General features: G+C 25.7%; 7 protein-coding genes across 10 annotated transcripts in view; 3 read left to right on the forward strand and 4 right to left on the reverse strand.

Annotated features, from left to right (window-relative positions):
- LOC113548545 (ER membrane protein complex subunit 3) overlaps nt 1-1,186 on the forward strand; it is a 1,282-nt gene extending 96 nt beyond the window's left edge. Inside the window, exons 1-2 of the mRNA XM_026949486.1 lie at nt 1-592; nt 647-1,186. The exon at nt 1-592 is cut by the window's left edge and continues 96 nt beyond it. Coding sequence (XP_026805287.1) covers nt 136-592; nt 647-939 — 750 coding nt within the window. The 5' untranslated portion in view covers nt 1-135 and the 3' untranslated portion in view covers nt 940-1,186. The remainder of the gene's footprint in view (nt 593-646) is intronic.
- A 2,270-nt stretch (nt 1,187-3,456) lies between these two features.
- On the reverse strand, nt 3,457-6,671 carry LOC113548543 (glycine--tRNA ligase). The gene is made up of 13 exons (XM_026949485.1): nt 6,435-6,671; nt 6,144-6,348; nt 5,935-6,076; nt 5,559-5,870; nt 5,340-5,489; nt 5,103-5,265; nt 4,868-5,032; nt 4,650-4,776; nt 4,464-4,587; nt 4,148-4,364; nt 3,984-4,077; nt 3,728-3,915; nt 3,457-3,651 (listed from the first exon to the last, which is right to left on the reverse strand). Exons 1-13 carry the CDS (start codon nt 6,669-6,671, stop codon nt 3,544-3,546), a joined length of 2,232 nt encoding a protein of 743 aa, XP_026805286.1. The 3' UTR covers nt 3,457-3,543.
- A 2,293-nt stretch (nt 6,672-8,964) lies between these two features.
- LOC113548547 (40S ribosomal protein S17) lies at nt 8,965-10,678 on the reverse strand. Its single transcript, XM_026949488.1, has 4 exons — nt 10,529-10,678; nt 10,166-10,317; nt 9,167-9,338; nt 8,965-9,090 (listed from the first exon to the last, which is right to left on the reverse strand). Exons 1-4 carry the CDS (start codon nt 10,529-10,531, stop codon nt 9,025-9,027), a joined length of 393 nt encoding a protein of 130 aa, XP_026805289.1. The 5' UTR covers nt 10,532-10,678; the 3' UTR covers nt 8,965-9,024.
- A 2,318-nt stretch (nt 10,679-12,996) lies between these two features.
- Nucleotides 12,997-14,196, reverse strand: LOC113548546 (UMP-CMP kinase). The gene is made up of 2 exons (XM_026949487.1): nt 13,636-14,196; nt 12,997-13,553 (listed from the first exon to the last, which is right to left on the reverse strand). The coding sequence occupies exons 1-2, from the start codon at nt 14,035-14,037 to the stop codon at nt 13,338-13,340; spliced, it is 618 nt and encodes a 205-aa protein (XP_026805288.1). The 5' UTR covers nt 14,038-14,196; the 3' UTR covers nt 12,997-13,337.
- Nucleotides 14,197-18,289: 4,093 nt separating this feature from the next.
- Nucleotides 18,290-29,493, forward strand: LOC113556781 (protein FAM135A). The gene is given in 20 exon segments (XM_026961932.1): nt 18,290-18,308; nt 18,402-18,499; nt 19,306-19,448; nt 20,826-20,908; nt 21,927-22,081; nt 22,149-22,372; nt 22,454-22,483; nt 22,552-22,609; nt 22,611-22,649; nt 22,783-23,022; nt 23,755-23,907; nt 25,241-25,493; nt 25,558-25,707; nt 25,876-26,580; nt 26,644-27,034; nt 27,096-27,263; nt 27,345-27,546; nt 27,618-27,873; nt 28,559-28,786; nt 28,869-29,493. Coding segments are annotated over 18 exon segments (3,618 nt in total). The 5' UTR covers nt 18,290-18,308; nt 18,402-18,499; nt 19,306-19,371; the 3' UTR covers nt 29,075-29,493.
- Nucleotides 29,494-32,230: 2,737 nt separating this feature from the next.
- On the forward strand, nt 32,231-51,769 carry LOC113558943 (high affinity copper uptake protein 1). 3 transcript variants are annotated; one of them, XM_026964536.1, is made up of 6 exons: nt 32,231-32,435; nt 47,149-47,298; nt 47,371-47,504; nt 47,580-47,669; nt 49,754-49,786; nt 51,220-51,769. In XM_026964536.1, the coding sequence occupies exons 2-6, from the start codon at nt 47,158-47,160 to the stop codon at nt 51,419-51,421; spliced, it is 600 nt and encodes a 199-aa protein (XP_026820337.1). In that variant the 5' UTR covers nt 32,231-32,435; nt 47,149-47,157; the 3' UTR covers nt 51,422-51,769. The 3 variants fall into 3 exon arrangements, with proteins under 3 accessions (XP_026820337.1, XP_026820348.1, XP_026820342.1); XM_026964541.1 differs by lacking the exon at nt 32,231-32,435 and adding an exon at nt 46,800-46,843 and having other exon boundaries at nt 51,220-51,421; XM_026964547.1 differs by lacking the exon at nt 49,754-49,786 and having other exon boundaries at nt 51,220-51,421.
- A 197-nt stretch (nt 51,770-51,966) lies between these two features.
- LOC113560434 (glycoprotein 3-alpha-L-fucosyltransferase A-like) lies at nt 51,967-58,096 on the reverse strand. 2 transcript variants are annotated; one of them, XM_026966301.1, is made up of 6 exons: nt 57,852-58,096; nt 57,628-57,669; nt 56,643-56,673; nt 56,249-56,559; nt 55,037-55,461; nt 51,967-53,469 (listed from the first exon to the last, which is right to left on the reverse strand). In XM_026966301.1, exons 1-6 carry the CDS (start codon nt 57,969-57,971, stop codon nt 53,169-53,171), a joined length of 1,230 nt encoding a protein of 409 aa, XP_026822102.1. In that variant the 5' UTR covers nt 57,972-58,096; the 3' UTR covers nt 51,967-53,168. The 2 variants fall into 2 exon arrangements, with proteins under 2 accessions (XP_026822102.1, XP_026822101.1); XM_026966300.1 differs by having other exon boundaries at nt 56,643-56,676.
- Between the last annotated feature and the right edge of the window lie 2,852 nt (nt 58,097-60,948).

The following is a 60,948-nucleotide window of genomic DNA, read 5'->3' on the forward strand; positions in this document are numbered from 1 at the left end:
CAAGTATCAAATTACCTAGGTGTAAAACTTTTTGAGTTCCTAGTCTAATCTCTGTTAGGAGTTTGTTACTATTTTAATCGTATTAATGTCCATATTATTTTAATTTTGTGATATAACTTAATAAGAATTAAGAATATGGCTGAGTTAGTGTTGGACATCAATATTCGAGGTTGGGTGTTTTTACCAATTGTATTGATCACATTCCTTGTCGGTGTCATTCGTCATTATGTGTCGTTGTTGATCACATCTCAAAAAAAAGTTGAGCTGACACAAGTACAGGATAGTCAAGTATTAATTAGATCACGCATGCTACGTGAAAATGGCAGATACATATCTAAACAAGGGTTTTACATGCGTCGCCATTACTTTAACAATGAAGAGAATGGTTACTTCAAGACCCAAAAACGAGCAGCTCCTGCTCAAACAGCTATGCCTGATCCAAGTATGATGACTGAAATGTTAAAAGGCAACGTAACCAATGTTTTGCCAATGGTGGTTATTGGTGGTTGGATCAATTGGATGTTCTCAGGATTTGTCACTACCAAAGTACCATTTCCCTTAACTTTGCGTTTCAAACCAATGTTGCAAAGAGGTAATTTGTGTAATTTGACCTTTTAACACAAGTTTTAATTTTTTTCTTTTTTAGGTATTGAATTGGTTTCATTAGATGCAGCTTGGGTGTCGTCTGCTTCATGGTATTTTTTGAATGTATTTGGGCTTCGCAGCATTTATGCATTAGTTTTGGGTGAAAATAATGCTGCAGATCAATCACGTTTGATGCAAGATCAAATGTCCGGTGCTGCAATGTCAATGCCTATGGATCCAAAAGTAGCTTTTAAAGCAGAATGGGAAGCATTGGAAATTAGCTCACATAAATGGGCCCTTGCAGATCTCGACAACGAAGTGCTTAATGTATTATTGAATAAAAGTATTAAGTAGCAATTTGAACTTTGAAGTGAACATGGTTTTGATATTCCAACTAAGGTGTATAATGAGTTGAGTAATATAATTGTTTTTTTTAAAAATTATTATCTTACTTATAAATTAAATATTTAATTAATTTTTTGTGTAGCTTGTCATGTATTTAATTTTGGTTTTATGTTGATTAAATGTATAACAATAATTATAATTCATTCATGTAATACTTTATTTTTCTTTTGTGGTAAAGTAATATAGCCCCATACAATTTTGTTTTTTTAATAAATTTGAAGTTAATATGCCTGAATTGGATATTTAATTAATCATTACTTAAATAGTTAATTTTTATTTCAATATTTTTTGTTTTGTTTTGAAAGTGAAGTTATTAAATATTTTTTTAATTAATCAGTAATTCTCAGCAAACTATACACACAATTTACTAAAGAATTCTTACTACAATACATACAAAGTTTATTGTTATAATAATTTTATAAACAATAAACTACATTTATATTTGATCAAAAATATTTGTTAATTATTATGGATTATGACACTGTCACACATGGCAGTATTTAGTTTTAAAATAATAAAAGTAACTAGTCACATAGTAAATAGAGGTTCATATGATAATATGATAATGAACTACACAGGTACCCATGTTTTTACCTTTGACGGGATTAAAGCCCGTGTAATAAAAATACCTGTGAGTTTGAACTTGAATACTTCTCGTATATTTAAAAAATGAAAAGTAAATATAATAAATAATACAGAATATAATAATAATCATAATATTTTATTGTTATTTGATTTCGTATTCGATTATCAAAAAAAAAAAAAAGAGTTGTAAATTTAAATGATGTTTAAATTATTTGAGACAATATTTAAACAAATCGATATGAACATTATATTATAAATATTTTTATTTAAAGTATATCTGAATTCTAAATTACAATATACACGGGTTTACACAGATATTCAATACCTGTTTTACCTTTAACTGAAAAGTGAAAATATAATAATTACATTTTATTAATATTGATAAGTATTAATCAGTAATGTAAAAGTTATTGTTATATTATAGAAATTATATACTTGTAAATAATAGTGATTGTTTAGTTGAATTTATCTATGAAAAGTATTAGCTAATCACTTATTTCTTTTTGCATTTTTGATGTACAAGGTACTAAATTCCAGATTAATACTTTAATGTTTTAAAAATAAAATTTTATTTATTTATAAGTTATATAAAATAATATACATTTAAACAAATAATGGATTTTTTTAAGTAATAAAGAAATAGCTAAACTCCAATTGATAAAAATTAATTAAATCATGCAAGTAGCCAAAATTCTGACTCCTACTTTTTTTAATATTGCCTATTTGCATTTAACAGATTTTGTCCATTTTGTTCACCTTACTGCATAAACTATGATAAATCTGAATCGAGAATGTTTCTCCTTAGTTTCTTATTTCATACATTTAGCACTTCACAACATTCTTTTTAAGAATTTCATTTATAGACTTGCCAGCAATCAGATATAATTGTCTATAAAATTTTTGTATGACTACAAATTCTTAGTAATAACTAATAAGTATACTTTGTTCAAAATGAAATAAGTACGTGGCTCCTGAATTGCGCACATGTGCTTAGCTCACTAAACACAGTAATATTACAATTAGTGAACTCGGTGGGTATGGCAAACAAGGGTTGTTTGGCCCCTGCCTGAAAAAAACTAGTCTCTGTTTGATATTCATTTGATTTTGAACAGAGCATATTAATAACAAATTTCCAATCTATCAGCTAACTCTACATATATAACAAAACACTATCATTTGTGTGCAATACATATGCACAAAATACCCATTGATAAGGAAATAAGTGGTATAGAATACAGTTTGAGCATGTCAGCTAAAAAAATAAATAAATATTTTAAGTAAAGGTTAAGTTTAAATCCATTGATTATTGTATGAAGAGACTGTGACATACAAAATTAGATCTAACATTGAAGCAGAGGAATTACTTGGAAAATCAATTATAATAGCTGAAATATGATACAAGATATTGAGTTGGCTCGGTCATGTATTAAGGGCTAAATCAATAACAATTTATCTACTATAAACTCTAGGTAAGAGGTTGATTGGAAAACCGAAATAGGGATGGATTGTTAAAATCAAGAAGGAACTAAGATAATTAGGGATAGACAGAGAGAGATAGAAAGTTTTTTTTATAGCCATGGGCCTCAATGGCTTCTTAAGCTAATAGAGAGAGAAAGAGAAATTTTATTTAAATAAAAAATTAAAGGTTATAACTGGAATTCAGTTCAGTACACATAAATCTTTTACATATGTTATATGTTTTGATATTATGATGTAATTCAACTGATCAACTCGAGATACACTTTTAAGTTTAAAATTGACACAGATTACAGTGTAATGAATTATATGATAATTGGTAATATAATATTACATGTATAATACATCAATCTTTATATTTAATTTTCAAAGAAAATTCATTGTAAAAATAAAAATATAAGTACATCTATTGCACGTAAAAAGTTATATTTTATTTCTGAAATGTAGTTTTATAACTAATAAGTTTAATGTTTGTTTTAATTTTAAATTACATTATTCATTTGTCTGTTGAGACTCAAATATAGGGTACTTAACTTTAGCTACATTCCAAACAATGTTGCCTTGTGATAAATTTTGTACCAAATCCACAACTTCAGACACCTAAAATAATAAATAATAACAGTAATGTAAATAAATATAAACAATTCACTGTTTATTAAACTATTGTTTTTCTTACAGGTACTCGTATTTGTTCCATAGAATCTCTTTCTCGAATGGTTACCGATTGTGGTTCAACCAGTGAATCAAAATCTACTGTAATGCAATATGGTACTGCTATCTCGTCGGTTCTTGCATAACGACGTCCTACTGATCCACTTGAATCATCAATTTTATTTGATACACCTTTCAGGCATAAGTTTTTAGCTAAAAATAAATTACATTATATAATTTCAAAATCATTAGTTAAATTATTATTATTTTATAATACTTACACAACATTGACACTAATGGTGTAAACTTATCATTGTCAAGTAATGGAAGAACACAACATTTTAAAGGTGCAACTAATGGTGGCAACGACAAGTACTAAAAATAAATAAAATTTATGAATAATTTATTTATTCACTAATTATTTGAACAATTATAATATATTTACTGTTCTTTGCTCATCTTTTTCCCGAACTTTAAATGTATGTTCTAACAAAGTATAAATTATTCGGCCAATACCGAATGATGGTTCAATTACATTAGGAACAATTTCTTCAACATGTATAGTTTTTGAGTACGATTTGAGAGGGATCATTTCTTTATTGATCGAGAATTCTTTATTACCAATTTTACACAATGTTAATCCAGTAGTTGGATCCGGTTTTCTAAAAGTAGAAAATAAAAAAATTGTTTATAAAAACTTTTTTATTATTTATAGATAAAACTACACGTAAAATAGTTTTAAGCTTTTAAAAATAAATTACCCATTATCAATGAATTCATGTAGTTGTTTAACTTCGTTAATGGATAATTTTGATAATTTTTCAACACATTCTTTGGAATCTTTGCGTAGCGTCTTACCAATCAAACCTTTATCCATTTCCAATTCTAAAAAAAGCATAGCCTCAAGGTTTATAATCACAAATTATATTTATAGAAAAAATATTTACCTGTTACTTGAATTGTTTTTGGGGCAGGCAATTTCCTTTCAGCCACTAATCTTTGTTTAGTTTCTTCGCCGTGTTTACTGAGGTCATACGCTGATCGATCAGCACAACCAATACACTCTACCCAACCCTAGTGAAATATGTTTAAAATAATTTATAATTGTTATAGTTAAGTATTATACACATTTGACTTTAAACATAAATTAATGAAAAATGCTCACATAAGAAGTTAAACACTCAGCATCCCAACAGTCAACAGCGTAATGAGCCATTTCATTTGACATGTGTTGTCGAAATCTAAGTTTTTCTTTGGTCACTCCAATTTTCATCATAAACATGTAAATACGAGCCATGAAATATCCCAATGTTTGATTAGCAACCATACCCTGATAATAAACATTGGTATTAATAACTAATTCAGTAGATAATTTGTCTAAAGTAATTTATAATTTTTACTTTGGATACAGCTTCACCAATCGTAATATCAACAGGAGGTTGTCCATCCATTTGATTACAAGCACTGTATAACTTCATTGTAGTATTTTCTACGTCAATAAACTTTGAATGTGATTTGTCGCTTGGATCACAGAAATGTTCTATTTCAGCCATAGTAAATTCCCTAATATGAATATATTTAATTTTATATACTAAAACTTGCTTTTTGTTGTTGTTTAATATAACATTTTTAATTACCGAACTCTCAATAAACCAGATCGAGGAGAAATTTCATTCCGAAAAGCATTACCAATTTGAGCAGCAGCAAATGGCAATCGCCCTTGATTAAACTCGAGTAAACGTTTGAAATTAACAAATATACCTTGTGCAGTTTCTGGTCTTAAAAATCTATCCAACAGTATATATTAAAATCGGTTTCATAACTTAAAATTTATTTTTAAATCCAAAAATACAAACCCTTTTTGGTCTCCAGTAGGTCCGATTTGGGTAGCAAACATAAGATTAAAATCAACGGGTTCAGAAAGATCATTCCCGGTGGTCGGTGATTTCATGTTAAATTTGTTTACAATATCAGACATTTGTTCTGTAGTCATACCATCCAATTTAATTATAATATCCTTGCATTCTTCTTTAACTTCAAGAGTTTGTTTTTTATCCTTGATTAAAGTTTCCAAGCGATTTTTAATTAAATGGTCAAGCCTAAAGCATTCTCCAGTTTTTTTATCTTTCACCATGGTATCAGCAAATTTTTCTACATGTCCTGATGTCCTTAAAAGGATTACAATACAAAATCATTATCATATGTTGGACAGAATCTGAAATAAAATCTTACTCTAAAACTCGTTCCGGTGTCAGCATTGAACAATCAATTTCAAGCATCTGTTCTTCAAGAACAAAAAAACGTTTCCATTGTTCCAAAATATTTGATTTTAACGCACAACCCATTGGTCCAAAATCATATAATCCAGCAACACCTAGATAATATTGTATAACACAAAACGGTTAAAATTATGAATTATTTTTCTATCACTCTTGACATACCTCCATAAATTGAAAAGGATTGGTCATAAAAAAATCTACGTATCATAAGGTCTGCAAATTTAGACCTATTAAATGTTTCTGAGGGTGGTTGCAAAGCTAACTCTTTATCGTCTAATTGTTTCTTCAATGCTTTCAACTCTCCAACTGCCTTTTTCACTTCCATATCTGAGGCGTTTGATTCTTTCATCGATCTTACAATGAGACCCTACCAGAAACAAATAAAATCGCACACAATGCTATATCAATTGGTTGGTATTTTTTTAAAAATCTTTCTATGGGCCGGTTACTCACTTGTTTCCTCACAGCCTCTCTCAGAGGAGCCAAAATTTGTTCGACTTGTGGATCAGCCATAGCCTCTGGATGATAGTTGATGATCTTCACGTGGGTAGCTGACTTTTTCGTGCCCCAGTTACTCAATTTTGAGTAATGTCGTGTGCTGGCAGACGGACGAGTTAGGATACGAATTTCTCCAGCAGTAAGTATTTGTCTGATGACCAATTTCAAATTCAGATACTGCAAACGTGACATACCTGAATCAGGGTAAATAATATGTGAATAGGACTTGATATCATTGGTTAAAATTGTATAACCTTTGTACACTGATAGATGGCGTATATGTCTAGTCTAGTTAGATAAATTGATATTTATTATTTTGTGATAGGTAATCATATAACAGATCAGTGATCTGAGATCACAGCTGAGTGATAACTGACGTATGACCACGATCAAAGTCGATCATAGACCACTGATTAATCCGTGTATAGACCTTACTACAACTATAGAATATAGATAGTACACTATACTAGTATCTATATCCGTGCCTTATACTAAGTATAAGGTCTATGATCACGATTCACGATGTACATTGTAGGTACAGTTGTTAATAGGTCTATGATCGTGACCACGATTATAAAGAACTTTATAATCGTGCACATGACTAAATATTTAGTCATGATCGTGCGTGTGACATATACAGAGAAAGTGCATTGGTGCATCATATTACCGCTCTATGAAATGCATCACTGAAAATATGAGTATGGGCAAGGTGGATAACGGATATATATCCACTTTGAATATGGGTATATTTACTTTAAATTAGCCATGCTGTCTCCCCCCAAATAGGAACAGTAGTTAGTAAGTCAGTATATAGTCATTATAACCTAAGTATAGCCTTGTAACGGATACTTTTAAAAAGTATTTTTAATATATAATACGTAATTCGACTTTTTAAAGAAAAGTATTTTATATTTTATTAGGAAATCGATAGACTGTATAAAATTAAATGGATATAGTTAAGGTTCCTACAAATATTAAAATATACCAATATACAACGATGAACGATCTATAAATAAAAATATAGCACAATTTGTATTTAAAAATATTATTTGATTTTAAATATTGAAATACAGATACTTTCAAAAAAATTTTCAAATACTGTACCCAAGTTCTTTTTTTAAATTCATTTAGAATATGTATTTGAACACTTTTACTCAAGTACTTTACAAGATTGCATTAATAGGTATATTGTAGTAGCATAGTATGCTTGTCTTTGGTAAATAGTAAGTAGTAACTTATCATAAAAGAAACACCTAATTTTGTAATAACTAATAACACAATAACGTTGTGCTATAAAGACTTATATAATTTATTTACCTAATACTTTACTAATATTAGTTTTTATCATCCCCATACAAACATTTGTCATTCTGTACTATAATAATTAATAAGCCATTACTTTAATTTGGATAGAAAAACATATATTATTTAAATTTTTAATACCTATGTATATTGTCTACCGTAAGTTTTAGCTACGCTAACAAAATTAATTAATGAATAATTAACTAAATAGAATCTTTAGGCAGTATTATGAATTAATATATATATATATAGGTATATACTCGTAAAAGATGCATAGGTACCTCAGTACTACCTAATTGTCATTATGTCATTTATATACTATGACAATCATATTTCCTGTTTATTTAAATAAAATGTAATACAATTTTAATAATTCATTGATAAGCTACCAGTTACTAGATCAAAAAGTATCTTATTTACAAAACAGGACAATTATATATATTATAACTTATGCAGCACATCCATTTGCTCATACCAAATACCTATCCACAATTTGTTACAATAAAACGCAAAAATGTTTTTTAAGGAAAACAATTAACACAGCTAAAGAACATTATGGACAAATTTACCTTATTAAAATGTATTGAGATTATACTATAAAGTAAAAAGATTTAAATTAAATAAGCAAACTGATAAATGTATGAAAAATACTACTGAAGAGAAGTAGTGATATTAGAAGCTGGACAAAAGCAACATCCAGTTTAACATCTCTAAAAATGATTAACAAATTTCAAGTATGTTTAAAAACAAAAATATAATTTATGTAAATTTTACTATCCACTAAGATAATGAATAACACACAGAGGCCTAACAAAAACTATTTTTTTGGAGACCTCCTATGGTACTTAGCTTTCCATAACCACTCCATCAGCAGTAACGTAGAAGCGTTAGATAGTTGGCACAGTTAACTTTAGATCTCCTAAGGAATAGTTAGGTTCCTTGAAATAGAACCGCAATGAACATTCTCATCAGATTACATGTATAGAATTGGTATTTTTTGAAAATTATGAAACTAACAAGACACTATCATAAATTTAAAATTCAAACTTAAATAGGTATAACCATAATTATGTGTTGCAAATTAAATTTCACTTAATTGCTTTCATAAATTTAGGTTTTAAATTCTTAAATAATTGCAATGGAAGATATCATAAGGAGTTATAGCTAAAACAAATAAATAATATCATGTTTGGAAAAATTGTGTTTACTGAATCATAAGTTGTTATAACGGTTGTCACATATTTTAATTCCTCTTGGGGTACTGGGTTCCGCTGAGGACCAGTTGTAATCCTGAGATGTTTTGGAAATCCTACATAAAAAATAACATAATATAACTAAGTATATATTATAAATAAGTTAAAAAATAAAAAAAAACAAAAACAAACCAGCATTTTCAACATGTCTTTAGTTTCAGTATCAACTTCAATAACATCTTGTTCAAGAGCAGACACTTCTGGTACATAGTTATCTCTCCTCTCACGTTCTTCTTCTTGCAATTTAATGGAAATACCACGAACTTGACTTGTACGCAATCTTTTCATTAAATGAGTAACAAATCTGCAATTAAATGATTTAAAAAAGATTAACATAACAATAATAAAAATATAATATTGATATTTTTTGGTATTGGAAGAGATTGCTGTTATCTGTATAATAACTATTATAATATCTAATTTTCGCAATGTCAGAGAAAATATTTTAATATTTTTAATAACTTTGCATTATAACAAATACGCCATGATTAGGTAATATAGAATAATTCAACTATATTATATTAAAAAAATTACATTATTTTTGCTTTAAATTATGTAAAATTTACTTTTTTTTAGGTATTTCTGACACAAATATTTGAATGAAACATAACATTATGGAATAAAATCTTTTAAAGTATTTAATCTAATGATCATAATTTAAAAGAAAATTGTTATTTAGAATTAAGTAATTTATATCTGTCAAGGATGGAAACCGATATGTCAGAGTAATATAGCCATAGTTATACATAACTTATGAGCTACAACTATTTAATGAAAGCAGAATTAGATGTGTCAATTACACAGAAATACTGTGTGGTAATCATTTAACTAAAACGATCAGATATGAGAAATAATGAAGGAATTTTATTGAACCTATATAGTAACTGACTCACAAAAAAATATATAAAATAAAACTCAAGAGATTATGTGGTGTAAAAATCTATAGCTGAATTTAAGTTATAAATGACACAAAACATTAATAATTGACTAGGTTATAAAAGAACCAATTAAGGAAGAAACTATTGGTTATTAATGAAAATCTTAGAAGTAATTTAAATTTTATTAATAATTAAATGCTTGAAGTACCGTTTTGATAAACGGTATACTAAAAGTATCATATTTAGTATTTACCCAGCGATTTTGTTACGCAGTGGCTTTGTGGGGATGATTGCGATTTCCTCACATATCCTTTTGTTGGTGTGGAAGTCTAATGTTAATCGAGTATAATACTTCTCGATGATGACTCTGGCAGCCTTCTTGACAGTCTTCGTCCTGACACGACCCTAATTTACAAAACATATTATTCATTATGAAGCGAACAGAACCAATAGTCGGGCAAGATATGGTTAATAAAATATGACACCGCCTTTAAAAAGTGGATACGTTTGAACGATTGTCATTTCTCCATTACGTTAAAAGGTTTAACGTTTAACGTTAAGAATCGACATTTTACTCCAAAACCATAGGATTATTAAGATAAATTTGGATACTCACCATGATTGCAGTTTCTTCAAGTCAAAATCTAAAATACTCGAGAAGTAAACAAAATCAACAAGAACGAAAAGGACTGATCAAAATTATCGTTTGAGGTTACTTAACAGTTAACAGTTTGACCACGAGTTATATGATAACACACACAGTGGAGCCACAACACTTTTTTTTAATATATTCTCGATCAGCACATAGATTATCTTTATCATAGAATAATATGTTCACGCATGAACTATGAGGCTAGCCTTCAATTTATAATTTTCACGCATGGCTATACAGCAGTAAAGAGTATAATGTATAATGCGCACGGTATACCGGTAATCCGTCGGTCTGTGGTTCACGGCAATACCTATCAGAAAAACGGGACACGGGTTTATTACGAATTCACGAATCACGATTAGAAAGGTATATTTTAAATCAAGGGGTACACGAACACGGTCTAAGAAGTTTATAAGTTATCTTTTGTGATTTATTCTATAATCAATGGTCGTTATGTATAATATATACTCATATGTACTAGGCATTAATGCATTAGGCAGTAGGCAACATATTGTTCTGTGGTAAAAGTAACTAAGTAAGTGAAATAGTTGAGAGTGAATCGGTATTTACCCACAGTTGTATATTCATATTTTTTCTACGAATGGAGTATAGAGCATTGTTCCGTGTCTACGTTCCCTAGTGTCATGACTTAAGATGGTAAATTTTCAAAAAAAACAAAACCGTGGTCCCCTTTAGCATTCATCGCTGCATATTTCTAGTATACTAGAGTATGATTGCAGGTGTCTGGTTAGCATTTTATGTTGACTAGAGGGGATCTTCAATTGCATTATAATAAAATTCAAAATTTAATAATACCACAGAATATACACTCTTTTTTTTATCTCTTGTTTTGATTTTTTATTTATATTTGAAATCATTCATATAAATGTTGGGTACCTTAAAATATATAAATTACAATTGGGTGTTCCATAAAAATCTATAAATCAGAAAACCAAACGTGCTGACAAATAAAAATCTTTAAAATTCCTAGTTCAGATTTACACAGTAAAGTTAATCACAATGTATTATGCATGTCACGAAATCCTTTAAATCCTATAAATTCTATTATTTTTTTTTTTATCAAAATTTAAAATTATTTTTTTATGAATTCACAATTATTATTTAAGCCATAAGGTATATTTTAAATTAAGTTCATAATAATGTAGGTAGTTATAAGAAGAAATTAAGATTTAATAATAAAAAATTAATTGTATTCTATACATTTGTAAATTAGAAAGAATTATTATTATCAGAACTCTGACAATAATGTACCTGTTATGATAAAACTGCAATAAAATTATTGATCTTAAAATATCATGTAGTTTTGTAGTTTTGCACTAAAACCCCAACATATTCAAACAAAATACAGTTTAAATAAAAATAATTTGCATTAATAATTACAAAATTGTTGTCTAAAAAATACCTTTATAAAACCAAAAATGGAATATTCTAAATGTAGTCCTAACATACAACAATTTATAATTATTTATATTATTATCAAACTTAATCTCTCTATTAAGGTAGCAGAAAAAACACAAATAAATTGGATTCATAGCCTTGGTCATTAAATATAAAGTTCTTAACTTTATGATTAAAATCATATTTTTTTTTGTAAGTTTTAATACATTTAAATTATTATCAATAAAAAAGCGTGTGCGCAGGATGAAATCCCACCTGGGGCAAGATCAAAATTCTAAACCAAATCAAGTACCATTAAAATTGGGACTCGAGAGATTTTATAATTTTAAGCAACATGTAGTAATCATTATAAACTAATATAAAATTATATTTTAAGTTCTCTCAATTGTTATGTCCCTCAGTGTAGAACTAGATCAATCACTATGTTTTATGTTTTTACATATTAAACAAATTATGCTTCTGCTTCTCCTTTGAATTAGATAATGTTAATAGCAAATGATTTAAAAATTGATTTATTTAACTTAATAATTCCATTAAATCATTTAATATGTAAACAGAATTTTTTGTTTTTAAATATTGTGTATTATGTTATTATTATTGTATGTAACGTTGAACTAAATTATTTTAAATTATTGTAATTGTATCATATGGTCCATTGAAATAAATAAATAAATGAATCTCAATAAAATTATGTTATATCATTTATTATTAATTATGCAATATATGTGGCATTAAATTAACAATGATTATAAAAAATTCCCAGTATGAGCAATGGCCCCTCCCACCCTCTGCGGACGCCCTTACCAAAAAAATCAAACTTCAATACTATGTTAATATTTGAATAGTAAAATATAAATTATAATTTTAATTATATGTTGTATATTTTATAACTTTGTACCACGCAAAAACTAAAATAAAAACTTCTTGTTTTAGTTGCTTTATCTTAAAAAATTATAGTAATATGATAGTTGATATATTTAGAGAATTATAACAAAAAAATTTTCTGAAATTTTTTAAGTAATGTTGTATAGTTATTACATTATGTAAAATTATGCATGATATAAAATTATTATTTATGATTAAAATATTAAATTTGAAGGATAAATAAGTTAATGGAAATTGGAATCAATCAATATAATTCAAATTAATGTTACATGTTAATATATTTTTATTGGATGGTTCAATAGAAAAAAAAAAAACTGATTAAGACACTAATCTAAATATCTTAAATCACTGGTATACATAGTATTATAAAATAATTACTTTTGTTTGGATAGTGCAAGAATAAAATTAATTTAATCTACCATATTTAGGAAATTGTCTAATAAGTTAAATGAATATTTTGTTTCTCTATTCAAATGTTTTTGAATAATTCAATAATATCGGACCATACATCTTCAGCATTTTTTCCAGCTTCAACTCTTTTTACTAAGTTTTTCTCTTTAAAATATTCTATAATTGGCATAGAATCATTAACAAATGTGACAATCCTCTTTTTTAAACTTTCTAAATTATCATCAGCACGACCACTTCCAGCAGCACCTCTTTTCATGCAACGTTCTATGCATATCTATATAAAATAAAAATTAATATTGGTACAATTTTTTCGATATAATTAGTCTTCTATACTAAAATATACTTATTATACTTACATCTTCAGAACATTCTAGAAATAGTACAAATAAAAGATCAACTTGATCTCCAATCGTGGTATCCCAGCCAATCATATTGTCTCTATTTCGTGGAAATCCATCAATTAAAAATCGATTAGCTGCTGATGCTTCCATCGCATTTTGAATAAGTTTACATGTGATTTCTACTGGGACAATTGTACCGTTTTTGATGTGAGTGTCAATCAATTCTCCAAACATACTGTCTGGTTTACTGCGTTCTGCACGCAACAGGTCACCAGCAGATAGGTGAACAAATCCAAATTTGGATACTATGTTGGAACATTGCGTACCCTTACCCGCACCTGGGCCTCCAAGGACAAAAACGACTTGAGGTTTGCTCATTGTGGAGAACAGACGATATACTGAACGAAAAAATGTCATAAAATTAGAGATTATGTCATTCTTTGGATAATATTTGTTACACAAACAACTAACTTATATGCGCACTTGAGACAAAATCGATTAATTAATAGGTAGGTACTTAATATTGCTAAAATAAAAAAATAATTAGTAACAATAATTTTTTTTAAATATTGTGTGTTGTGGATTTGACGTTGATCATTGATAAGTGATAACCCACTAGCTAATATTGATAAAAAAAAAAAAAAAAACATGATAATTTTATTTTGTTATGAATGGAGGTTTGTTTGATTGTGAGTGGTGAATTGGTAACTACGTCGGGCAAATAAGGTTATAAGGTCATAAGGATAATAATATTATGTGATCTATCATCTTTTTATAGAAGAGAATTGATAGATTATCTTAATTTATTATTATTTATCTTTATTTTTCTATGATATGGTAATTAGGTACTGTAAGAATAATTCACTACTTTGCTAGGCATCATCAAAAAATAATACTCATAGGTATTTCAGGTATCTCAAATCTTAATCTCAAGACAACTGATTATTCAAAACTAATTTCAATTGTATATTTGTATTCCACAAAAATTACAGGTACGAACTATTAAGTCTAAGTGCCTATTATGTACTTAACAATTTTCGTTACTAGGTACCTATATACTTAGGTACTTGTTAGAACATGGTAAGTACCTACAACCTACGTATTACGATTCAGTGGCGTCGAACTCGGACTTTTTTGTAAAGTGAAATCTAAAGTTGTTGTCTACTTGTCTATAATCTAAATGTCTTCTAACTTCTAAGTTTTATGCTTTCCGGCATCAAATAATCAAATATAATAGATATAACTCCTTATTTAACTTTATTAACCTATTAACTTCTATACCTCACCTATACAGCTATACCACAAATATAACAATGCCTATACCCATCCACCAACGACTCACCAACCCATTTAAGAAGTGAAGTGATTACTTCACATGAAATATGAGTTCAGCGCCACAGTTACAATTTGTAAATTTGTGACAACTGTTAAATTTAAACTAGTCATCATACAACAATTTGAATATATTATACGTGCCTGTATAGTGAGCACAATTTTATTTATAAACATTTTAAATTTAAATATAAACGGAACAATTGTAGATGTTTACATTAAAACAAAGAATAACAATTTTAGTTACCTACTTAGTTGATATTAAAAAATATTATTCGTTGGTACTTGAAACTTTTATAAATATTATTTATTATATTTTTTACACACAAATAATCAATGATATTTTTAATAACCATGTTTTTGGCTATAACTAAAAACTTAATGTATTACTAATAATAAAAAAGTAATTTTTTTTATAGCGCATAATAAATATTTTATATTCAATTTTATATTTATAACATACATTTCAGTGACTTACTTCTCAATTATGTGGTTCATTCAGTGACGTATTTAGGGCAAAGGGGCTTGAGCCTCGTACATTAAATTTTGGACAGCATTTTGATTTAGTATGACAGGTTTTTTGGCTGATAAAAAGCCATGGTTGTGGAGGGGGGTGATTTTTCTTACCTAGGGCACAAAATATCTAAGTACATTTCTAAAGTACAACACCAACTGTACACCTTGTTACTGTTTTGGTATTTAACAATTTTTCTTTTAGTAATTAGCGCTAGGGCCTAGGATGAATTAATTTTGGTATTCGTTTAATATGTGACCTACCGAGCGAAAATCGAATTTAGTATGTGACAGACTCCAATAATTCTGACAGTGATCACTGATCAAGAAAATCAAATACATCTAGTCAATTATTTACTTACATCTAACGGAAATTATGGTCGCAGACTAGAAGGGCTTTGGGTATTTGAACTATGTAGTAAATGGAGATAATTTGGAATGAAGGTTTTTTGTTGTAAAAAAACGTCATAGAGAAACTTTATTTCCCGTTATCGAAAAAGAAATATTACCAGGTTCTGATATTTTGAATATAATCTGTAATAATAAAATAACTGTCTTATAGACTGATTAATTATCGGTCCGGTAGGTTACACTTAATAAACGATTAAACGAATACCTTAATTTTTACCAAATTCTAATTAATAATTACATATACTAATAATTATTATTAGGTGCTAGGTACCTATAACGTTACCAGCTGAATCTGTTATTAACTTATAAGTTATAAATAATAAGTCAATATCAACGTACCGTATAGTAGGTATACGGTGTAAATAGGGGATAAACGTCATTTCGACATGCATCAAATTGACTGTATGCAACACTGTCGCAGTGTCTCATGTGATATTTTGACTTATGCAATTGAAAACAAATACCTACCTCATAATAAACAATAGATTTTGTTTTTGTATTAACCTAAAGTATCAAAACTATTAATGCTCACATTTTTTAAAAACTTTTCAAGTTTACATTTTGATGAAATTCATTAAGATTTTATTTTTTGTAATTCAAAAAATATTATTCGATTTATTAACTACATATAAAAATAGCCAAAATATTTTAAAAATTATAACACTTCTAGAAAATGCTAATATAAATATTTGGTAAATACATCAAGATTATAGGTATAATATTGCAATTTGATAAAAGTAAAATTACAACACATAATGTTAAACTAGTCAGTCATTCCACGATAAAATTATATTTAACCGCTCAATGTATTTTTGTGTCACAACTCACAATATACAATATAATATAATATATTTTTATGTAATAAAGTAATATTACCTTAGTTGTGTAAAGTTAGTATAGAGGATACTGGTTTTGTTTGTATTATATTTCTATAAAATATACTTTAGTAGTGTTAAATGCGTATCTACATAAATGCAGGGCTATATAAATGCAGGGGCGTTACTGCGTTAGGTATTTAAAGTTTTTTTTCGGGTATGCGAGTAGGCCATTTTGAAATTTCATCAAGCCAAATAAAAATAGATAGAGGGAAATACGTTTGAGCGCATATATTAGTATATTATACTAAATCTGAGCTTATTTGCTTTACCCAGAAAATACTGCGAAAAGTTAGGCAATAGTCTTCCAAAAATATTTAAAGATTTTTTTTTTTAATGTCCTATAATTTAATTTTGTGTATTACTAGTTCATTATTTATTAATATTATTGTATAATATAATTATAATCTTTTCTGATAATTAATTAACTTTTTTTACTGCAAAATTTAATTCTAATTATTTTATGTAGTATAATATATTTTTTACTAGTTACAATATTTAATATTGTTTTCAAAGGTGTTTTCATAAATGCACCCAAATGTGTGAACAATTTACAGGTAAAGTTTTTAAATTGCGCCCAAGCAAGTTATGCCCAAATAGATATATGTACCTATATCATATATGTAAATTATCCTGTTTTCAATTATTTCCATATTCCATGTATCATAGATCGAATCATTCCATCAATATAAATAGTATAAATAGTAAATATTTAAAAACTAAAATATATTAAAAATTGATAGCATGATATTTGTTTAAACTTTAAAATCATTGTAAAGTTGTAATCATGATTGACAATATACCAATATTGATGAATGTCAATATTGAAATACAATTCAATTTTTATCATATTAATAATCGTGAATTATTTCATAAAGGCGCAGGCCAATTAGGACTATTTTAAAATTAAGGGGTGTAACCGTATAGCTTGATCTCCCCAAATAACGACCCTGAATAAATTTAGTGTGCTAATTTAAAAAAAATGGTCATGGGTGTAAAATACGATTTTCTACATTTTCCTCCCCATAATGACACCATTGAAAATAGGCTGTAATTTTACTGGAATATGATATACATATATTGGTATATAAAAATGGATAAGTGATCAATTCAATTTTGTGGTTATAAAACTTAAAATTATAGTTCATAGGGATTTAATTAAACAATTTTTTATGTATATAGTTAAGGTTATTTTTATTTTTATCTATACAGTCTATACTAACTAGCTCGTTATAATATTATTATGAGATGAGATTATGTTATAAGATATTAAATTATATGAAAAATTAAGAATTCTTCACAGTTAAAAAGGTATATGGGGTGTGTACCGAACTGACCTTTTTTTTTATAGGTTTGCTCTTTATAAACCAGCAGTCACTAGGAATCGCCTGTGTGCTTGTTGTCAGGGTAACACCCGTAAAGTCGCTTTTAGTGATCAAAGCGCCGTCTAGCGGCCGTCCCTGAATACCAACAAGCTTTGCATTAGAGTCCAATCGGTGGTCTGGCCGGGATAAATATGGGTCAAACGCACGTTCTACAAAAAGTTCCAGATAAAAAGTGAATGGCTTGTATAATCATTATACATATATTATATACATATATAATAATTTTAAATATACATTAATTTTTCGATTATTATTATTGTTATAGTGCGTTATTTGTGAATTATAAAATTAATCAGTTTTATTTTATTTCCTTTCATTTTTAACTGCAGTGGTTATAAAAACGTGAACAAGACATTATCAAAGGTAGTACTAAAATTCAATGTATCAACGTATTACGCGTAATATCTATCCTGAGGATAATTACAAATCTGCTTATTCGTTTCCTTTGACCTATATATTTAGACCATATTTATAATATGACCGTCTTAAGGGTTGATTTGTTGAATTAAAATAATTTGTTGATTTATAGAATATTACAATTTAAAATTATAAAAATTCTTTAAATTTATAAAAATTTAAATATAATATAATTATTACCCATATTAACTAACGTATAAATTAGTATGTCCTAGTACCTAATACATAATTTAATTAGATTAAAACTGATAACACTGATGGTAATTTTATGCAAATCATATACTTAACTTACATTTTTCTTATTCAGTTTTTTATTTTGAAATTAAGGTTTTATTTTATTAATAAATAAATATAAATATAAATGCGTGAGAATATATTTAAAATTGATACATCGTATGGAAAAGTAAGCATATTTGTGATTTATTTTTAAATTAGTATTCCATAAGAAATACGTATTACATTCAATACGTATATTAACTACAAGTAAAACATAATTATTCTAATATAAATAAAATTCCCAGAAAATAATAACTTAATTAAAAAGTGATAGTTATTATTTATTAATATTTAATTTTTTATTTATTGTATATTTTTATATCATAATTAAAATGAGTTTTGTAAAAAGAGCGTAATTTTTCAATTGAATTATTTTCAAATTATTATTTGAGCTGTAAAAATAATTTTCATTTTAAATATTATAACTAGATTTTATTTAAAAAACACAATATTTAATATATGTTTTTTCTTATTAGAACACAAAAAGTTAATATATTTTATGTCTATGAAATGAGTCCGAAGACAGAACTGATGTTGTTATTATGAGTGAACTTCAAGCAACTGTAGAATTTGCTGTCGAGTACTGCAAATTTTATAACATAGATCTATTTCAAAGAGGGTAAGTTTCACCACATATTTAAGTATGAAATAAAAAATATATGCATTAAGGATATGTAGTTTATATATATTTGTTTATTATTCTAATAATCTTACTATACTTGAAAATTTCTTCATAGTTCATAGTATGAATAGCAATTAATTTTTGTGTAATAATATAGCTGTGTAGCAAAAAATAAGTCGATATGATATTTAAGAGTATAATCTGTAGCGCATATGAAAAAAGTAATATTAAATTCAATACCAAAAGCTTAGGTTGTATATAATAATCTATACACTCTATAGTAATGTACAGGAGTAGGTTATTATGTGGGTATTGAATATTGATGTATTACATTATTATATATACATAAAAGAAATATAATATACACTTATAGCATAACTCAAAACTCAAAAGATACCGTAAACAAACTAAAAAGTTGGCAGATTAAACATTTATTACTCGAGTATATTAGCTAGGTACCTATACCTATACCTTCTACTTAAATATTTATCGTCGTCATGATAAATATATCTTGCTTATTGTAAAATATCAATTTTATCTAAAATTTACCTTTTATATAAGATTTGGAAAATAAACGTATTTATAGAATAGTGTCATTCACTGTGTATGAATAAAAAATATCTTATGTATTAAGCCAAGTTCAAAAGACTTTTATGGCTGCTTTTCTCTAACTATCAATTATCATGCATGTATAGGATAAAACAATAGTCACTCTCGTAATAGTTATATAGTAGTTATCAGTTTTTTCACACGGTGACACTGCGATGATAGTTGCTACACCAAAAAATGCCGTATTCACGGTAGCTGCAATTATAATTGTGTTTTAGTACAACTATGTGGACTTGTTTTAAAGCTTTAAAACATTTTAAAGTATTTTTTTAATATTTTAGGTTGCCATTACAATAAGAAACTAAATAATATTTAAAAACGTTTTCAGATAATAAAGATAAACAAAAAAAACGAAATACTCAATTGTGAATATATAAAATAAAATGATTTTAAAAAATTACCTTAAATAATTACACCAATAACTCAAAATTCTAATCAAAATATATAATTATCTACTTACTTTTACAATTGATTATAACTTAATACATTAGTAATTAATTATAAGTATAACCAATAATATAAGTATGTAAATATGTAACATACAATACATATCGTTAAAGGATTTAATAAAAACTTATCGTACTGTTTTGGTATGCCAGCAACTCTTTTTTTATTTCCCCTTTTCTTTATGTTGTGCCAAGTTTAAAATTAGCGTTGTAAGGTCAATGACAGCTAACAAATATAAACATACAATCATCACACGCGTGTAACAATTAATTTTACAAATTATAAATCTTATGGTTGATATTGTTTTATATTTTATAGATTATATCGTATTCGAACTGAACTTAAAGTTTCTCCTAAACTCTCTGTTCAAGTGGAAGTCAGTTTAAAAAAACATCAACAAAGTAAGTACATAATGGTAGTTAAAAAAACGGATGGGATACAGTACGGTGTATCGTGTATGTATAAGTGACAAGTGTATTAGATGCACGTTTAGCTTCACTTAACCCGCTACCATAATGCAGGATGCTATACATTATTATTATTAACCATTAAGTATAAATTTAAAAGCAATGATAAATTATTGCAATGGAATAGAGACTCTGTGTAAAGCTACTAAGTACTAGAGCTATATATTTGTTATTATCGGACCAAAATTCATATTAATGAATAATGATTACTAATAGATTTAAACAATATTTCTGATAATGATAGTTTTAATTTTTTAATTTTATGTTTAAATAAATCATGTAATTGCAATTTTTAGATATATTGAAAGCATTTGATATTTTTCTAAATTTTAACAAAGGGTTGAGTATAAATAGTATAGTGCCTACTGTCTACAATTATTATAATAATCCATCTTATAATATTATTATTAATACTAGATGTAAAATTAATTTGAAAAAGCTGTAAAATACACATACACAAATACACTGCTGTAAAGTTTACCTCGTCATTGAGTCGTATTATGGATGTATTAAATATTTAAATTTAAATTCAATGTTATGTTATAGATATATGTAAAACAAGCGGTGTCGATCTGTTGACTTATATTTCTGAAAATATTTTTAATTTATTTATATTAGGTATACTATTAGTTATGTATTTTTCTATTTGTAGGAATAGTAAAATATGATAGGTTGATATAAATCTAACTAAAAAATCTGGATCACATATTTTTTTCATATAATACTATAGTTGACACACTATGTATAATATAGGTAATATAATAGCTGTTAGAATGGTTTGAATATTTTTGTGGTATAAATAACTTAAAATTAGTCTAAATATTTTTAAATCTTTACATAGAAAATGGCGATTTAAGTAATAGTGGACATTTTAAGTTTCTTTGATTAATATTTTATAATATATAGGCTTAAGACATAGAGTATAAAATATTTATAATCTATACTTTTATAGGACAAGATAATCAAAAGTCCCCCCAATTATACTATGTTGAAAATGGAGAGGACCTTGGGGTCAGTAAAACGTTTCGAATACTATATCGACATGAGGAAATTATGCTCGATGATATAATATTGTTTAAAGCACATGTCCTGGTAGACAGTCAAAAAGTAATTCAACTCTCAACAATTGTTTTTTAATACTCTTCAATTTATTTATTTTTTAATATTTAAATAGTTACAGGATAGTCTTGAAAGAGCTGGATTTATTTTAAATGTTGAATTATGGTTTGGAGAAAATGGTTCTATGTGTTGCGTCTCCAGCAGAACTCTTCAACTACATGTCTGTCCAGCTAGAGGATTACATTACCACTTACCAGTATTATTTGATTACTTTCATTTATCAGCTGTAACTTTAACTATACACGCGAGTTTGGTCGCTTTACATCAACCCTACATTAAGTAAAGTTCATTGTTATTTATAAAATAAAGTTTATATTTATACTTCTAAAAAACTAAAACACACGTTTTTGTTACTTTTAGAAAAAGTATCTTGAATTATATGCAAAGTTGGTAAGTATTTGTTATTAATTAGTTTTTTTATTTGATGAAATTATTTTATTATTTTAAAATTTGAATAGTGCTCCTAGAACTGGAAAAACATGGTTAACAAATAATACAAATCGATTTAATTTTCGGTCCATCACATTCCATAGAATCTGTATTTTTTGGCAACGCGGTAATTACAAATATAATTCAAATTGTTTATACTTAATAGTAAAAACTTATACTTTCACTATAGTTAATAAATAGTATTTAATAGTAGTTTTGTGTTTAGTTTATTAGTAGTTAATTTTCATTTATATGTTTAGAATGGCCAAAACGGGACCACTAAATGTGTCGGAAGCTCAGGGAACAGTAACAACAACAATCATGTTAGTCGTATGCTTAATGCTAGACTTATTCATCGCGAAGTTTGTTCATTGTTATCGGAAGCTTTCGACAATCTTCATTCCACAATTGCTCAATATAATAGAATAATGCCGGTATGGCAACAAGTTGAAACACCTGCCGGCCTTAAAACTGCTGTTACAATTCCTCAAACAAACAAGGTATCTGTATACAGTAGCGTAGATAGGAATTTTATATAAAGGGGGCTAAGTGTCACTAAAAAAAAAATTCCCCATCAATATAACGTCGCACTCATATGTATCATCATCTAACTAACGCATATATATAGTATACTGAAATATAAATCCAACAGTTTCAATTTTGTGTTGTTACTAGCATTAAATATTAGAGTGAAATAATTTAATATCAAATTTAAAGTTAAAAACATAATCTATGTTTCTTCTTTAGCTTTTTGTGATATTTTAATTATTTAATTTTTAGCTCAATTGGTATTTTAAATACCGTAAAAATTTAACAAATGTGTACAGATTATGTTCTCACATTTAAGTTTGTAGATAATAGGTAAATTGAATCTAATATTTAAGCAAAACTTACAAAATTCGAATTGCTCAATTGCTGAATGAATATTTAAAAATATGATAAAATAAATTATAAATATAATGAATTAGTTAGACAGACCATATAAGTGGGTACGATATCCTTTTCAACGTTTATTTTACTAAATTTTTTTGTAAAATCACTTTTTTATAATCGATGCTATGAGTTATTTATAAAAAAAAAAATAGTGCTTATGAGTCTATAAAGTAATATGTGTGTGTCGTATGGATTTAGCCCCCTAGTTATATCTTTGATTTATCACGATAATGATTTAAAATGTTAACATATATTATTATATAAAAATAAATAATAAAAAAAATATATTTTTTGTTTAGATACTAGATGAAGATGAATTTCTAGCCTTAGCAAATAGTAGTATAGCTCAGTTATGTGCTCAAAACATATTGCTATGGCATCATTTTTTAGATAATTTTACAAAAAAACAAGCCATAAATCAGCATCTTTCTAAAAAACACCATCAACTTCGAGTAAGTATATTATATAATTTTTTATTTTTATTTGTCATTTGGGAATTTTCTCGCATTTTTGTAAATTCGACAAATATATTTGATTATAATCAATTTATAAATGCATGTAAGAAAAAAAACTAAAAAGTGAAGCTGCATCCTTCATTTGTTGAAATAAAACATTTTATAATTTTAGTTAAAATTCCTTATTATTTTCATAGGTCAATATTAAATTGTTTCTTTTAATAATTATTCTCTATGTAGAATATGAAGATATTAGATATATCCTAGAAGCCATACAACATTATCAATATTTTCTTTCTAATATTCTCAACGCTAATTTTTTTAAATATCATAGTTTAGTTTGATTATTAATTATTAATTTTTTATGAATACTATTTTTGTTATTTGATTATTATATGTAAGTATATTTTATATGATATTATCTATGTATTTATTTTAATCGTAATAGTCTTGCTTAAATGGCAGTGTATAGTGTATACAAATATTCCTATAGGTATTACTTCTGAGGAAGTATAATAGACGAACTGGCCGAGAAGATAATAATAAACAATAATTTTATTATTTAACTATACGTAATTCCTTTATACATTTTGAAATAACGTGTATTTAATAATATGTATATATCGTAGGAATATAGATAAAAAATTTAATTTTTATGCTATTTCACTATCCGCCTATTTCAAGTCAGGTTAAAAATAAAAATAAAAAAATTTGTATTATTTTAAAAATTTAACTATATTTTATATTAATTATTTATTACTATTTTATGTATATAAAAAAAAACCATGTCTTATTTATTAATATGTAAAACACGTAGGTATATTAAATATGTTTCGTGTTAAAATGGCAATCCATTATCCACCAACTATCTAGTTGAAATCAGTGGCGTATATAGGAATTATTTTCACTATGATCCAATTTACCACCAGTATGGCTGCATATACATCTGGAACATTTTTTAGGTGGCCACAAATAGAGGAATTTTAATTTATAAATACCCACATAATACTTATGTATAGCATTTTTCAATAATGTTGATTGAATATGAAATTGTACTATGGGCCCAGGCCTAGGGGGCCCCTCTATATATTATAATATATGCCACTGGTTAGAACCAAATGATTGAAATTCAAAATTATTTAAATATTGATTATGCTTATTATTATATATTTAAACTATGAAAAGTTAATAAAAAACAAACATATTTATGTTATTGAATAAACGATAGATTAATTAATTATTTATGTAGCTATAAAGTCATAAAGCCATAAAGGTAATGGTAAAGATACTTGTAATTTTGTTTTAAAAACATACATTTGACTTTCGATAGGTAAGGAGATTTTCCGAAGCCTTTTTTGTACTGGAAAATCCGAGGCAAAGTGCAGCGGGCTGTTATGACGATCATAATAATTATCAACACTATAGATCAGTATCAGAAGCAGCTAGAAGATCTAGATACTTAGCTTCATTGCCACCTTTACCTGTCCATTGCTCAGCAACAGATGGCGATCCTATCACTTTGCCTGTAATTTTTGAAGATCAGTATACAAAACCTGGAAGTAATAATAGAAGATCAGATAATGGTAGCTTCACATAATTTTTTTTATAACTATAAGAATATACTGATTATTCAGTTTTTAATTTTAGAATCTTTTATTAACTCGTGTGACATTCCACTAAATACATTGCGACAAACACTCTTACTAAATCAAGATTGTAGTTGCGGTATTGCAGCTATATTAGAATCTAGAAGATGTAGTCAAATGGCATCAACTGGAAAATTACTTAAAGTTAAAGGTAACTTGGAGCTTATATAATTAGGGTTTCTAATTCATTATTAAATTTTGACTACGATTATTTATAACCAATTTAGTTTAGATAACTTAATGAATAACTAAATTTTGATGTTTATCAAGTATATTTTTGCTCTAAATTATAAATTATCATTAATTAAATACTTTTAAGGTACGGATACAGATCAAAAATCAGACAATCAACGTATTAAAACTAGACACAGCAAATCTTTAGACCAGTTGTTAAGATCAACTGTAATGGATACACCAATGTTATCATTACCGCTAAGTTTTTCAAGAACTTTCGAAACAAATAATAATGGCAATCCTACTGAAAGATCAACAATACCAAAGCATAAAAAATATAAAAAATTAGATCTTATTCAGAATACTAAAGTTATGACACTGCCTCGCCGTTTAAAAGATAATATCAAACCTCCCGAGTTTCGAATACAGCCAAATGGTTATGCCTCTTTACCAATACGGAGAAATGATAGGCGATCTTATCGATCGATGCGTATGGCAGAAAAAATTAATCCAATAGTTGTAAATAAGTCTAGATCACCATCGTCCGGCGAGGAATCTCCGATTTCAAAATTGGGAACTAGTGTTAGTGTTCCTCTTCAGTTAGAGGCGCTGAATACATCACCAATCGTGATTAAATATTCAAATAGTACCACTTCTATACCTGATTTAGTAAACGATAAAGTAATTTCGGCCGTAGCGAATAGTAGTGAATCAATGCCAGACTTACCATCAACAGTAGTGACACGATTTTCATCAGTTTCTGATAGTGAAATAACTTCAGAACAAAGTGGATGGGTTTCCAGTCGTCAGTCTTCGGTATCTTCATTTTCTGGTCAAATTACTCCAAAAGGTCAGTTATAATTGGCTTATAAGTTTATTCAGCAAATGATTATAATGTTTATATTGTTTTCAGCGGATGATCCGTATGATACAAAACATGATTTGTACATAGGGAGAGAATTACAAAGGAGGTTGTTAAAATTACTCGAAGAGTCACCAAATAGAAAAATGACTATAACTGAAAAAAAAATAAAATCTTCTAAATGTATTAAACAATCTGGGGCTAATAGGTTAACGTCCAATGATCAGTTATATGAAGAAGTTCGCTTACCACCGCCCAGACAATTTAGAGATATTCCTCTTCCTCCTGAACCTTTTAGAGATACGATTCCTCCACCAGATTCAGTTGACAATTTATTATACCATATGTATGAAACCGTAAAAGAAGCTAGATGGAATGATCAACATCGATTAGCAATGAAACAGAAAAAGTTTTCAGAAAGTTCTAAGAAACCTATAGCCAGGTATCACATTTAAATAAATATTCTTATTTCTAATTTAATCATTTAAATCTAAATTTAACAGAACTAAGAAAAATAATGCGGAACCGGAATACTACGAAGACGAAACACATAAAGACATAAAAGCTGATGGCCGGATTCATTCTTATAACAGTGTTGAAGACAATTCAATGTTTCAGAAATATAAGGAACAATTTAAAAAACAAATGAGTTTTACTGGTATTATTTATAGGTAGATACTTAAATTTTAATACGGACTAGGTTAGGTTAGATATTTTTTGTAAACTAATAATATATGTATACCTATTACTAGTGACGCTCATATATTAGCTTCAACATTGCCATACTTTCATATCAGCGAAGATTTACGCATGTTCTCACCTGAAGGTGTTCATCTCATAGTGTGTGTCCACGGACTGGACGGTAATTCAGCTGATTTACGTTTAGTCAAGACATACATAAAATTGGGTTTACCTGGTGCTCATCTGGAGTTTCTCATGTCTGAAAGAAACCAAGTAATTTATTTTAAACAAATCATAATACATAATTATGTTTATATAAATTAAAACGGAGTTGTGAATTTTAGGGGGATACATTCTCGGACTTTGAACGTATGACTGATCGTTTAGTAAACGAGATTCTTGGTCACATATCCTCGTTTCAACTACCACATTATCCATCTAGGATAAGCTTTGTTGGTCATTCCCTTGGAACAATCATCATTAGAGCAGCAATTGCTCGACCTCAAATGAAACATTTACTACCAAAAATGCATACATTTTTGTCACTTTCAGGCCCTCATTTAGGAACTTTATATAACACTAGTGGATTAGTAAATATGGGTAAGTACCTAACTAACATTAGTTATTTAGATAAATACAATATATATATATATATATATATATCATATACGATCATTCTACAATTTATATAATATAAAGGAAGTTTTTATTTATATATATATTATACAGTAAAACTTTCATAAACTGTCACCTTTATGTAACTGTTATTTTTTTGGTCTCGTCAAGTTTTATGGAAAATATATAAATATCTCTATTTAGCGGGCATTCTAAATAACAGTCAAATTATAAGATAAATTTATAAAAAAATATGTACAAGTACGTGGTGTTTGCCCAAATTATTTATGGCAGTTTATCAAACTTTAAAAAAAACTGTCAATATTTTTAATTTTGATATACACATACATAGGTAGTATACACAACTTTTAAATTTTAAATTGTTAATAGATACATAACTCTAATCTCAAATACATTTTTTTAATAGGTATGTGCATAATATTGCATATGTATTTGCTTTTTATGCACTCATATAGCGGTCATCTCTATAGGTTTGGTTACCTCTAAACAGATAGGTAGCGGTCATTATTTCCGATCCCTCCGGTGACCGTTACATGAAAGTTTTACTCTCTCTCTCTCTATATATATATATATATCAGTTTATTCTTAAATACTTATATAATAAAATAATAACCATAATATATTATCAGAATGACTTACTTTTATATAGGTTTATGGTTTATGCAAAAAGTTAAAAAAAGTGGTACTTTACTTCAGCTATCTTTGAAAGACGCTGCAGATATTCGACAAACGTTCCTTTATCAATTAGCTCAAAATTGTCATTTAAGTTATTTTAAACATGTTCTATTGTTTGGTTCATCCCAAGATAGATATGTTCCACCTCATTCAGCAAGAATCGAGCTGTGCAAAGCCGCTATTAAAGATACATCGCCCATAGGTAAACATATACCATATTATATTAATATGATAAATCATCAATTAAATGTTGTACGATAATTTTTGTATAATTTACTTTATAGGGTTGGCGTATCGAGAAATGGTGAACAATATTTTATGTCCAATAATCAACAAATTGGACGTTACGTTTATCCGTTATGATGTACATCACGCATTGCCGAACACCGCAAACTCATTAATAGGAAGAGCAGCTCATATAGCAGTTTTAGATTCAGATTTATTCATTGAAAAGTTTTTGGTGGTAACTGGACTTAAATATTTTAGGTAGATGTAACGAATATTTCGTAAAATCTCTTGTGGTTTTGCAAACTGAATTGTATAACGCAAGCACTCGCAGCATTATTATTTTAACGAACTTTAACTATCAAATCATTTATAATAGTTAATAATTTTTAAGTTTTAATACTTTTATGAATTGCCCAAGATTAGAGAGTTTAAAGATTAGTGAGTTCAACAAAATATTTATAAGAATAAAATAATAATTAACAAAGAATCACTCAAAATTTATTTTAAATTGAAAAAAAAACTAAAACTCATTTGATATTTTTAAAGTAATATACCTCCCTATTTGCATACATTATCAGGGTGTATATTAATACCTGTATACTGTACCACCTATATAAATTTTAATATATTATAATATTATAATTAAAACATTTTTGATTTTTCATATAGTACCTATATAAAATTTCAAATTAACATGTTTTATTGCAAAAAAAAGATCTTTGATGAATTATATTTAATCATATTATATTGACTTCATAGATCAAGTAGTATACGCCAATATAATAACATAGAATAATTTTAATTTAAAATTGAAATATATTATAAAAAGATTTGAATTGTTTGTCAGTTGATTTCCAATTATAATTTAGTTGACAAATCAAATGCAATCAAAAAATATTTTTTGGTAAATTCATGTATGCTTTAATTTATTAAATTTACGAGTTTCTAAAGTAGGTATTAAAAGTATTCAGTTAATCTCTATATTTGCTTAAAACGCGCACATAAATCATTTATCCATTAACAAAAATACATTTTGATTTAATTTAAATTGCCATTAAATACACAGAAATGTTCAAATTATGTCTAGTATTAATATACTTATATTATTGGTATCTATGGGAGAAAACTATAATATCCCATCTTTATTACATTAAATCTTATAATATGATAATGCTCAAATTTACATCATTATTATTAAAATAAATAAAATGTATATTAATATAATACTGTTTAAGAAGTATAAAAATACAAGGGTCAATTAAACTCAACTTTAATTAAATCATAAATATTTTAATTAATTATAAACTTAAAAATTACATTGTAAATTATTTTTATTTTATTATTATAATTTAAGAATTGTTAAGTAATTTTATAAAAATAAAAAATTGAAACGTAATACTTCTATATTTATTGTATATTATGTATATTACAGTTAAGTTAAATAAAAAAATGTTATATCAGTTTAAATTGTTGATATTAATATTCAAAAACATTAAGTACCTTAAAATGTAGGTTATTCAACAACTATTTATTATAAATCTGTGTAACACATACAAGTCATGAGTCAATTAAATAATATTTATAATTTTTCAGTGTCTGTTATAATATTATAACTTATAACTTAATACATTTTAACTATAATAGCAGCCTGACTGCATTTATATTGTATATATGGCTCATACTTGTTTAGTATTTAAATAAAAGAACAAAGATACACATGTTTTATTCTAAAATATTATTAGCTTCAATCGATTTTAAATAAAACATTTATCACAAAAATATTATTGTATATGGTAAAAATATTAAAATACATATTTAGTTTTGATCAGTCATTTCCATTGTAAACTTGTGAATTAGGAGTTCCTATGCCAGGAGTGAACATGTTATAAATTCAGGAAAATAAACAACTAAAAAAAAATGTATATATTAATTAATATTTAATTCATTTAAAAATAAAGTGTGTTTAAAATATACCATAATGAATACTCGATAAGTCATTGTTTAAATATTGATTTTCTGGGAATGAGAATATAAAACAGGAAAAAGCTGGCGCTTCTTGGATTGACTAAAGATCTTATTGTTTTTTCAAGTATACCACCAGCAGAAGATATGATGTCTTCCAAGCAATAAATAGGCAGTTAAGTAATTTCAGGAGTAATAAAGAATGATAACAATTTTATAGTTTACAACGCCTGTTTTGATAAAGAATGGTAGGTACCTGACCTAAACCCATGAATTTATCTTTCAAATTTTCTATTATATGATTTTTTGTCTGAAAATTAAATTTCATTTTCAATATCAACACAAATATTTATATTTGAAATTTCAATGCAAGTTACACATATTATATTCATTTGTTATAAATCATAACCAGTGCTCAGAATTGTATGCACTTAATAATAATAAAAAAGTCATTCAAACAAAAAATTATAGGCTGTTTTATGTTGAAATATTGCATTTTTTCGCACTTAAAATACTGTATCTATTGAATTTTATAATATTATACAGTGTACCAAGCTAACAAAGGAAATCAATTGGTGGGTAATAAGTATAAAATTGAGGTAGATAATACACATCCTAACATATTAAGATGCATAAAACACCTATTGTTATTTATTTTATACTATAGTTCAATGAAATGATGTACACAAAAAGTGTGTTAAAAATATTCATGGGATACATTTCAGAATTTGCACACCCTTATGGTTTATATCCCACAAATGACGCCACAGACTATGAAATGGTTAATGAGTAAGGACAATGAAATTATTAAATGAGAAAACCAGCTTCCAAATTACATAAAGACAATTATTCATTTAATGACAATTTCAGTTATTAGTTATTATAATATAAGTAGAACAACTTGCAGTGTAGTCTAGTCAACAATTGACAACAAGTTTACAAAATCGACATTCAACATGTGTACCATGTGGATGATACATATTCTGTGCTGATATCAAATACACCATTCTCTTGATAAGAATAAAAAAAACCAAAATATTTAAAAAATAACTGCAACAATATATATTTAATTTATTATGTGGTAATAACATAAAAATGCAAAACTCCTATTGACTTTGTCTTGACACCAACCTTTTAACAAATATAATTAGCTTAAAAAAATTGATCTATAATAATAATTAACTAAATGCAATTTACTAAATTTTACATATTTTCAATTGTTTGTGTAATGTTATGTTTTTACTTTTTTAGTACCCACAGATATATACATATATGAAATATAATAGTTGTAAAGTATAGTTATTATTTTACTTTTGTCTTAAATTGTACCACTACTACTACTACTACCTTTTGTTCCACGAAACATTTGTCCCATTATTGTTATCAAACTTTTGATTCCATTTTATTCATGGAAACTGATAGGGGTTATCTGTAGTTGTCGAAGGAAAAATATTAGAAAGTGGACAAGAAGTATTCTAATTTCGATATAGCAATTTGCGCTGCAGCTGCTGTGTCGAAGAATGAGGGCCAGGAATATATCTTCTCATTGAAGGTTATTTTCATAGTTACCTATTGACTTTCATTTGTCTACACTCCACTATTTAGACTGGTAAAAGTATCGTTTATCAATCAACACTGATTCAACAGATTTTATTAGTTAGGTAAGATATTTTTTTTTAATATTTATTATTAACATTAAATATATTGTCTTATCTGTTATGATTTTTGTGGATTCTATTTTAATGGTTGAACTTAGAATTATCTCTCATTGATTGTAATTTAATGATAAAACTAAATAACAATACAATAGTACAATTGGTTTAAATGTATAGATTGTATATTTTTAGGATTATTAACTGTATTAATTATCGATTTTAGTCTTAGAGCTTTATTTATACAGGTATAATATTATTGATATTGGCAGAAAAAAAATAATATTAATGAAATAATTCTAAATCACAGCAATGTAGGATCCTATGAAATAAAAATTATGTATGATTGTGTCGTCTATACAGTGTAATATTTACCTCTAATGATAAAATACAATAGGTCCCTATTATTTTTATAAAATGGTATTAAAAATTATGTATGATATAATTTTTTTTGTATGTTTTGTATACATTTTTATGACAGTATATTAAACATAAAACACTCGAGGGTGTGTCTAATTAATTATCTGATCAAAAGGTGATTTTTTTTTTTTTGTAATGATCAATAGGTTTTGACCTAAATTTTTATTTATTTATATTATAACCAATAATCATAAATTAGATACTATATTATTTAATATTATTTTGCATAGAATTATTTTACCTAAATTATTATTGTGAATTGTTATACCACTTAAACCTAGTTAATTTATAAATAAAATAAACAATATTGATGTCTGATGATAACAATATTAGACTAAAAAGTGTGGAATGTATTTGGTAATTTATGTTTTTGTCAGTGATGCCTGTTTTCTTAATAATATGTGATGCTGAGGATATTTCTGAGGATCCATCTACCATAAACATACGGCTGAACTTAATTGAAGAATATAAAACACTGGATAAAAATCATCCCCACCTTATCCACTTGGTAGTTAGTACCACAAAATACATCAATATATCACAAATATTCAATCAGAGGGTTACATATTATATATTGTAAATTTGTTTGTTCATTTTTAGTTGTTGTCTAATAATGATTTGTCTGTTGATTTAAAAGAAATTTGTTTGACACTAATAGAAAAAATATTGGAACTTTTATTTCTAAGGTGGATACTTTATGAAAATTTAATCTGTAGTTGATATTCTGGGAATCAAAAGTAAAAATGTTCCCGTATTTTTAAATATGATTGTGGAAAGAAAAATAATTTGGAAAAATTTTAATGTTCCGCGACAAACCAAGTTTTCAACAAAATTGATTATGTTTATACCGAACTCCAAAATGAATATCTGTAAATACTGAATTTTCTACACATATTATCAATTACTGAACATGAAATAATTATCAAAATGTTACTGCTTTTCTGTGTTATTTATAGGTATTTTAAATTGTTTATTTAATTAATAATCGTTTATATTAATTATTAATAAAGGACAATATTTATGTATGTATAAGTGATCTACTGTTTAGCCTGCTAAGTCTATTGCAATAAAAATTCTGAAATTAAATACATATTCTAATAAATATCTTTTAAATTTTGCATTTTAAGAGGGAATTGTATAGGAATTTGTTAGCTCACAAAAAACAATTTTTTATTGTTTGTTACAAAGGACTAGTAGGATAGAATCAGCTAATTAATTATTAAATGACTCATTATAGGCATAAAATTTTTTTTTAAATTGTTTTATACTATACCTAATGAGTAATTTTATAAGAAATAATTATTAATTACCTAACATTGTACTATTCAACATCTACCAAATTTTATATTTGTTGCTAAAGCAATATATTATGGTCAATAGAATAGTTGCTATTAGTATCTGTCATCACTATTTGGAGCAGAAAAATATTTGAATGTTGAGGTTAGTTTTTGGTAGTAGATTGAATCTAGTTAGTATTTTGCTTTTCCTGCATTTTTAATATATATATATATGTATTAAATTTTTAAAAAAATTTTGATTTTTACTGATAAAATAAAAATATTGAAACTGTAGTATAAAGTTTTTCATAAGCTGTTTTTATAGTTATTAAAAATATCCATGTTAGAACTTTGAAAAAATTTGTCAAAATCACTTATACATTCTAATCATTTTATATTTAATAATTCATAAAATATTTAATTTTAATACCCGAGGACAATGATTACTACTGTACCAGGTTATCATAATTTTGATTCTATGGACGCCAAGGTTAGGAATTTACAATAATGTGTATGTTTTTTTTTAAATAGAATTAGTTAAAAAGTTGTATATTTATCTATCTGAGTTATCAGTTATCACTCTTATCTCAAGACTATTATTAAACACAAAGCGATTTATATGATTAATTTACTTTATTAAGTCTGTAAAAATAATTTAAATAAACCATATTTACTAAATTTTAAATTTTACTTTAGAAACAAAATTTTTATCAAAAGAAATTGAAAAAAAACGTGTTTAAAATGTTTACTTTTAATTTCTCCTCTTCAATGATCACGCGTGCTTTTATTTATACTAAAAGTAATGATTTCAGTAATAAACATAATATTTCCCTTGCTAATAATTTTAAATTTGTGTCTATTATGACAGAATTTCAATGTTACTAAATTCATCAGAAATAAATTCTGGGTTCATGAAATCATTCATTAAATTTTGCCGATTTCTTAGTTGTGTAATATAATAATTAATATTATATGAATACACCATACACCGACACCATTGGAGGTGATCTTAATTTGATAGTAGCCTCCTTTGCATCTTTTAATGAAATATCAGATGGCAGATATTATAGATTCTGTAATTTGAAATATTTAAGTAATAATAATAATTTATTCATATATTGACTTGGTTGTCATGGAAATTATATGATGTGTAAAATAAAATAATTTACATAACATTTTTTTGTACGTGAGGGGTATAATTTAATAATGTTGTGTTTTTGGGTTTTCCGTTTGTGAGTAAAATCGAAAATCTGTTATATGGAATTTTAAAAGTTACTCGAGGAAACTTTTATTTATTTTATTCATAAAAAGACTTTCAACTTATTGAAATTGATATAAATTGATTCCGGATTCTATGTATTAAATTTAGGTGTGGTCTTAAAATCTTAATAACTGTGTGACATCATATTAAAATAGTTATTTCAAATCAATGTCGATAAAAATAATAATTTACGGTCCAACAAAAAACTTGAAAATTTAATATAAGGTTCTTTATAAGTTTTTTTTTTTGCAATTTAAAAATACATACTAATAGGTTTTTTATAAGCATTTGAAGTTTAGATGTTCATGACATTTGTCAAAATTACGAAAATTTGCAAACTATTTTGTTACAAAAAAATTATAAATTTTCAATTATTACAGCTAAGAATTTTTTATTTCCATTTTTTAATAGACTATTTTTTGGAGTATTTCGATGTATAAAATATATTTACTACTTTATGAGTAGCATAATATGACATATGAGTTATATAACTTACTTAAAAAAAAACCAACTATAACAACAAGACTATTCTTTCGAAATTTAATTTAAAAGTCTAAGCGGAATGCGACAAATATATTAATAATACACTGATGTGATTTTGTATAATTTTTTTTTTTTGCTAGATCAAAAAACTTGAAAATATTATATTTTTTGTAAGTTGTTATCATAGCTTTTTAAAAATAAAAAAGATACATTAATATTTTATATTATTAAAATAGTTATAATTTAATAAATATATAATATTATTTTAACAATATTCTTAATTAGTACAATTTATTGCACAATACAACAATGTAATCTAATTTATACATTTTATATTATTAGCTAGAAATATTTGAACATATATAATATATATTTACAATTCAGCTTAAACGTAAACAAAAAAATCTAATATTTTTATTATTGTTTACAGTTATAATTAATTGTAAACAATGGTTATTAAAATTCGTATTTATTACAAAAATACAAAAGACAAAATCTTACATTTTGAATGGAGTGGCGTAGTTATTGATCTTACAATGTGTCTTTCGGAAAGTAAATCTTGTTGGTAGTTTGAGGTCTCAAAAGTATAAAATGTCCAGTATTTTTCTTAATTAATGGAAAAAGAAAAGAAATAATTAAGATTTTAAGTATATGAAATTTAAATTTGATTAAATTCATAAAAATCACGAAAATTTACAACAGAATATAATTTTGAAGTTTAAAATATTCAATTTTTGTAACTAAGGATTGAACATTTAATATTAGTTTACTTATGTACGTAGTTCATACTGTAACCAAAAAAATCTACTATTTAAAAATCCAACTTTTTTTCTTATTAACTTCAATTTTAGACAAAATTAAATATTTGAACGAAATATAACGGTTTTAGTGTAATCTTTATATCTTTATAGTTTGCCTTAACAGTTCATATTATTTCATTGCTTTAATTATATATCAATTTAACTCTTCTTTATTTAATGTATGTTAATTATGGTTTAATAATTGAAATTAAACGAATACGAATGTTTGATAGTTTGAGTACTCGAAGAATTAATTTAAAACAAATTGTTATTAGTATAAATGAAAAAAATCTGGTTACTGACTCTGTGCACTGTAGGTATCAAATTACCTCGTTGTTGAGTAGGTTATTGTATGGATAATTCTATAGTAATTCATTGCATACGAATACGGGATAACGACTGATCGGGAATATGTCTATCACCCTATATTTCTAAGAATATTATACCATACATTTATATTGATATTATTTTGTTATAATATTAGTTGGAACTAATTTTTGGCAAAATCAAATATACTATGAAGTAATAAATTATTATTTAATAACTTTAATTATTTTCTAAGTCAAATCTGACATAGCATAAACGGTGTAAATGTATTTGTGGTAAAAATAGCTAAAAAAATAATCTTAATATATTTAGATTTTTATTGCATCATGTAAATAATATAAGTAGTCTCGAAAAATGTATCTTTATGAATAATATTTTTAGAATTATAACCAAATAACTAAAATTATTATTTATTATTTAAATTAATAGTTTTGTCGAAATTTGAACTATGTATTTTTAATATTTTCAAATCGCTGATGCTATAAATATTATTATCAATATGTAAGCAACAAATAGCTTGAAATTCGTCCGAATATTTTAAATCTCATTCTGTTTTTCTGTATGGAAAATTATTATTTAAATCACTGTGAAATGTTTCAAGTTAATTAGCATTCGCTAAATTTTTTTAAATTTGTATTAATATTAAGTATTAACGTATGGATAATTTTGTTTTAAATTTTCAAATTTAAAAAGAGTAGACGATAAAAATATCTTACGTGAAATATCACTCGTGTGTATGCCCTTAGGTCCAAATAAGTCAGTATTTTGGCCAACGAAAGAACGCACTCGTTTCTCGCATGTATAAACTGATGGTAGCAAACGATGTTATCCGACGCCAACGTTATATAGGTATATGAAATTGGGGTTGGTGCACAAGTGTCGAGTAGTAAATTTGGAGTGTTGGGAAATATTTTGGTCGTCACCCAGGTACATGTTCTCTTGGGCTTTAGTTTATTATAGATATCTTCAGTTTTAAATTAAAACATATAAACAATATCTGTTTCATCAAAAACTGGTTTTTCATAATCTGTTTTCCTCAATTTTTTTTTTTGTTTTAGATTTTTTTTTTTAATACTCTATTCATATTTTATTTTTTATCCTCGGCCTGTGAAGCTTTATCACCTAATGGCCCATAGTATCAACTATTTATAGATCTAGTTGATTTCAGATACTGTTTAATATCGAAGTTTTATTTTTCTACAATTTAAAGTTGTATAGATACAACACAACACATATAATTAAACCAAAACAATCATCACTCCGCTCAGAATTTAAAATCTTAAACGCAGAATGATAATAACAAGTTTTTACTGAATTAATAAAAAATAAATTCAAGAAATCGAATATTGTTATTATTTTTTTATTATTTTTTTTTTTTTTGAAATAGATAATTCAAAAATAGCCATAGTTACCTTCACAAATATTTCATATTACTATAACCTAGGCGTATTTTTATTTTTTATTTAGTTACGGTAATAGTTATTTTTTATAATAATTTCAAAAACTAATTATTAAGTTATTAATTATAAGATATATTTATTACATTATGACAGTATGTTTCTTAATATTTTCTTTGAACTATATTCTCTCCTCCTGAAGTTTTACGCATTTCATGTTATTATCCTATATAAATAACAAATTATGTATTTAACAATTTCCTTTATTAAGAACCATTAAGTATAATTATGTATTAAATATCTTAACTATTAGATTAATGGTGTTGCTGGTCGCATTACTAACACTTAAAATTATGTAATGGCTATAAAATGTATATCATTTTTGACGCTTTCGAAACACATATATATATATTTACTCCTCAATTTTTTTTTCAATCCCTAAATAATACGAGTATAATAACTGGTATTAATTAACTGCACAAAGCACAATGCAATTTAGTGTAATATTTAGGATGAAATGAATAATCGTCGATCGCTGGGGCAAACTTAATTTTTGATTTTTCTAAAAATAAATAATTTAATTAATATTTTCAAAAAAATCTATCATAAGTGTTTTAAATTATTCAATAATGGAAATAAATACTATTATTAAGTATAAAATTCAACTATTTTATTAAGTTTAGAATTGTAGTATTGTTCATTTGATGTTCAATTATTGAATCAAATATTTTCAATTTAAATACATTTCTGGTATATTTTCATTTGTGAATATGATTATGTCATATATAGTAACGCATAAACATGTACTCAATATTAGATAATTTTGTTAAAACACATGAAGTACTTAAAAATATTACAAAAAGTAAATGCCTTTTATAAGTGTTTAACAATAATTTTAGAAAACATTTCTATTTACTTAATTTAGTAGGGATAGTCATACGATGTAATTATTATATATTTAATATTTATGCACTGAAATTAAAACATTTTAACTTTAATTTTACTATCTTGTGTTATATTTATATACCAAACAAACAGGAATTAATGTTTAAAAGTTATAAAATATATGCAATAAGAAAAGTAAAAATATAAAATAATTTTATTAGTTGTTTGGCTTAAAATTTTGTTTTTTAAACTGTAATATATTTGTCATCGGTATACATGATACATGTATATTACCAGGTAATGTAGGTTATATTGTTATTTATAGAAAACCAATTTTCGACAAATTCTAAATAACCGTATATACTGATTTTTGCAATTCGAAAACAGTTTTGTAGGGATTTGAAACTTTTATGTATATAATTATATTTTATATAGACAATAATAACATTTTTAAAACATTTATTTATATTAATTTTATGCGATTGCCTATTTAAAGCTTAATAACAGTATTGTTATAATAGTAAAATGAATTATTTAATAATTAATAACAATATATTTATAATATTTATTATTTATATGATAATAAGCTGATGGACCGTCTCCGTTCAGAATCATTGTTCGTATATCATATAATTATGCCGTTATTTATCATTGAATTCAAATTTAACACTACATTCAATCCATTACAGTGACCTACTCAATGATGAAATATACTCGATTCCTAATAACTGTACAATTTGGCGGTTACCTACTTTCCCACATTTTAATTTTAATAATAAGGCTTAAAAATGTAATACTAACTGCCTCTATTTACTAGAATAACAATTAAAACTAGTGTAAAGCCAGATAACATGTTTATGAAAGTTTAAAATTTATACATTTTGATGATATTGAATATTTATTTTAAACTTTACTCTTTAAACAATTTGTTATTTTCTTTTCTTTTAAAAATATTAATCGTAAAAACTTGAAATGTTCCACTTTTACTTAAACTATAATGTTATATTACACAATTACATTTTCAAAATATTTTAACTAATTTTAAGCTTATATAGTTATACTGTGTACAAAATTATAATTTAAAAGATTAAAAAATACTTTGACTATTTATAATGTAGAATGCTAGATATTATTAAATTATATACTAGCTCATGTCGATTTCCCATTGCTCTATTACCACACACTCTTTGTCCACATTTTAATCAACGCACTTTATGTTGCTTTCACTATAGGCAATTTGACGTAATAACATAATATTTTTTCATTGCGTTTTATGTTGAAATATCTAGCATATTTTTTTATTTATGACCATTTTTCTAGTATTAATGACTCATAAGCTTAATAAAATACAGGTACTTACAAGAGGAGCATAAGATACAAAAAAAAAAAAAAATATTAATATTTTATTTAATTTTAAAGAATGCGTAATTCTAAGAAAAATAGTTTATGTTAACTTTTCTAGTTGTGTAATGAGTTGTAGGGAATTTAAGCCTATCTTGTATGAGCTGTATGTGTAAAGTTGCTTGCTTTACACAATAATTTACCTATATCTTTAAATTATATTTTCGAATTTTTTTTGTGTGTATATGGTGTGTTACTCTAAACTAAAGACGTTGATGAAATTTTTGTTTAGTGTTTCTAAAAAAATTAAAGTCTTGTAACTTTCATATTAGCGTGTTGAAGTGATTATAGGCGTGTTTTAACAAAAATATCCCTTAGAAATTTTAATATTTAAAAAATAATTATTTTTATATTTCATTTTTGATACTTTTATAATCTTTACCACGCAAAAAATACAATTATTATATGTAAATTAAACATCAAACGTGAAATTATTAGGTTGGTAAATTAATGTGTATGTAATAATTCTTATGTTGTGTGCTGTGCTCCTTTGTGAACAAATTTCGATTTACTGAAGTGCTTGTAGAAATTATAATGATAAATGTGTGATATATTTAAATATTTCGTATACCTATATTTATTTAACACGATAATGAATATAAGTAACCTTGTAATAAAATGTCTTGTTTTTTTTTTAAAACTACATTCAATGCAGGTTTTTATAAGTGGGTTAAATATATATTGGAATATACTTATATACATAGTACTTACTAATTAAATTATATAATTATTTATATAGTAAACGAATTCACCTGAAGTATTTTCGCAGTTTCTATATTTTAAGGACTATGGTAGCTAAATAGACTATATGTATTCATTATTTTTTCCTTTTATAATTTAAGATGTTTGATCTCCTTAGAATGTATAATGTTATTTTTAGATTTTGAACAAATTGTGATTAATGGTTGTACAATGTTGTAGATTTTTTTTTCGTATTTGACGAAACTTTTTTGAGCAGAAAATATATTTAAATATCCACCTTTAAATGTTATAGACATCGGGTTACAGGTATTAGTGGTATCTATCAAATTTTATCTAAATGGTACTTTGGGCGTTTAAAGTAGAAATCCAATGCTTTCTTTGTTGAAAATAATGACATAATTCATTTTTGTACACGAATATTAGACATTACCCCAAATGTTTTGTTTTTGTATAGCGTATTCTAATTACTTCCCAATACATTGCATGCGTTTATCAGATTTATCTGATGTTCTTTAAATGCACCTTTTCACCCATATTTAAACATTCAATTACATTTTTAAAATTATACAATATAGTCAATAACTCCGATTGCGAAAGCATGATTAAATACAAATTTAATATTATAGTTGTCAAAAGGTAATTATTTTGTAATTTACTGCTATCATCTATAAAGGATACCTATGTAATAATACATATGAATGTATAATATTAGTATATAATTTACAAAATAAAAACACTATGTCATCTTTATTTTTGTATCGAAAATAGCTTTTATTGAGACTTGTGTAGTAATTTTATGTATCTTAGATAGTAGTTACTATTATTTATTAATAACTTATCTGACAACATAAGAATTGGTTTTTTTTTAATTATCTCACTAAATTATGATATTAGTATTATATTTTAATAATATAGTATGGGGTATGTGTCAGTTATAAAAAATGTTCATTAGGGAAGGGAAGTATCCATATGACATTCATATAGTCATATCCCTCTATGACGTCACTGATTTTCTATACACAATAAAATGTTTAGAATATTTAAAGTTATTTTTATCATGAACATTGAACAATATATATATTAATATATTCATATCATTCTTCAATACGTCGGTGTATTGACCACAGATAATATAGAATATTTATAGAATCTTTATTGACCATGAAGCACAGAATAATTCTGTGCATGAAGACTAGAATAAGGAGACTAAACTCCGCTTCTAATAACGTCCCGAAACGAGTCGCACGATTTAATGGCTATAGGTGGCGCGAATCTAGGGAAAAAAGCCCCGTACCAACTAAATACATTAATCGTTATTTTATTATGATTTACATAATTAAATATAATCATTACATTTTTACATTTAACTATGTAACTTCTTTTATTCTTTAACACTTCAACATATCTATAGGTATAGCTGCAACATTGTCAATAATTAAATTGTCATTTGTTCCTACATGATTTTTTAAAAAAAAATTGAGGATAAAAATTTAATTTTTTTAATTTTTTTAAATTATATACAAATGACAATTATTTTAAACTTTTTAATTATTTTAAATTTTTACCATTGAACATTTTTTTAATTATGTAGGTACAAATGTCAATTATCGACAATGTTCAATGCAAATTGCGGTTATACTTTTTGATATGTTAAAGAAGTGTTACATAGATAAATGTAAATAATGTAATGATTATATTTAATTATGTAAATCATAATAAAATAACGAATAATGTATTTAGTTGGTACGGGGCTTTTTTTCTCCAAGTACCGGCGGCGTGGCGTAAGCTAGGCTTGCTACTTTAATCCGCGTAGTATAGTGATTATTAATGTTTTTTGCGTCTTTTGTAAAATATATGCATTATTTCGAACCATGACACATAATAAATTGTATAGCTCGTAAAATTACTCATTCATACATGTGCATGTGAGTATATTTCATGTGTACTCTGCGTAGAACTCGTAGAAGTAAGTATTAGCCCTATTATTCAGTTACCGACATCCGTAAGAAATTATTGAGTATAGACTACTACATAGACTTCTAAGTATTTAAATAATGCACTGCAGCGCACAGGGTACAAGGTGTTAATCTGTTAGTGAACAATATCGATAGTGATAAACGATGATAAAGGATTGACTACTATAATAACACAGAATTATTATTCTGTGATAATAATAGGATTGTTTATATAATAATAAAAAAATGTTAATGAAATATATACAATATGAACATATATGAATGCGTAATTTTACGAGCTATACAATTTATTATGTGTCATGGTTTGAAATAATGAATATATTTTACAAAAAAACATGAATAATCCTTATACTATGCGGATCAAAGTATAGCAACCCTAGCTCACAGAGCGCCACCTATGGCCGTTAAATCGTGCTACTCATTTCGTGACGTTATCAAAAGCGGAATTTGGTCTCCTTATTCTAGTCTTCGTAGTATTGACTTATTAGTTAAGTGATAGGAGATAACTAATAACACTATATTTGTATGCGATACAAAACACGGAACAAATTACTGAATTAAAATAATACTTACGCAACAATAAAAATAAATTAAAATATAAACTAGGTAACTTAGAATTTAAATACAGCTCCACTACGTCATATTTGATAAAAAAAATAAGTTTTTCCATATACATGAATTATTTAAAGAGAAGATACCCTCAAAAGTTATAAGTTTTCTGATTGTTTTAACTTATTTTTTCATTTCCATTTTCTGTTACAATATTTTTAAAAAAAATAATGAATTAATGTTTTATATCTATTGTTAGTGTTATGTCAAATGACCCGCTTTTTGATCAAATTTCGAAGAACGATCCTCACGATTTTTTTTTTTATGTATTATAGGATCTATTGAATATTAATGTATTTTAATTTAAATTTAAAATAACCTTAAAGTAGATGTTTACATATTTTCATATCGTCTTAAATATATCGAGACAGTTCAAGTGAATATGATCCTAGATAAATAGTCTGCAATCATTATATTAAAACACACTTTTAATAATCTGCCTATTCAAGTACCACATTATTTAAGTAAATAAACACATCAGATATATTTTATTTTGTTACGCATAAATTTGCTTATTACACAGGTTATTTTTATTTAAATTGAAAAAATAACATATGTATAAACATATTTATTTATGGTATTCACGCCACTTATACTTAAAACCTCCAAAAGTTTTTGTATGTTTTATTTATTAAATTATTAAATCACAACACATTAACTACCTATTGACAAATTTCAAGATGTTGATTTTTAGATTTCACTATAGCTATTTATATATTTTACTAGTATTTTTTTTTAACCAATTATATTATAATTTTATAGTAATAGCGAAAATTGTAGTTGACCCAAGCATAAAATCATTAAAAATTTGTTTCACTTAAATACTGTTTTTTTAGAGTGTTAAAATGAAGTTGCATGGAATTTACATTTAATGTAAAAATCTTGTTATTTTCTCAATAGTTGTGCTATATAAATGTAAGCAAAATACAATTTGAAAGAAATGTCAGTTAAAGCTATTTAATCTACAGTATAAACTAAAATTCTTTTAATATATTATACATGTTTTTGGGCTAGATACATTTTTTTTTTTTAATAATTACAGTATACAGTTTCTATGGTACCTTAACGTCGTCTGTTGAATCGTGTGGCTCATATCATATTTACTATTTATTGACTGTTGTAATCATGGTGGTATTATTCACTAACCATCATGAATCTTGATTTACCACTTACCTGCAGGAAACCCTAGAGTTGGGCCAAGTTCAAGTTTTAAACACGACACAACAGACGACGTATTATAGTCGTCTGTACATTCCTTAGATTGCATACAGAAAATGATGAGTATTTTAAATACTAATTAATAATTACCATTCAAAATAAAAATAAACCTGAAAAATTAGGTTACAATTTTTTTCTAATGAAATGGTTTTTTCTTAAGGTCGCGCGTGTTAAACGAAGATTTAATTATACGTTACAATAGAATTCTCGTTGATAATTATTTCTGTAATCTTCATTTTAAAAACATACATGGTTTAGTTTCCGGTACATCAAAGAAAGTATTAAGTAGCATGTAACATTTCATTTTACATTTTAGGTTCTGAGCGGAAATTGTAATTGTAATGTATTTACATTTTATTTTCATTAATCTCATGATATTTAATATTTTTTCTAGTTTTTGTAGAATTATTTAATATAATAAATATCAGTGTTATCAAACATGTGGCCTGCGGGCTAGTGCCAGTATAATAATATAAAAATATTCTCAAAACTAAAAAAAATATTAAAAATCTCAATAAAATAAAATAAAATAAAATGTTAAAACGTCAACATTTTCAGAAAAATAAACTCTACAAAATGGCTTTCTTCGATTTTTTTTTTAAATAATTAAATAAAAAAACTTTTTTTATCTAAATAATAAAATAAATTAAAATATAAAATATTTATAGTCCTTGTCTCTGTGAGTCTTTAAAAAAAAAACATAATTGTGATATCTCTATTATGTCAGGAGATATTGCAATAGGTAAATCCTCACGGAAGATGCTACATATTATTATTTAATAATTTAAACTTAAATATATAATATTTTAAACTATTCTTATATATATATACTTATACATGTCATATACATTTATAGAAGTATTAACATACTCATTTTAAAATCAGCATTCAGCACTTATGTTTACAAGGTGATGTATTTAATATTCTACATTAATTAATTATAGATAATTTATAATATATATATATAGACATAAATTAAGTCTTATAATTTTAATTACTTATAATAATACTTTATAATAAAGTATAATTTTTGATTCTTATTATGTTTTAGACTATTTATAATTGTAATTTTATTTTTGAAAGTAGAATATCTTTTTTTTTCAAGTATTAAAAATTAAAAACTGCAATACAATTTTATGAGAAATTTAAAACTGTACTTCATTATTATTATCTTAACTTTATATACTTCTATTTTTTTTTTTATTAATCTTATACATAGTTGAGTGTTTATACAAAGGATAAAATAGTTAACTAGATAATTTTTCAAAAATTCAGTGTAAAGAATTGAAATTGTAATAATTGACTGATAATCATTTGTAGTTGTATTACTTTAAAATGTCGAATTCTAATTATTATTATTTTTTTATTTTACTAAAGATATCATAGCATATTTTTTGTAAAAACAAAAAAAACAAGGATATTAACACTTCATTATTTATAATATCAACTTGTTTTAATGATACTTGTTGAAATAATATTAAATTTAAGTTTGTGGTTAATGGTAGTGTGGTTTCCTGTTACGCAATTCCTAGAAAATAGTCAATATAGATAATAATAAAAACATAAGTAGTTATGAATTATAAAAATTGTTTTAGTATTTATTATTTTAGCTGTAATAGTTTTTATAATTATTTATATAGTTTTAGTTTATAATAAAAAATGTAATTATAAATATTTAAAATAAGTATAATAATATTTTAAAATTACAATAACCATTTATTTTAATTCTGTTATATTTTACAAGTTTTGAAATAATTAAAAACGTTATTTTATCTAATCAATTAAAACTGATAATGATTTAGTTAATAACTACTTATATGCATATAATGCATGCATGTGTGCATTCAAGTTTCAAATAATATTTTTAATATTTGCTTTATTTATAAGACAACATATTTATTTTTATTTTTACTATTATACATATAAAGTAATTTAATTTATTTAGAAAATTTGTTTTTCATTTCAGTTGTATAATATGAGTGAAGAACATCACAATCACCATGCGATGGCAAATCATGATCATAATGAACAAACTACCGAAAGTGGTGATTCCTGCTGTTCTGGTACTGATGTACCAATAAGCAGTGGGCAACATATGATGCATCATATGATGTCTGTAAGTTACATGAAATGATCTAAGTAATAATCATCCATTTAAGCAATTTGTGTGGTATTTTTTATTTTTTAGATGTCATTCCATTTTGGTACTAGTGAAACTGTACTGTTTGATTGGTGGACATTTTCTACAACTAGTGGTTTAGTATATTCAATGATTGGAATTTTTTTAATGGCAACACTATATGAAGGTTTAAAATATTTCAGGTAATTAGTTATTTGTTAATTTAAAATAGTATACTTATATACTTATATAGCTTATTATACCTTTTTATATTTTAGAGAATATTTATTTTGGAAATCTTATAATGCTATACAGTATAGATCAGTACAAATTCCATTAGAAAAAGGACCTAATGACCCGGTTTCACAGTAAGTATTTTCATTTTATACATTTATATATAGTTATTGGTAATAACCTATACATTTTTAAAAATAAATCATATTAAATATAGTTAGTTTAAAAGTATTAATATAAAATATATTAAAAAATAATATAATATAATATTAAATAATAATACAAAATATATATATTTTAGTAATTTTTATTATTTTATTTTAAGTTTTTACTAAAACATATTTCAACTTTCAAGAACAAGTAAAACAATTAATTAACATAATTATTATTACTTAAAAACTAAAACCATTATTGAAAAAATTAAATCAATATTTATCTAATACATGTTAATATTAATTAGTTAAAATAGATAGCTATTAATATTGTTTATACCTATGGTGTTGGTATTTAATTTTAAAATAAAATAAATTGAAAACTGTAAACTAATTATTATTTTTGAATTATATAGTAGAACAACATATATTTTTATGATGATGAATTTTTGAAAAATATTAAATTATATATATTGATTAAACTATTGACTATTATGCATTTTTGTTTTCTAAATCAAAGGTACATAATGCATAAGGGCATTTAAAGTTATGTAATAAGTTAATATAACAATTAGTGTTGGGAAACGATATAATATTGTGTATTGATATTGTTCCGATTTTCCCAATATTGTATCGAATTATATTTTTATAAATTTATTAATAAGATTTAGTATTTGAAGTTTATACACCAAAATAATATAAGTAATATAATAATTTACATTTCTCGGGCACATGTTTACAAACTTTATCAGCTGACAAATATTATTAATTATTAGTTATTCGTTAATGGTTTATTATACCACACACACAATACTATGTACTAAAGCTTAGAATCTAAAAATAAAATGTATTTCTAAAAAAAAAATATTAATTTTAATATCATAATATATCATACAATTATAGAACGATATTAGTGTCGAAAATGTGTTATGATATTGATATTGTATTGAATTATCAATATCGTTGCCCATCACTAATAACAATATACTTACATTAATACATTTATGTAATGTACTTACACTAAAAGCTTATAAGTTAACCTATACTATAATATAATATTTAATTAACTATCTACACAAAAACAAATTGTATTTTACAAATTTGATTGCTAACATTTATTAAAGACATTTACTGTTAAAAATAATTTTAAATTGCAATAAAAACAAAAAAAAAAAATATAATAAGAATGACTGCATTAAGTAGAATTATTTAATCTTTTAACATCATTATGAGCAGAATTCAATTTCAGATTAAATGGGTATATAAAAAAGTTATGTGTTTTATTTTAAAATGTTTATTTATCATTTTAACCAATGGTCGGTATTCTTTCTATATGGTTATGTATTATTTTTGAGCTTTATCTACTTTCATATTAGATGTTGAATTTTGATATTCATAAAATTGTATTCAAGTGTTCATTATTTAATTGTGGGCAATATTTATATTTTTTGATTTTAACAACTAAAAATATTGGCTCATAAAATACAAGTGGTACCTACAAAAATACTTAACATTTTTTAGCAAAACTTCTTATACCTTTAAAATATATTTAAGAAAGACTTGAATAAAATATTTGTAAGTTATAAATTTATTACTTTCTTGCATATCTGTTTTAAGAAAATTGTTGTTTTGCAATTGGATAACTTCTATTTATTAATTTGATTTAGATTTGTAAATATCCACAAAAAAAGGGTTTTGAAAAAACATGTTTTTACTTTTTTTTTATATTAAAAGCCAAACAATTGGATTGATTATAAATGTTGAAGGTTTTCAATTATATTAAAAGAATCATTTTTTAATAATTTACTATCATAAAGTTGATTCAGATGATTTAATTTTAATTTTATTTGAAATGCATTTATATATTAATACATATCTGATAATAATTTTTGTTACACAAACATTCTTTAGACATTAAATATAATTGAATTTGTTTTAATATAATTGTCGGGACATTTTAATTCTATATAATATTATATTTGGTTTCATTAATAAAATATTTTTTATTTATTCATTCTGACATTATTTGTGGTTAGAATTAAATTAAAATACTAATTTTATTTCAGAATGGTTGGAAAGGTGCTTTTTAAACAACCCCTGTAAGTGTAATGAGTTTGAATTAACCTTTTAACTGCATGTGAAAATTATTTATTTACAAACCTTTAGAAATGTTTTGTGTAATTAACCATTGATCTTGAGTATATTGCTTTTCAAACATTAACTATTTATTTTGTAATAAAGTTGAATTTAATAATTAATAAATAAATTGCATGCATGCATTGTGTTATGGAAAAATATTTTGAAATATCTCGCATGTACCTTAATAAAATTATATTTATTATTTAATACTTATAAAAAAAATAGATTGTATATTGCATAGATTTTGTTACTATATTTATATTTAAGATTAAAACTATACATTTTAAGTAACCCTTAATAGGTCTCAAAAATGTATTTTTGTGTACCCCTTTTGAACTACTTTGAGAATAAAGGGATTACACTGTTGAGAAAACTTTTTGATTTAATCTATGGTACTATTTTGTTATTTTAATAATGCAATTTGCTTTTTTTTAAAAGTATTAAATTATTAAGATAGTTCAAATTTTTTTAAGAATCTCTCAAACCAGTTATTATTAACAATGCAAAAATTAAATATAAATGTCTTTAAATATTTTTTTAAGTATACATATTTAAATATATTTAACTTATTTAATAGATTTAAACACAAATTTACTAGGTGGTATCACAGAATAGATTAGATTTAATCTATTTTGTTGGGGTGTTGTAATAATAATAATTATTTTTTATTTTTTTATGTTACAGTCTTGTTGATTGTTGATTTTTCATTTATTTTAAATCTATCATAATTTATTAAATAGGAATACAGGATGATTAACTGAGTATGCTCTCTCTATTTTTTTCTTATATAAACAATTTATATAAATTCTGACTTAAAATTTTCAAGGAACTTATAGCTATTTATGACTCCAATTTTCAAATATTTTGATATTTGAAAGTTTCTTCATATAACTTGAATAGAACATAGAATTACCTTTTTCGCATAAATTATTAGCAGATAGCTATTTTGAAAATGTTAATCTATTTAAATCTAAATTTAAACAAGTGGTTTTTGTATTTTTTAACTTAGCATTTGTATTTGGTATTATAGGCTTGAAATATATGAGAGACACAATAATTTGAAAAAAAAAATGATAGTATAATCCTTGAGTGTACTTACTTAAAAATTCCAAAAACTTAAGATTTCAATAATATGGAATGAATAAATTCACCATTATTAATGGAATGAATAGCATTACGGGTGCTTAGTATGTCATCCTATATAGCTATTAACTAGTTATTTATTTATTGTTTGCAGTAGAAAAATGTTGAAGTATACAGTTTTTGTTTTTAACCTGCATGACGCTAGTATAATTATTAATTTAGAATATTTTAAATTTTAAAATATTATGTAATCACATACCAAAGTTATATATTGAAATTATTTATTAATCATATGTTTTTTCTTTTACAGGCCCACTATGTTCAGTGTAACACATTTACTTCAAACATTCCTGCACATACTTCAAATATCTATCAGTTATTTATTGATGTTAATTTTTATGACATACAATGTTTGGTTATGCTTAGCTGTTCTATTTGGTGCTACTTTGGGTTACTTCTTATTTGGATGGAAAAAATCAGTTGTTGTCGATGTCACAGAACATTGCCACTAAAATAATCGTTTCATAATTAACTATGTTCTTATTTACTATAAAATGTATACAATATTATAATCCACAAATATATTTTATATGGCATACTAGCTTAGAAATGCTTTCATCGATCATTGTATTCACTGGTTTAACTAAGCAATATACTAGGTAGATACCCTGATTTTCAGGTCAATTTTATAAATTATACTTTGTCATTTGATGATTTTCTGGATGATATATGGCCTTATAACAATATATTATCGAAAATTCCAAGATGCCTTATTTGAATTTATTAAAAACAAATGTATACTTTTATCATGTACTATTAAATCAATTTTTGTATTTTATGATTTGATTAAATCTTTATGTTTAATATATTGTGTAACTTGATTTCTCCATTCACCCATTACATTATCTAATTATTCAAAATGCATTATTTAAATTTAAAAATGTAGAGTTTTAATAAATTAAATCTTTTTCTTTTTCCTCTTTTATCCTTAATCTTGAATTTCTAAATCAGTGTTATTCTTTTTAATTATAATTTATTACTTAATTAAAATTAAAATGTACATAATATTTAATTGTATATAACTTATCTACTTCTGAATTATTATAAATTATTATAGATAGCAGATTTTAAGTATAAATATGTTATGCCCAAACCAATTCAATAAAAAGAGGATCATATACCTCCTAAAAAAAAAAAAAAATAATGTATGATGATGATTTTAATGGATTTGGATTACTTAAATAAAGACTTTCTATTTCATAGCCTAGATAGCTCTGCAAAGAGCGCCCTATAAAACATATCTTTACTAATACATACTTCTGTCCCAAGGCAGTGCCGTAAAACCTTAAAACTAATCAGGCAAATCTCATAATGTGAACCACATTCCAAGTAAAAAACACGTTTTTTTACTCTTTCCGTCTCCAGACTATACATTTGTATGCTTCCTTCACTGACTCTAATAATTAGGGCTAGGACTTATATGCAACTATGTTTTTTTTTACAATTTCTGATTATTAAAAAATTACAATATAAGCAACAATGTGTCGCTCGGTGACAATATCGCATTCCTAATGCTTTATTAGTATGATTAATATTAAACCAACCACCTCTGTAGACCTGTAGTGCGTCATTACGATTATTTTAATTATTGTAAATAAAACATTAAAACACATTCATTGTATACATAATTCATAATACACAGTCCTTTGTTATTAATTTACGTTTTAACCTAAAACAAATTCCAACTGATAACGATATATTAACCTGCTGACAGTTTATACAATTGTATATATTTTGTATTTATTTTGAACATATTTGAATTATACCATTTATAACACATAACTTTGTACTTACGATCTACTTTTATTTTAATATTTAGTATTTACAAGCCCGGCTCAAGGTATCTACTAGGCAGGCACGTATACAAAAAAAAATTCCCGGGGAGGAAGGGGTTAGGTTAGGTTTTAAAATTTAGCAATACAAATTGTACCGCAACATAATAAAACAATTTTTTCCTTAACAAGAAAATATTTCGTGGAGGGGGGTGAACCCCAAAAACCCCCCTATATACGTGCCTGCTACCAGGCAACGTAGCCCCACCATTCACGCCTAGGGCAACATTTTTCAGAGGAGGCATTTAAAATTTAACGTATTTGTATTAAAGATTTGATGTAGTATGTACATGTAAGGAGTGGCAAAACTCAAATTTACCTAGGTGTGTTTAAACACGAGCCGGGACTGAATATTTATGATCAACATTCAACGGTGGCACGTGCCCGGGCCTCTCCACCACTTGTTGACGTCTTCGTAGTGTCTGGACGCGCGTTCCGTGTCGTGGAGCATCGCGCACAACCGGCAGTAAAAACCTGTGTCATGGATTATCGTGCCCGAGCCCTTCCACTGGAAGTAATTATTGTAAAGCCGGTCGTCGTCGTCTAACAAGTGCAAATAATCGGCCAGTTGTTTTGGCGATTCAAAGTCGTCGACGTGTATGAACGAATTTTTTGGTGCCATTAATTCGTAATCGCTTCGGTTTGGTCCCATGACGATTGGCAACACGCTGTAATTGCGCATATATATATATTGTATAATAAATCTAATTTTAAATAAAGTTTTGATTTTTGAAAAAAAAATAATAATGTAATACATTTTTTTCTATTTTACATATTTTTATGAGACAATTTCTGAACTGAAGACTAATACTATATAGGTAATAGGTAAGGTATATAGCATTATCTGAATGATCGAAACGATTGTTTATACTTTTGTGAGTATCATAGCTCAATTATTGATAAAATGTATTTTTGGGCTTTTGTATTTAAAATATACACTTATGATTTATGACTGATTAAAAAAACAAAATATATGAAAAAACCCGAGGACTACAACGACTCACCCAATACTATAAGTTTGAGCCCACAAGGCAATTATAATATAGTACTATGATTATTAATTATTACAACACGCGTACTCACACACACGTACATTAATTGTTATTTTTATTTTTGTATTATTAGTATTATTTATCGTGAATTATTTTATCTTATAATATTCAGATCACGGCCGCCGCCAACTTACTGGTGCGCGGATAATTAGCACGGCCGCCGTAATTCACCAGTCTCCGTTCTCCATCCGTCGTCGCGTAAGAGTAAGTCCAAAATAAAAGTTGGAATATTTCTCTATATTCAACCTCCGACGTTTTTTACAATTTTTTTATTGTGTTCTATACTTATATATTATAAGTTCTAATCGCCAATATTGAATTAGCCGTGTGCGCTAATCGCCGGGGTATTGCCGGCATTATTTAATTATATATTTATACAAGGGGGGAGGGCAATGGGGGCAATTGCACCCCCCTCCCCATTCACAAAAAAAGTATCATATATTCCAACAAAGTTTTTTTTTTAAATAGATGCGATAACCATTTTTTAGTTGATAACTAACAAATTGACCCCCCCCTTTTAGGACCACTGTATCCGCCCTTGTATTTATATCATATAATATCTGACGTGCGCGAATCGCCGTTTGTCTAAATTATAGTTATTTTTTACATTATATTATTATATCTATATAGTGTGGGCGCGAATCGCCATATTCTTTATATAGTATATGATGTTAAATACTTGATTATTATATTATTAGTTATATACAGGTCAGTCGGTGTATAGTACGAACGAAGCATTTGGTGACCGGGCGCACGGCCTATTATTGTACGTTCCCGGCCCAAACACTATAGTTCAATGTGTACTAAATACAGAATTTGGTTGTTTATGGGAATACGTCATACTTGTATACCTAATCATTAATTTAACAAATATCATTGAAATCATAAATTTTAATTATTGACATTAATTGCATCATATTTATACTTATATTGTAAACATAGGTATACTTGTGTTTATAAATTATGTCTAACTTTGAACAAAAACACTGCTGAAAATTTAAAATAATTTCTCTGTAATCCTTCCTTTTAGTAACTAAAAATCTATTGTTAAGTGCATATGTTTATCAAACGCTATCTTCGAGAATTATCAGAAATAAGTGTAATAAAGGATGAAGTTATTAAAATGTTTTATGAGATCTAATAGAATAATATTATTATATAATTGATGAACATTTAAACTCACCTAAGTGCATTCAGGAACAATTTTTCGGTTACATAATAAATGCAATGCGAGTTTTCAAAAGACAAATAAAATTTATAATCATTTTTTAGCATCTCAAAGCATTTCTCTCCTTGTGTCTGGGGACACTCGAGCGTTCCGCAACCGCCATACACATCGACTGAAATGTGTTTAGCGAGTTCCTGTACATAAATCATACGATTACTATTCGGATTGCAGTTCGAGACGAACCACGCCACTTTCTTAGTCTTATGTTCAGCGTAATTTTTTTCCCCGTTCTGAGGCAGAGGAGGATTATTTTTCATGAAATATCCATAAGGACGCGGCACATCACTGTCCCAGCGATAGTTAGCTGTCCAATTAAATACGTTGGCGTCACTTACGACGTCAGTGGAATATGGAGCTTCGGTATTAAATAAAATCCAAATCTAAAGGATAATAACAACAAAAAAGTATAACGCTCGATGTACTCGTTGTATCAATAAAATTGTCCATAACTCAAAATCCTCGCGTATAGGAAAATGTTTTAACCTTTTGCAGCTCATACAACGTATCAAATATATATTTATATGTATCTAATGACTAACCTTTTCCATTTTTATTTGATTATAGGGTAATATGAATAAGTACATTTCAATAGATATAGTCTACAGATATTTTGGAATGCCACTTTTATTACATATTATATTTATACGCATATACCTATTATAAACCATTAATCAGTAGGTAGCCAGTAGTTATCATTATCAACTTTGATATTACATCAAAATATCAAATAGACTATATATAATGATATTTTGAGTTATATATTTAATAGTTGGCCTTTAAAATTGAATCTCTGGTTTATTATAATGTTAACTAAGAAAAAAATAATGTTACTACAATGAAACTTCCATATAATGAAGTCGAATGTGCAAAAAAAAAAAATTAGTAATATGGAGGAATTTGTTAAATAAAATTACGTATTCATTAACAATGAAAGTCATAGTTCTTAAAAATATTTCGTTGAACAGAAAATTTCGTGAAATGGAAGTTCGTTGTATGGAAGTTTCACTGAATTAATTTATGATTTACCATAGCACAATGAACAAGGATTTTAAATATTTAAACTAAAGAATATGACTCATTTAATAAAAGTAAAAGGTTATTTGCAATTGTCAATTGCATTGAACAGAATCGTTTTTTGTTTGACGAGTGCCCTAGCAATTGTTTTACCTGATTGGATGGCCTCCAATATTTAGGGCGACTATAAGAATGCCTGAATATCACCGCGTCAACTTCCGGACCCAATGACTTATTTAACGTCAACCAACATTGACTCACGGGACATCCAAAGAACTCACCCTGGTCGGATTTAGGCACCTCCCATGCAGCGCCGGCGCCGGTATAGATTAAAATCCGTTTGATTGGTGTCTTCAGGTATTTGTAGCCTTTAGGTACGTAATACATTTGCTCTATAATTCTGTCACCACGCGGTAACTGTTCCGGCCACACCAATCTTGAACTAGTGAATTCGTTATCGGTACCTATATAATGGCTATATTTAGTAGGTATGTCGTTTTATAAACGAAATTAAACTATAATATTATGATGTGAACTTTGGGCTTACAATCTGTATTATTGACAGTTAAGATGGAATCCTGCTGAAAACAATTTACAAAAACTTAACGATTTAAACACAAAATTGAAATAGGCATAATAATAATAAGGTATATGAGCATCTTCAAAGGTTAGGTTAGGTAAGAGTAACAGTAACACCTTCAATATTTTGTGGATTATAAAACATTTTGAAAATATTGTTAGTATGTATAGTTTATTTTTCTGTAACTGAACTGTTTCTGTGTACATATTGCCTAATATACGATTGCACATAAATTAATAATGTATATACTAATATTATATATATACATATTAATTAGCTAATGATAAGGTTACATTTTAATATATTTATATTTTAGTTTGTTGCTTAATATTTGGTTAAAATAGTTCATTAATAACCTCTTAAGCTTAAAGGCTAGAATATTGTACTCGTATGTTTTTTTCAGTTTAACTAATGCATAATATCATAGGTTCTATAGACCTATAATATAATATACCTTATGGCCAAAATAATCCATTTAACTCTGTTATATTTAAATTTACTATAGTAATTTCACTAATAATCAAATTTATAAATAAAAGAATATTATTTAGAGCTTGATTTAAGAAATTTATAATTATAAAGGGTTCATCACTGGTTTCCAAATGAAAATATCAAAAATCATAAAAGATTATAAGTTTAAACCACAAGTTTTCACCCACCTTCACCCTACAAATGGATCTAAAACATCTTTTTAAATACTAATTGATGTGATATTTTAAATAAAAAAAAAATTAAATGTCTATAAATAACACCAAAAGGGCCAAAACATTTTTAAATTGATATCATATCTAGAAAATGATAATATACGTAATATATTTGGTGAAAAGTTTAAATTTCTACAATTATTTTACAAAATTTTTGAATTAATACAACAATCTGATATCTTATTTTTGTTAAAAGTTCTCGTTTTATCTTTAGTTTTTTTTTTACAATAATTTTGAAAAGTACTTACATGGCAATTTTTACAATCAACCCTTCCTCCATGATTTAAAATCTGAAAATACACAAGTTAAATAATTAAAAATTCCAAAATCAAGAATTTTAAAATGCATTATTAAAGGATAAAAAATATACCGAAGAAGTAAATTAACTTGTATAATATATAATATTCGGATATATACATAGCAGCTGATAGTGATTAGTTTTTTGTACATTGTTTTAGTTTGAAACACTTACTTTATTGAAATAAACCATGGTCATGTACAATAAACTTATTAATGTGAACATAAATAATATTATAGTTCTAATTATTAGTAGACGTTTGTTGTAAAACATCGAAAATCTTATCTCCACCATCTTTCAGCTAATATTAAAATGTTAAATATATTATTAAAGTAATACGAGCACAAAATATTATGTACGGTTTTGTGTTTAATATTGTATTAAATGTATTATTTTAGTAAACAATATTTGACGACCGACTGAAAATCGTACACCAAGTTTAAGTAGAAATATATAGAAATTTCAACTTTACTATAATTGTACATTTACAAATTTACAATTAATGTGTTATACATTTAAACACATAGTGTTATGTGTTTAAATTGTAGTGTAGTTTCAAATGTTTCAATTGTCAGAACACCTGTGTTTATTTATTTATATGTATACGATCTGAAGCAAAATAATAATGTAATAAATTAATATATTAACTATGATAGCATAAATAATTATTTATTTATTTATTGCACTTCCAAATATGCTAAGTTAAATAAAAGTAAATAAATATTTTATAATAGGTATGCAACACTACCTACAAGGTTTATACTGTAAGTCAAGCTTGTTTTGGTTTTTTTTTGGGGGGGGGGGTTAAAGCCCATAATATAATTAAAATACATTTTGGAGGGAAACACCCTCCATAAAATATCCCCCGCCTATTACATTTTTAGTTTTGAAAAAAAATAAATGCCAAGTACCACAGAATGTAAAAATTACTACTAATTACTAGATTATGAACTGGGGGGACTCGGTCGATATTTGCAGAGACTAAGTCCACCCAAGCCCCTCTTATTCGCGCCTATGCTAAGTACTAATAAGTAGGTACTAAAAACCATAAAATAAAATAACTCAAAATAAGGATAAACAAAACAAATTTGCTTCAAAGATTTTCAAATCAAAATTATACAAAATGATTTTCAAATAATTAATATGTTTTTTTCAAAGTTATTACATTGGAATTTAAAAAATATTTGGATTCATTTAAGGTATAATTACTTACCTATAGCAATAAAAATATATTAAAAAATAAAAAATCTAGATTAGGTACCGTCTCTGCTTAGAATCGTTTATTATCGTATTCAATGATCTATCATTGAATTCAGATTCAACAATCCCATTGCTAGGTACATTTGACATCTTCTATACCAGATAGGGGTCCTCAATTAATATTTTTGAAGGGCCATTAAAATTCTAAGTACATATTTATATTATCTAAAAACCAATAATATTTAACAAAAATAATAGTTTACAATAATAACACATATAATGTTGTCGTAATAATGTGTTATTTATTATTTGTCTGCGGGCCGGATAAAATGTGTTTGGGGGCCGTATGCGTCCTACAGGCCGCTATTTGGTGACCCATGTTCTGTACAGAACTACAGCAGAGCGACTTCTCCGGTTTTTAAGTTTAATATTATATTTTATTAAATTAATACTAAAAATTGATTGTGAAAAAAATCAAAATTATTTTTTTTATTAAATTAATTATTTGTTTTTTTTTTGTTGCTGGTTTTGTAATTATTTTAACATTTTACGTCTACTAATTTTTTTGTGGAAAATTATAATTAACTAGTGTCATGCATCATGCTAAAAAGCGTCTCTAAGGTAAGTGGCGTAATTTCAAAGCAGGTTTTATAGGAAATCATCAATTTGTATATTATTTTCCAATCTTGTAAAGTATTCAAATACAATAGTATTTTTATGGTATTCTAAGTGTAATTTAAAAGTAGTCTTAACAAAATTTAAATATATATGTATATTTAAATACTATAGAGTCTGTTTTATTAATTATTTTTTACAAAAATGTGTCAAAAATGATTAGAATTAAAAAAATTCTACATTCTATTTTATAAGGGTTCTATATTAATATTACATGAAATACCTATATGTGATTGAATTGTGAATAATATGCATTTATCTCTCAATAGTTAGACGTATAATAGTATTTGTGAAATAGTTAGAATCCATGGTAAGTAGTAACATAATAGGTAGTTATACTGATAAACAATATACATAATATAATATATTATACAGTAAAAAGTTTAAAAAAATATTTGTAATTGTACTAAACATTGTAAAATACATTTTTATAATAGTATTTTTAATACCTTTTCAAAAGAAATGTTTACAAAACCGCTGTTTTCTTATACAAAATGGAAGTTCAAATAAAAATTTAAAAATTATTATTAAATGAAAATAATTTTTAATGTTTAATTGGATTAGTAAATTGTTAGTTTATTATATTATTATTATCGATATGCAATTAACATGATATGTCAAAATAAATGGTTGATTTAACTTTTGTCGTCAACTTAAATAACTATTTATAATTTTTAAACATTAAATATTATTTATTACAGTAACAACATTATACTACTATAATACTAAATACAATATATGTACTTGTGGCTACTAGCAAAATTATCAGCAATTCAGCTTGTATACCGTATGGCAATATCACTATAAGTATATTTCGTGTTTTATTCGTGACATGTTTTTTTGATATACATAATATTGTATAGCTATTAAAATAGGTAATTCATGTTACTGTTATTAATATAATAGGACCAGTAGAGGTAGTATATTTTTTTATATTATTATAGTATTTAATCACCATAATAATAATACGAATATATATTTTTACCATATTATTATATTAATTCAAAAATCTAATAAAATCTTTCTGTAAATAGTAAATGCTGCAAAACAGTAAAAATAGATTCATATAAATAATATTATAATGTTATTTCGTATAGTTAACATTAGTAACGGAATAGTCGGAATACGGTATTGGTTATTGGTAGCTGAGCGTGAGCAACGACGCGGTCCTGATAGTGACGGCAACGACGTTTGACGTGTCAAATAAAATAGATGTCGGCAGGCGGCAGTGACTGTCACTGACAGATCCGATGGTTTCCGGGTACGGTGGAGGCGCGTCACAGACATGGGCACGGCGATCGGAACGATATTATTATTATCATCATTTTACAGAGTATCACGATGACCTGTGCGACGGTCTGCCGACACTACCTCTTTAGTTTTTCCGTGTTAAAAT

The sequence above is a fragment of the Rhopalosiphum maidis genome, chromosome 4, assembly GCF_003676215.2.
Source record: "Rhopalosiphum maidis isolate BTI-1 chromosome 4, ASM367621v3, whole genome shotgun sequence".
NCBI classification, from domain to species: domain Eukaryota; kingdom Metazoa; phylum Arthropoda; class Insecta; order Hemiptera; family Aphididae; genus Rhopalosiphum; species Rhopalosiphum maidis.

Coding starts and splice junctions, on each gene's coding strand:
- LOC113548543 (XM_026949485.1), bottom strand. CDS start 6,671: ATGTCACGTTTGCAGTATCTGAATTTGAAATTGGTCATCAGACAAATA. Junction 6,349..6,434: donor GAGAGGCTGTGAGGAAACAA/GTGAGTAACCGG, acceptor TGTTTCTGGTAG/GGTCTCATTGTAAGATCGAT. Junction 5,033..5,102: donor TTGGTGAAGCTGTATCCAAA/GTAAAAATTATA, acceptor GTTTATTATCAG/GGTATGGTTGCTAATCAAAC.
- LOC113548547 (XM_026949488.1), bottom strand. Junction 9,339..10,165: donor CTGCGTAACAAAATCGCTGG/GTAAATACTAAA, acceptor ATTTAATTGCAG/ATTTGTTACTCATTTAATGA. Junction 9,091..9,166: donor AAGACATGTTGAAAATGCTG/GTTTGTTTTTGT, acceptor TTTTTTATGTAG/GATTTCCAAAACATCTCAGG.
- LOC113548546 (XM_026949487.1), bottom strand. CDS start 14,037: ATGACATTTTTTCGTTCAGTATATCGTCTGTTCTCCACAATGAGCAAA. Junction 13,554..13,635: donor TTCTAGAATGTTCTGAAGAT/GTAAGTATAATA, acceptor TATTTTATATAG/ATATGCATAGAACGTTGCAT.
- LOC113558943 (XM_026964536.1), top strand. CDS start 47,158: ATGAGTGAAGAACATCACAATCACCATGCGATGGCAAATCATGATCAT. Junction 47,299..47,370: donor TGATGCATCATATGATGTCT/GTAAGTTACATG, acceptor TTTATTTTTTAG/ATGTCATTCCATTTTGGTAC. Junction 47,505..47,579: donor GAAGGTTTAAAATATTTCAG/GTAATTAGTTAT, acceptor TTTATATTTTAG/AGAATATTTATTTTGGAAAT.
- LOC113560434 (XM_026966300.1), bottom strand. CDS start 57,971: ATGGTGGAGATAAGATTTTCGATGTTTTACAACAAACGTCTACTAATA. Junction 56,560..56,642: donor AACTGTCAATAATACAGATT/GTAAGCCCAAAG, acceptor GCCATTATATAG/GTACCGATAACGAATTCACT. Junction 55,462..56,248: donor ATTGGAGGCCATCCAATCAG/GTAAAACAATTG, acceptor ATTATCCTTTAG/ATTTGGATTTTATTTAATAC.